Source organism: Podarcis cretensis, assembly GCF_951804945.1.
Source record: "Podarcis cretensis genome assembly, chromosome: 4".
In the NCBI taxonomy this organism is placed as follows: domain Eukaryota; kingdom Metazoa; phylum Chordata; class Lepidosauria; order Squamata; family Lacertidae; genus Podarcis; species Podarcis cretensis.
The window spans coordinates 29,853,089-29,918,284 of record NC_137173.1 but is presented as its reverse complement, the minus strand read 5'-3'; the positions used below and the strand labels follow the sequence as shown (position 1 = coordinate 29,918,284).

Here is a 65,196-nt window from a genome sequence, read left to right as displayed (position 1 = left end):
GGTAAATTACAGCTCCCGGGCATCTTTGTCGGTTCCTTAAATGTGGCAAGTTCCCTAAGTAGGAGCATTTCTCTTAGGGAGCAAGAATCTCTTGCAACAGTTTTCCCCCAATTCCCACTTGTATAGTGCTGATTTAATTTATAAGTTGCAAGATTACATGTAACTGTATATAAATATCCAGTATGTGGTAGAGAAATGCTAGGTATTCTTTTTCCTTGAATAATACTAGGCTTCCTCCTCATTTTCATTCCAGTTGTGTTTTGTTGGGGACCCTTCATCACTGATGCATGACGAACTCCTAACTTTGCCAGTTCATTTCACATGCACTAAGAAAGGAAATAATAGATTTCAAGCGGGCGAGGAACTTGCACCCAAATTCAGTAAAACTTAAATTACTCGATCTGTTTCTTAGTATCCACGGTGACAATGTGACTGGAATGCTGGAATTAGATTCATGCCAAAGAAACTGGTGAATAATTATGTGAGACTCCATTGTGCAGCGGGCGTGTGTGTCTCAAGGAAAGTCTTATCGGCAGTTTCTTTATTAAGAAAACGGAAATGTTCAGTCTTTGGGATCATTCTAATTTGCCACCGCTGCTCTTAAAGGAGCAAAGTTTTATAGCAAGAACTCGCTACCCTGTCCAGGACAAAAACATGGCTTCTTTCCTCCTGGACAGCAATGTAAAAATAAAAAAGGCAAAGGACCCATGGATGGTTAAGTGCAGTCAAAGGCGACTATGGGGTGTGACGCTCATCTCGCTTTCAGGCCCAGGGAGCCAGCGTTTATCCACAGACAGTTTTCCGGGTCATGTGGCCAGCATGACTAAACCGCTTCTGGTGCAACAGAACACTGTGATGGAAACCAGAGTACAAGGAAATGCCGTTTACCTTCCCGCCACAGTGGTACCTATTTATCTACTTGCACTGGTGTGCTTTTGAACTGCTAGGTTGGCAGGAGCTGGAACAGAGTAACAGGAACTCAACCCATCGCAGGGATTCAAACCGCCAACCTTCTGATCGGCAAGCCCAAGAGGCTCAGTGGTTTAAATTTATATACCACCCTTCATCCGAAGATCTCAGAACAGTTCACAAGATAATATATACGGTATATATAATATAAATGCAATGTAATGAGATGAGATGATGCATTTGTCTGCATAACTAAGGAAATGGCCAACGATTCCTTCTGAGAAGCTGCTTTCCACAGCTTCTCCCTCCCTGAAGGGAGATGATGTCATCAAGCTGCTTGCATCACTGGCTTTGCTGCCTGAGACAAAAGATAGCAAGATAGCAATTTCCCCATTTCAGGTACAGGAGCCACTAAGACCAGCAGTTGACAGTTATCTCAACAGCATCCTCTATCTTACCTGAGTGCAGCAGGCTCACATAGAAAGCATGAGGCAACGGCCTCACCCTGGCTCTGAGAAAGAGGTCTGTATTGCAGTTGAAGAGCAGAGTGGCTTTTTTTAGGCAGGAGGAAAACCCCGTTTTTTAGGGGTTCAGTTATTGAGCTTGTTTTAGGGAGGAGAAAAAGAAGAAGCTTTTTTGGGGGGGAACTTCCACAAAAAGATCGCTGTGGATGAAAGCTCCATCTTCCCTTCTAGAGATCAAACAACATTGGAGGGGGGCAGGGCAGGAGTCAGTTTTAGCGACGCTAAGGAAAGGGAGCCTGAGATCGACCGTGATCTACCAAAACCTTGTGGGGATCTACCAGTAGATCGTGATCGATCTGTTGGACATCCTGTCCTAGAAATCCACTGGGAGAAATAACTTTGGGACAGCTCTGGAAGTCAAGCTGTCTCTTCCTCCCTCTTCTGTACAAAGCTCACCGAGCAAATAGCACAGCTGGGGCCCTAACTGGCAGCAGCTCTCCAGGATTAAAGTCAGAGTTCTTTCCTAGCCCATCTGGGAGATGTCAGGAATTGAATCGAGGCCCTTCTGTGTTCAAAGCAAATGAACTCAGTCACTGAGTTGAGCTCCTTCCTATTTCATTGCCCACCCCTTACCCCAGTGTTTTCTGAAATGCCTGCATATTGCTCCTCTTTATCCCAGGCTTCCTTCCCAGTCCCTTGCACTGTTGTCTTGTCTGTTCTGATTTCTAGATTCAACGCCCCTCAGGGCAGGCTAATCTGCTTTATTATTTAAAAAAAAGTTACACGCTTGGGTGGTACCGTAAAAATAACCCGCTATTGGCAACAGTTCAGAACACATTGCTTCTACTTGAGTCGCTTGTAGTGTGATACAAGGAAGCAGGATTGAAACTTCAGACGGAACCTACAGGGACATATATTTCCCTGAGTTCCTTGAGAAGGGAAGGGTATGGTATAAATTCAAGTGTTACACACCACCCGTCTCCAAGTGGTGCCAGATTCCAGGCACTTACCCAGGGTTCGTGTTTCCTTTGGAAATGAGGCAAAGTGGAGACTATGGTGTCTTTATGAGTTTATTACTCACATATACAACCTGAGTCCACAGTGGAGGGGTTCGCAGCATCAACATCCCAAGAGGGTCTTGTTTCTCTCATAGTCACAGCCTTGGATTTAAACAGAAATCAAACATTGCTCTCAGACATTGCTCTGATTCTCTCTCCAACTTGCTACCTTTTCCTGTTGTTGTTGTTGTTTAGTCGTTTAGTCGTGTCCGACTCTTCGTGACCCCATGGACCAGAGAACGCCAGGCACTCCTGTCTTCCACTGCACCCCGCAGCTTGGTCAGACTCATGCTGGTAACCTCGAAAACACTATCCAACCATCTCATCCTCTGTCGCCCCCTTCTCCTTGTGCCCTCCATCTTTCCCAACATCAGGGTCTTCTCCAGGGAGTCTTCTCTTCTCATGAGGTGGCCAAAGTACTGGAGCCTCAGCTTCACAATCTGTCCTTCCAGTGAGCACTCAGGGCTGATTTCCTTCAGAATGGAAAGGTTTGATCTTCTTGCAGTCCATGGGACTCTCAAGAGTCTCCTCCAGCACCATAATTCAAAAGCATCAATTCTTCGGCGATCAGCCTTCTTTATGGTCCAGCTCTCACTTCCATACATCACTACTGGGAAAACCATAGCTTTAACTATACGGACCTTTGTTGGCAAGGTGATGTCTCTACTTCTCAAGATGCTGTCTAGGCCTGTCATTGCCCTTCTCCCAAGAAGCAGGCGTCTTTTAATTTCGTGGCTGCTGTCACCATCTGCAGTGATCATGGAGCCCAAGAAAGTAAAATCTCTCACTGCCTCCATTTCTTCCCCTTCTATTTGCCAGGAGGTGATGGGACCAGTAGCCATGATCTTCGTTTTTTTGATGTTGAGTTTCAGACCATATTTTGCACTCTCCTCTTTCACCCTCAATAAAAGGTTCTTTAATTCCTCCTCACTTTCTGCCATCAAGGTTGTGTCATCTGCATATCTGAGGTTGTTGATATTTCTTCCGGCAATCTTAACTCCGGCTAGGGACCTTTTCCTAGGTCACATCAATGCCCCAAAAAACTCTCAACCCTGGCTTTTGTCCTTTTTTACCATCTATGAGTTTAGGGAGTGGGGGAGGGGGAGGGGTTCCACCCATTTGCAATCTTCCACAGAGCCCCTTCCTTTGTTCTCCTTAATGGCTCATCACTCAGGCTATCAGATCGCCAGGAGACTAGCTTAGCTACTCCAGGAACTAAAAGCCTTGACTGAATTCTGACACTTGCTAAATCCAGGGATTAGAAGGGTCTTGGCATACAGGCTACTTCCCCCTGCCCAAACATTAAGATAAGCATTTATGTTATACTTTCCTATGTGCTTTACAAACACCATTTTGGCTGCATTTGGGCTTGTCCTAATTTTACCACAGCAGCACTCCCATCTCATTTACAGGCTTTCATTATTATAATTCTAAAGGCCTGGTTTTCTTTTCTTTTTTACATTTTCTGCACCCTTTACACTGGTGTTAATTACACGGCAGATTGCTTTGTGGAACTATTTTTCTCCAAGGGACAAACATTCAGCATTTGTTCTCTTGCCACATAAGATAATAACCCAATGTATCACAATTAAATCAAACCAATGTACTTTAATTCCTATTAAGATTCTGCAGTGTATTTTCCCGTGTCATATTTGTAGTACTGTACTTGGCTTATTAAAAATGAGAGAGAGAGAGAGAGAGAAGGAAAGAAAGGAAGGAAGGGTTGTGTTGTTCTGGACCTCAAATGTTCCTCAATCCTAGATCAAGAACAAGATTGTGTCTTAAGTAGGAAGACATCCCAACTCACTTACCACAACACATCATGCAGGCAGCCTCTGACAACTAATCTGAAGCAGAATGCAATGGACATTGCTCACTCCGAACACATCTCACCAGTCGCCACAGCTTCACTGGCTGCCTATCTGATTCTGGGCCCAGTTCAAAGTTCTGGTGTGTACCCCCAAAACAGCCTGTGCCAACCTGGTGCCCTCCAGATGTTTCGAACTACAACTGCCATCAGTCCCAGCGCTGGCCTACCATTCAAGTACTTTTTAGTCTAGTTCTACAATGCTATATTGGAATTAACAGCACTGTTCTATAATGGCAAAGAGACAGCCTCATATTTAGCATTCTCGTCTGTTCTAGTTATAGCCACGCTCCTGGCTTTCTGAGGGTATATTTAAAATGTACACCATCATCAGTTTTCCCAGTGAAATGTTGAAATTGTGAGTTGGTAAAGGTAGAATAGGGACACAGGTGGCGCTGTGGTCTAAACCACTGAGCCTCTTGGGCTTGCCAATCAGAAAGGCTTGTCCAACAGTCTGTCTCTGTATATGGCAGCTTCTTCAATTCCTATTCCTGCTTTTCATTTTGTTGGGAAGTTTAGTGTTCATTTTCCAGGCTGCTGTCATGCAGACATGGCAATTCAGAACAATTCACACATGCAGAGACATCAAGAGTTCTTTTAAATGAAAAGATGTTTATTAAAAGTGCTTTTAGTTTGTGGTAAAACTACAGTCCCGAGTCCTTGTAATACAGTACAGCTATATACTAAAGGTCCTCTAAAAATAGTTCAAGCAACAAGATTAGACACATGACCTGCAGTGCCCTATTAAAAACATAATAATTTGGCCAGATCAACTCTATTGATCAGGAGGCAAGTGCTTCAGTTTCTGTGCATTTACTGGCGTCTGTTGCAGTTCATAGCAGAGGTAGAATGGCTGGGGGCTCCAGGAGGGATACTTGCATGTACCTGCAAAGGAAGAAACCACTCAGTACAAAGAGTTAGCAAACTCCCCATTGATAATTCTGCAGCACTTCAAGAACTCGAGATTAGCAGATTGTGTAATCTTGATTGGGAAATCTGCACTGGATTTAAGTTAAAAAAAGAGAAAAGATTCACATCCATGACTGTGGGGGTTATTTTGCTATTTGCAAGTGCCTAGGAATCTCTACTTCTATAAAAGAAAACACGCTTGTGTCTCTGGCCCAGCTGTGTTCTTATTGGTTATCGCTTGGAGCATCCTCAGGGGAGAAGCAATTTCCAATTTTAAAAAAAAAAAAATCCTTGGAGAAAATATAGGCAACACCAAGTGAGATATCAGAGAGGAATTCTTAACAGATTTCCTGTGGTCATAGGGGAAGCTACCATTTAACAGTTTCGAAAGCTTCATGCGTCTGACAAAAATCAATTGCATATCATGTTAAAACAGAATGTTATGAGGATGAGATGCAGCAAGCATTAGGCTCACCCATTGCCTAATCTTCCCTCCGGCGGCTGCTTCAGAGTTTGGAAGCTCCCCCTCCTGTTTTTGGATTAACTTTGAACTTCATGGATTGTTCGGACCCAAACAAACTGTTGTCTTGTTTCAACAAGCCATTTCAAGCCACAGGTTAAGCAGCTGGTTTCTCCGAACGAGCCATTGTTCACGTTTAACCACGGTTTAGGGGTTTCAGAGGCAGGCAGTGCTGGAGTCAATATAAAATGGAAACGGAAGTGTCCAAATTCCTCCTCTGCAAGTGGCAGAGAGGGGAGCCCATGAGCCCAAAGCTATCAGTGGCTCATCCTCCTCAGTGAGTCATGGGCAACCTCTTTCTCATTGAAGGGATGCACTCCTTTCGGGCCAAATCTGCCAGGGGCTGCATACGGCCAAAGTCAGTGGCAGGCAGGCCAACCTCTTTTATCTCATTAAAGGTAAAGGGAGCCCTGACCATTAGGTCCAGTCGTGACCGACTCTGGGGTTGCGGCGCTCATCTCGCTTCATTGGCCGAGGGAGCCAGCGTACAGCTTCCGGGTCATGTGGCCAGCATGACTAAGCTGCTTCTGGCGAACCAGAGCAGTGCACGGAAACGCCGTTTACCTTCCTGCCAGAGTGGTACCTATTTATCTACTTGCACTTTGACATGCTTTCGAACTGCTAGGTTGGCAGGAGCAGGGACCGAGCAATGGGAGCTCGCCCCGTCACAGGGATTCAAACTGCCGACCTTCTGATTGGCAAGCCCTAGGCTCTGTGGTTTAACCCACAGCGCCACCCGCGTCTGATTTTATCTCATTATATGACCCCTATTCTCTCCCTCCTGCCCTTCCTCTTCCCCACTAACCAGTAGGCTACTGGGCAAGAGGCAGATGATTCAACCACCTGGAAAAAGCAGAGGGCTAACAGAGGACTTTTGAAATTAAGCCAGGGGCCAGATGCAATCCTAGTCTCCCACCCTTGCAATACTGCTAAACTATGGTTTGGCATTATTTGCAACCTCTCTATTATATTCCCACATGCTGTCTAGCTTTCGTCCTCCTCTAACAGCCATTATTTCCACTGGTCACAATTTTACAGAGCTGCTGAGGTGTTCAGAAAGCAGTTGTTGGCCCAAGAACTTACTTAGCCAGCTTGTATTTCTCCCTTATCGCTTGCTGTGGTCGGTGTGGAGCATCAAGGCAGGCTTTGTGCAGGTCGCTTAGGCAAGGCACTATCTCACCTAGTGAGTAGCCAGTGAAGGCCGCAAGGGTTTCTGGCTGATCAGAAGAAGAGAGATGAGAGTTTTATTATTCCATTCAGGTAAGAACGCGTCACAATCACATACGCTTGGAGAGAGACTCTCCTGCCTTGAGCCAGCATCAAGTTTAGGAGAGACCTCACTCAGTAGCTTTGTTTCAACTTTTCACCAATTGCTGCTGGTTACAAGGGAAAAAGGCTGCTTGAATAGGCAAGCACAGAGCAAAATCCAGCAGAGAAGCTCCACTCACATCCGGTAGACCCCCTACCCCAATTATTCCAGGGCAGTGTTTCCCAAACTTGGGTCTCCGGCTGTCTTCTCTGACCACTGGTCCTGCTAGCTAAGGGTGATGGGAGTTGTAGTCCAAAAACAGCTGGAGACCTAAGTTTGGGGAACACTTTTTTAGGGGAAAGGGCCATGGCAAAACACATGCTTTGGGTGCAGAAGGTGCCAAGCAGGGCAGGAAAAGAGACTCTGGTATGAAATTCTGGAGAGCCATCAGCAGCCATTGTTGGCAATATTGTGCTATTTAGATCAATTTTCTGACTCTGTATAAGGCAGCCTCCTTATGCTCCACTTGTATGAAATGCAACCTTGGTTTTCCACTGCCCTTCACAGGAGGTGGTGGCTCTTTTCATGAGAAGCAGCCCATACTAAAGTACACCACCCAGGAAGGGACACTGCAGAGTTGTGCTTTCATGAGCGCTTGCGAAATGTTTTTTTTTTTTTTATACCAGCCATATCCTTTACCTTGCAACATTCCCAAAGCAGATGTTGGGATAATGACCAGAAAAGGTGCCAGTGAAAAATCTCATTTATGCCCATAAAGTTAATAAGATAGCAGGTGTAGAACAGCGGCAGCAACTAAGACGCATTAAAGTAAACTAAACCCAGAGTTGTTTTTAACCCAGAAAGCTCCAGAGTTCATCTCTCTGCAGAGTTAATAGCCTCCCGAGTGGCAAAAACGTAGTTGTGTCGGACTGAAGGATTTCTACTGCATCAGCCAGTTTTAAAGTTTGTTGCTTAAAAAAAAAAAAAGGGAAAGCCAGCTAAACCTGGGGTCAAGGCACCTCCTGGTTTTGTATCCAGTTTCATTCTTTGAAGGGTTTGCACACACCGGGAGCTGGCAAGCTGTAAGGAGTTGGTTAATATTCAAAAGTCAGGCTTACCCAAAAATGCCTGTTCACGGTGTAGTTTGCAAGACAGTAAGCAGCTGCTGCCGTTTGTGAGGGAAGGTACTTCAAGAATGGATCAGCTTCAAGGAGACTCAGCTCTGCTACATACTAAAGAGAATTGGACACCATTTTAATCACAGGGAAATCAAGAGAGATTCAAGTCTATCCCATAGTATCTCTACCAGCCTTCCAGATGTTGGACTGCAACTCCCATTATCGCTAACCATTCGCCATGGTGATTTTATAGCTGGTGTTTTTATATTTTGGGGTTTTTAGTTCGATGGGAAGAAGAAGAAGAAGAAGAAGAAGAAGAAGAAGAAGAAGAAGAAGAAGAAGAAGAAGAAGAAGAAGACCAATAATAATGTCACCACTGACAGGCCACAGTAACAGCAGGCATTTAAAGTGCTCTTATAAAGTGCTCTTTAAGAGCATGACTTCCCCCAAAGAACACTGGGAACTGTAGTTTGCAAAGGGTGCTGAGAAGTACAGCTCTGTGAGGGGTCTAACAACTCTCAGCACCTTTAACCAGCTATAGTTCCCATGACCTTTTTTGGTGGGGAGGGGGAGCCATGACTATTTGAAGTGGCATGGTAGGGTTTTAAATTATAGTGTAGTTGTGAGCATGGGTCAACACTGTAAAACATGTCATCCTTAGTCCAATATGGACTAATAAGTGTGCCCAGACCCAATATTTAGTTCAGCAGATTTAGATCATTTTTATAAATCTAAACTAGTGCTGCAAATTGCTTGTGAGTTTTAGCAAATAACTTTGTTTTGCCCCTGAAGCACAGGAAGGGGAGATGTTTCCTCTTAACTTACCCTCCTCCCCCCCCCCCCCCAATTTGTGTGAGAGAGCTCTCTCATAGATTTCTACTGCCCATGGCTACGTCAGTCTCAGTTTTGGTCAAGACTGCTGGTCACCACTGAAATGCAGACAGACAGACAGACAGACGCAGGACTGGACAGGGGCACAACTGAGGCAGCAGGCGAAGACTGAAACTGAATCAGCTCAGTCGGTAGAGCATGAGACTCAAATCTCAGGGTTGTAGGTTTGAGTCGCACATTTGGCAAAAGATTCCTGCATTGCGGGGGGTTGGACTAGATGACCCTCATGGTCCCTTCCTACTCTACAATTCTATTATACTACGACAAATATCCTTCTCTAGAGAAGATGTAGCTGGAGGGGCACTGGCATCAGGGAAGTTAGGCTAATGATTTTTTTAAATTATTTTTTATTTGAAGTATTTGCCGTACAGGTCATATCCTTACCCTTGCAAAGTTCTCTGTCTTGACGCTGACACCATGAAGTTGCAAATACTGGAAGAGAAACTGGTTGATGGTTGGAACAGTCAAGTCAAAAGCAAGGACTTTGAGGAGCAGGTGTTCCATTTTGAGCAGCTGTTTTTTAGTATAGGTATCATCGGTTATATACACAAATTCTTTGACTTCTGGTGGATAGATTTCTTCATATTTCCTGGGGAATCAGGAGAAATAGCAACCTACAAAGCCTTACTGCATATTTTAAATTCTGCTTCATTAAGATAATCCCTTGGCATCACCATCTTGAGACTGCCAGGCACAAGAGAAACAGGGCCTTCTCAGTGGTGGCCCCACACTTTCAGAACCACTCCAAGTGATTTGTATACTGCACCACCAGCACATGCATTATGTTATCATTAGGGCCTAGACAAAAGAATTTGTTTTCACCTTTCAGAATATACTTCATTCAGACCATGATAACATTATGCCAGGCTCCTGGAATATGTCTTGGTCCCTATACAAACCTGTTACTGAACCATTTGGATGCTAACCATAAAATGGTCCCAATCTTAAAGTATGTGAACACTCTTGAGAATTTGAACAAAGTTTTCATTCACCAGCTGGAAGAGACGACCCACTGAATGTTAGAACAATGGACCGATAGTACAGTGGTACCTCGGGTTACATACACTTCAGGTAACATATGCTTCAGGTTACAGACTCTGCTAACCCAGAAATAGTGCTTCAGGTTAAGAACTTTGCTTCAGGATGAGAGCAGAAATCGTGCTCCGGCGGCGCGGCAGCAGCAGGAGGCCCCATTAGCTAAAGTGGTGCTTCAGGTTAAGAACAGTTTCAGGTTAAGTACGGACCTCCGGAACGAATTAAGTACTTAACCCGAGGTACTACTGTACAGATGTGAGTTACCTGTAGTCACAAAACCGATAATAAAATTTGATTACGTAAGATAAATGCACCCTTAGTAAGTTATATTATATTTATTCTGCACTTCCTTCAAGCAACTCATGTTGACATATATGATCATCTCTCCTTCTCCTTATTCCAATAACCACCCTGTGTGATAGGTTAGACCAAGAGGTAAGCAATTTGATACAAGGTCATCCAGTAAGTTTTGTGGCTGAGCAGGGATATGATTCTGAGTCTCCCAGGCTAATCCCCACACAAATAACTAAAGCATACCAACTCATTTGATTTCCTCACTCTCTGAACTTCGGATCCACAAACTATTCAGGTGGATTAAGGTTGTAGGTGCAAGTGAAACATTTGCTTGCAAAAAAAATGTACCTATAGTGATTTCAGCAGCAGCGGAACGTCATTGGGACCTGCTCACAGGAGCCACCGCCAGTGAAAAAGCAAGCGAAAACCCACTTTGTCCTGCAAACCAGTGATGGGTCCAAACTCAACATTTGAAGACTGTTAGCCCACTCTCCAAGTATCTTTATGGGGAAACAGGGTTGTAGTCCATTGACAATGGAGAATGTGCCAGGCTTCAATTCTTGGCATCTCCCAATTTGGCCTGGACAATAGCCCTGTTTGTAACACAGGAGTGTAGCCAGTAATGACCTAGAATGGTGGGGGGAACCTGCAGCCATCTAGACGGATTCCAGCTCTCATCAGCCTCAGCCGGTATTGCCAGTGGCAAGGAATGATGGGAGGTGGAGTCTAGCTGGAGAGCTGCAGGTGCCCCACCTATGAGCTAGATAGACTAACTTGGAATAAAGTGGCTTCCTGCCTTTGCTAGGACACGTGAGCACTCGCCAGACAGATCCGGACAAGTCTCACCAGGTAGCCCTAAACAGTTGTCATCTGCCAAAGGTTTGCTCGCTCACGCAAGCCTACTTACGCAGCTAGGAGAACTGCCGCTGTTCCCACAAGCTGAAGCTTTCCTCTGAGGACAGACATGCAAGAGAGAAACCGGTCCAAGTAGTTCACAGCAAGGTACACCGTTTCAGTACGAAGCTTATATTCTTCGCCGACTTCGACCAGCCAGTCCACCAAGATTGCACGCATACTCGAGGTGATATCAGGCTGCTTCCTCAAGTAGCATGCTCTGGGCCTGTATTTCACCTGCATGGAAAGAGTTCGGCCTCAGAATAAGGAGGTGTAAGTGTGTGTGTGTGTGTGTGTGTGTGTGTGTGTGTGTGTGAAGCCCCTCTGTGAGTTAATTTACAGGAAGTTTGAATTCAAGGTGCCCATGATACTAAACTGAGATTGTTCCTCCAGAGGACAGGACTAAACTTGCATTTGAGAGCAATTTAGGCTCCATCAGCTAAAGTACATACTCACGGCGTGAATATCAGAAAGAAGGGAGGATGCAGAGTGCATGTTACACTGGTGCTATCTCTGAGCCAAGGCTACAGTGAGCTCCTTAAAAGCGCCACTCACTTCAGCTTCTCTCAAGTAGCGATGAATATCTTCTGCATATTCCGCAGCACACATGACATCCTCTTTATAACACTGAAGATCCACATCTTGGGACTGCAATGACTTATCCACCAGCATCGGAGAGCCTGGATTCACCAACATATTACAGGGAAGAATGATTTTTTAAAAAATATTAAAAAATGTTAAGTTAGCCATTAGTTTCAGTGTGTGCTTCCATCAGCATACCCTTAAATTTTTTGGATGTTATAGGCAACATACACTGTAATTTAAAAAGAAGGCTTAGTAGGCTATGGTTCTCCAGATATTGTTGGAGCCCAGCTCACATCAGCCCCAGCCAGAATGGCTACTGGCCAAGGGCCAACAACCTCTGGAGGGTCACAGGTTTCTACCATCACCAACACTGCCCCTGCTAGGCCATTGGACGTACCTGTACTCAAACTCAGCAGCAGGTGAATGTTGGGCCTTCGGGTGCAGGTATCAACTTCACACATGCTGGATTCTTCCACAGCCATACAGCTGTACCTGTTTTTCCCTTCCACTTCATCTCTGTAAACAGCAAAACTTTGCTTGGACGCCACACAGACTGGCATCATAGTCTTGCCAGTAGTTAAAGCAGGACATACATTTTCGGATCCAGAGAAGCCTCTCAGCCTGTTTGCTCCCTGAAAAGAAGAATGAGAATCTTCTTGGTAGGGACAGCCTATATTTTCCTGCTTCATTGAGTGCAGGAAAAGACGCATTTCAGTTCAGTTCACTTACAATATTTCTATGCCGCTTTTTGCTCACACGAATCACAAAGCAGCTCGCAAATAATAAATAGCAACAACGTAATAGTACAGTGGTACCTCGGGTTAAGTACTTAATTCGTTCCGGAGGTCTGTTCTGAACCTGAAACTGTTCTTAACCTGAAGCACCACTTTAGCTAATGGGCTTCCTGCTGCTGCTGCACTGCCGGGGCACGAGTTCTGTTCTCATCTTGAAGCAAAGTTCTTAACCTGAAGCATTATTTCTGGGTTAGCGGAGTCTGTAACCTGAAGCGTATGGAACCTGAAGTGTATGTAACCTGAGGTACCACTGTACATCACAAATACAACACGAATTGTATAGAGCAATTAACAGATCGTCAGCAAAACAACGGCAAATAATCAGTAAAACAGACACATTCTATAAAGCCCTATTAACTAAAAATAAATAAATAAGTGAAGCAGCACAAACCCAACAATAGTCATCTTATAAGATTCACAAAGCACTCCAGCACTCATAATTCACAAAGCAATATTAACCAAAGGAAAGCTCTCTTGCACATGTGGAAGTCCTTGCACAGGATTTCTGTTGGTCAGGCTCCCTTGATGTTTTACTGGCCAATTAAAACAGATGGGCAATATATCCTGGCTTTCCGATATCAGCTCAGTAGGTAGAGCATAAGCCTCTTAATCTTAGGGTTGTGGGTTCAAGCCCCACATTGGGTGAAAGATTTCTGCATTGCATTGTAGGGGGTTGCATGAGATGACCACCATGGTCTCTTCCAACTCTACAATTCTATGATTAACAACCTAGCAACCAAAAACAAACTAAGCACTGTTTAACTCTCTCTCTCTCTCTCCACCACCACCACCACCACCACCACCACGATTCATAATCTTCTACTCAGTTCATCAAAAGACACATGCACATAATGCCCCTGGCAGCAACTCCCTTCGTAAGGCAGGTAGAAAAAGCCCTTGCCTGATGGCCAGCACAAAGTTTCATTCCTCTCACAGTGCTTCTGGAAACAGCTCCCTTATGAAGGCTGGAGGGTAGGGCAAGGCATATGGATTGTGGCCTCTGAAAGCCTTCAGTTCTCCAAAACTGTAGTTTGGGAGCCCATGGCGCTCTTTCTTGTTGAGGGCCAGCAGGACAAGGGAAATGCCAGAGGTATTTCCCAGATCAAGCCAAAAAATATTCCTGCATTCCTGCATTCCAATGTAGCTGCACAGAACTGTGACACTGATCTCTCAGTGAATACGCCACTGACAATAGTGCAGGAGTTTTCATCTTATGTTGCTTCCTACTTGGTAAGAAAACATAGCTGTTTGCAAAAAGCTATGGAAGAAGTCTTGCCTTGTTCACACTGAAGGGTTTGCAACTTGTTTAAAGCGCATCCTAGTACACCGAAACACAAGTGAAATACACTTGGAGTTCTGCAGTGATTTCATGCTCTTTATTGCAGCTTGTAAAACAGTGCTTCAATTTCCCCCCAAACCTCAGACCTTTATATACATTATTTACACAATGAGTCCTGTCTGATTGGCTGATTCTGCTTCCCTCCTGGAGCCTGATTGGTCTTCTCCTGCAAGCCAATCAGTTGTTGCATTCTAGGATCCCACCTGCCTATTGTTCTAGGATCCAAGCTTAGTACATAACAACAAGTTAATGCATTGTGAAAGAAGGTGGGCAGGGAAGAGTCTGAAGCAGAAGGCAGACTGCAGATGAGCTGGAAAACTCCAACAAGAAACAGAGACTAAAGTTAACGGCAAATCAGTATTCCAAGGGAGCCCTGGCAATCCAGCACCAGAAGACATTTTGGTTTTGAAGCAACCATCATTAGTACTCCATATCAGTACAGAACACTGCATGGTGTGGCTATTTACCATTCAGCACGTAGAGACACTGTGTCCGTAATTTCCATGACTGAATACCAGGCGTTTCAAGCTACACAGAGATGGGTTGGGAGGGTGGGGAGCTCAGCCAAAGTGATTCAGCCAGGCTAATCTTGTAGCATCTTAAAAAGATGTGGATTTAATTGCAGCACAAACCTTTGGAAACGTAAGTCCATGATTCGGATGCAGAAGCATTGCCCTCAGTTGGTAAAGGTAAAGGGACCCCTGACCATTAGATCCAGTCGTGTGCGACTCTGGGGTTGCAGCGCTCATCTCGCTTTACTGGCTGAGGGAGCCGGCGTACAGCTTCCAGGTCATATGGCAGCATGACTAAGCCGCTTCTGGCGAACCAGAGCATCACACGGAAACACCGTTTACTTTCCCGCCGGAGCGGTACCTATTTATCTACTTGCACTTTGATGTGCTTTTGAACTGCTTTTTGAACAAACCTTTGGAAACGGAAGTCCATGATTCGGATGCAGAAGCATTGCCCTCAGTTGGCACATATAGGTAAAAGGTAAAGGACCCCTGGATGGCTAAGTCCAGTCAAAGGAGACTATGGGGTCTTGCTTTCAGGCCAAGGGAGTCGGCATTTGTCCACAGACAGCTTTCCGGGTCATGTGGCCAGCATGACTAAACCACTTCTGGCACAACAGAACACCTTATCTTTTACACATAGTTATAACACACACAGGGAGAAAAAAAAAATAAGGCCAGAAGGCCACACAAGGCCAAGGGGGGCAGTGGCATTTCTACACAAACCTCACATGGCTGTGGATGGCAGAACTGCTTCCTTTTTTTATATAAAAATTTTTTTTATTATTTTTTAAAAGTATAAACATACAACAAAAACCAATTCAGAATCCAAATATTGAGATTACTTTGAATCTCCTGACTTCCTCCCCATCCCTTCCATGTGTCCTATTCATAATATTTTCAACTGCATATCAGTACTTCTCCAATTTTTTGTCTTTCTAAATTGTCCATATGTTCCGTTACATTACAAGTGCGGTAAAAATCCTGCCAATGTTTTAACCTGTTTACAATAATCTCATATATAAATTGTAAACTTTTCCCATTCTTTTTTAAAGTTTTTGTCTTCTCGATTTCTGAGCTTCCCAGTTAATTTTTGCCATTTTGACATAGTCCATCACGCTCTGCTTACTTTGCACTGTATAAACCTTTCACAGTCTCTTATACCTCTGTATAAACCTTTCACAGTCTCTTGCATTTCATGGTCTTTTGACCCCCTACAGTTTACAATTCTCTCCACCCATGTGTGCATAATATATATTATCTCTTACACTTAAAATGTCTCTGAAGACAACGGCTCTATGCGTCTGACAAAGTCCTCTGAAAGTCATGGTTATGATCAATTTCCAAACTTTTGAAAGGCAGGATAACAGCCTAGACTGAGCAGTGTTTCCCAAACTTGGGTCTCCAGCTGTTTTTGGACTACACTTCCCATCATCCCTGGCCACTGGTCCTGCTAGCTAGGGATGATGGGAGTTGTAGTCCAAAAGCAGATGGAGACCCGAGTCTGGGAAACACTGGCCTAGAGCATGGACAGAGAGGTAATGCCCAGGGGCCAAATGCAGCCCCTCCAAGTCTCTCTACCTAGCCCTCAGTACTCTCTCTCTCCAGGCAACACCACCCATCCAGCCACACTCCCTACCAGCCCTGCTTTGCACTCTCATTGAGTGTTTTTGATTGGCAGGGATATATCCTTGAGCTCTGAGATTGCCTCTTGCTTGCCTGGGTGAAAAGACAGAGAGGTGTATGGTTGATAGCATGATACATAACATGCTAAAGCAGCCTCGGCCCTCCAGATGTTTTGAGACTACAATTCCCATCATCCCTGACCATTGGTCCTGCTAGCTAGGGATCATGGGAGTTGTAGGCCAAAAACATCTGGAGGGCCGAGGTTCAGGAAGCCTAGCCCATAAAGAACTGTTTGGTGGCTCAACACTCCTCCTTGGCACAACAGCAAAAACCTATCTCTCTAAAACAGGGCAGATGCTGAAGTCTTAAGTACCACTGAAAACCACAGAGAGACTTCTAGTCCCTCTCAATCCCTGGCTTCAAGTTTCCAAGAAACTGAAGATGGAACCTTTCAGTAGTACTTGATCCACTGGCAGTTAAAAAGAGTGCATGCATTTTCCAGTGGTCCTACATTCCACAGCTCATGGCATGGGCAAACCTCTTTAACAGTCGCCCAGTTCGTTGAGTGCTGTTGAGCCCAAGGAACATACGTCGGTAGTACTGGAGCAAAAGGAGAGTCAACATCTCACAGTGCTGCTCTGTACCTCCTACAGAGGATGCCATTTGCCAGCAAATATAGCATCCCCCAAAGGGAAGGGCAATCTTTTTGAAACTGCTTTAAATGTACACTGCAGCTGGGACCTCAAGTCACACTATTCTCTGACCTGCCATTCCTACAGCATTTTAACATACAAAGCCCAAAGGAGTTGCTGCGCTAGCAATGACACCACCACAACCCTAGCCACGTCTACTCATGAGTAAGGCCTAATAAACTTAAGTGGGCTTACTCTCAAGTAAACGGGATTAGAATTGTAGCTTAAGGGTTGGGTGCTCAAAGCAGACCCAATAGAATGACCAACTTAAGTTTGGTTATGTCCCTTGATTACAATACTCCAGGGTGTGACTTGGCTAGATTTAACCCCAATAAACTGTCCATGAACGCTCACGCCCTTAGAAAATCTGTTTAGTATTTAAAGTGCCATAACACTTTTTTTAAACACAGAAATTGTGTTACAGTTCTCATTTACAGTTGGGGAAAAAAGCTAACCTTTTAAAGGTGGAGTTGTAAGCAGAAGAGGTGCTTCAGAGATGCACAGGTGCAGATAAACATGAAACTGCAGGGTTGTTGTCCCTTCCTAGTTGGTTAAAGGTAAAGGGACCCCTGACCATTAGGTCCAGTCGTGGCCAACTCTGGGGTTGAGGCGCTCATCTTGCTTTATTGGCCAAGGGAGCCGGCATACAGCTTCCGGGTCATGTGGCCAGCATGACTAAGCCGCTTCTGGCGAACCAGAGCAGCACACGGAAATGCCGTTTACCTTCCCGCTGGAGTGGTACCTATTTATCTACTTGCACTTTGACGTGCTTTCGAACTGCTAGGTTGGTTAGTGAGCCTCAAAACAAGTTGCAAACAGCTACTGAACCTAGGAAGCTGCCTTACATAGAGACAGACCATTGGTCCATTTATTCCCACCTTTACCACTCTAAAAAAATAATAATTTCCGATTTCCTAAGCCCAGGTGCTAAAAGAACCTTCTGTATGAGTTATCCAGGAATCCCAGTCTTCCATGATTTACCTGGACAGAGGGTCTCAAACACTGCCCATTTTCCGTCAGCTCCCCCAGAATAGCTCTTTGGTGGAGATTTTGATTGGTTCGAGGCTGTGCAACAGCCGGCAGGGCACCCCAAAGCTCATCTTGTGCCTTCTCATCACCATTGTTGCTGCAATGCATTTCCTCAGGGTCAGCAGCTGATGCTGGAAAGACAAAGAAACACACATTGAGGCTGCACCCACACGGCAGTCCTTTCCGTTTCCCTAACTATTAACTCCTGCATTATATTTGAGCTTCTACCCAATATGACAGCCATTTCCAGAAACCTGGCAGAATGCAGTGGAAGTTTAGTGCTCCCTTTCTGTATTAATTGCTTCCAGGGGAAAAAAAATACATTTGCAGCCTAATTAACCTAGAAAATCACGAGAGCAGTGACAAGATTTGGGGCGGCGTACAGTTGTTCCTTCCTGCCGTTTTCATAGGAGAATCATGAGGAAACTGAAGCATGCATGTGCAGGAAGTGTGAGGAGTAGCAAGGTTGTCTAATGACATTTGTTGTTGTGCCACACCACCCCCACTGGTGTGAATGAAGTTTACTGAGACATGCCCATATCTCAGTCAAAAAGCCACAGTTACAGCATTGTGAAAGGTATGTTAGGAAACGGCACAGAGGCGGTAGCACTAAAATCAGAAAAACTAATGCAATACCTGAATGCACCCAATTTCTGACAATATCCTCAGATGGACTCCCTTCAAGAGCAACCCAACCCTGAAGTTGATTCTGACTTGACTCTTAGAAAACGGAAATCTTCCCGTAGCTTTGTTTGTACAAGCCTGCCTCTTCTTATCTTTGCTCTCTCACTAGTGTTTCGGTGACCCTCCATAAAACCAACTGAGGTACACAGAGAAATGTGTGAGAGACGCAAGACTCAGAGCAGTCAGCCCAAAGCACAAGGGGAGCAGCTTGTGTAAAAATAACAAAACCCTGGCAATATTAGAGATGGGTTGGAACCATCATGCAAGGTTCAAATGCTCACTCGGCCATGGTGGTCACTGGGTGACCTTGAACCAGTCGCAGTCTCACCTACCCCACAGAGTGGTTGTGAGGATAAACTGGGGAGCAGGAAAACCACATATGCCACTTTGAGCTCATCAGAGGAAAAGGTGGGATATAAATGTAACAAACGAAATACTGCAGTATCCTTAGCCCCCAGAAAGTCAATCACATTAAAGAGTTTATGAGAAGAAAGCAGCCTTGCCATTACATGTTTCTTTAAAACTGGCATCCTTCCACCAAATAGCTTCACCTTGCTGAAACCAATGGGATTAAATCAGCAAAAGTGGCTCACTGTTGAAGGTCCCCCAAACTCTAAGGTTTAGAACCAAGCCACTGGATTTACCTCCAAGTAAACATGTTGAGGAATAAGGGATGCATCACTTTTGCCAGAAGCATGCATTGCTAAACTCGGTGAAACTTACTGCCAAATAAAACATAGGACTGTGGTACTGGAATTAACCATCCAGGGATCCTTTACCCTTTTTTACCTTTATTTAGTTTACACAAGCCTGTTCTGGGATTTGATAACTATTAAGAGATATTACAGAGCAAGTTTGTTTTTATTATTCAAAACACAGACAGCCTTCTACTCTGCAGCATCATTTTCTAAAAAAACAGAGCTCCTTTTCTGCTGGTCCTGTGGCAGCTGAAAGATGACCAGGTGCTCCCATAGAGAGCTATAATAGCATTGTGGTCACACAACCATGGAGTAAGTGACCTGGGTCCATCTCAGCCAGCCTGCAGGCAGCGCCAATTACAAATTACAGAGGCTGCTGGAGGCAATAATTGCAGAGGGGTCTACTTGGGAATCACTAAGTGAGGCAAGAGCTGTGGCTCAGGAGTAGAGCATCTGTTTTGAGACCGCTGGTTCCATCCCCAGCCCCTCCAGGTAGGACTGGGAAGGAACACTCCCTTATCTGAAATGCTGGAAATATGGGCTATATTCAGCTACATGGACCAAGGGCAATGTCCCAAGTTTCTAGTCCACTGTTTCCAGCGATTGCCCCAAGGCACCTGTGCAGTGAGCGCTCGGACCCTCCCCGGAACGAAGCCCGGTCTTCAAAGACACCCTTAGGAAAGCTACCAACCCACCCAGCCACCCTGGCAGCGCCTCCCTAAACTCTGCCCGGGGACCCCCGCGGACCCTCGCCGCGCCTTTGCCCACCTGCCTTTCCCCACCCGCAGCGGAGGCTGACGCGGGCGGTTCTTCCTTGGTGCCTGAAGGGGGCGCCCTGCTCCTTCCCGGCGCAGCGCAGGTGGGGACTGGTGGGCAAGGACTCGAAGTGGCTCCGGGCGCCGCTTGCCGAGCCTATATAGGCGGCGGCCAATCAGTGGAGACAGCCGTCGCACCGCCCCTCCGGGTGCGCCTCGGCGTGCGCGCTGCTTACTTTCAAGCCGCCCGCGACTGTTGGGAGCAGCGGCCAGTTGGCGCTGGCACCGCGCTCGCCCGCAGGCGGCAGGCTGCTCCCGTGGCAACCGGAGATCTTGCGGGCGAGAGGAGGAAGCCGGATCTCTCTCTCGCCGTCCGTTTTCCTGCCTTTGCCTTGGTGCGCTGCGGAGGTCAATGCCGGATTTACGTAGAAGCTTAACAAGCTATGGCTTAGGGCCCCATTCTCTTGAGCCCCCTTTAAAGGAAAAAAAACCTGGATGTACATTTCCAAAAAATGCATATTTTGTTATGTGCAAATGGCTTCAGATACCTGTTAGGTCCATAGATTAGCATATATTCAACACACACAAAAACAGCAACAATTTGTTGTTGACAAAAGACAGCTGGACATACAAAGGGCCCCATTACTTTCAGTAGCTTAGGGCCTCATCAAACCTAAATGGCCCTGGGCAGGCCAGTTACACAGTCTTGCGCTTTAAAACGAAAAGCGCCTCTCATTTATCCTTGTAAGCACTCTTCTGTTGCATTGATAGAAGGCACCTTTTTGAAAGAAGATCCCAACAATGTGAGAATTTTGACTCCTTGTAATTCTGAGGTCAGGTATTGAGTGCCAACAGAAACGGGAAGCAGCCCAACTGGAAAGCTTGGGTAACCCTGGGGGTTTGCAAAACCACCAAAAAATAAATAAAAATGCACACACAGACTGCGAAACAACAGAATGTTTGTAAATATTAACTTGCTCATTCCTCTCTTTATTCCTATCACTCATAAGAAAATTGCTAAAGATCCTCAAGAGGCTTTGTAGCAAATATTTCAAACTGACTTGATGCCAGATGTAAATCTTAGAGCAGTACTGCTTTGCCATTTATCTGTTAGTTAAAGGAAAAAAGGAATAAAGCCAAGTCTTGAGGATCTAATTATTCTCCTTCCTTGGTTTCCCTCTGTGTGTTTGAGAGGCTGTTCAAGACTCCCTGCTTGAGATCATCAGGGCTGCTCTTCGTAATTAATGTTTTGTGCCAGTCTTTTGTGGTTTGAAGGATGGAGAGCTGCAATAACAGCAGATGTGTAGTGCCAAACTCAGTCTATGAGATTCCTTCGGAAAACGGGGGGAGGGAGGGATACTTTTTAGAGTAAAAAAAATCCAGGTATCTCATCTGAGCTACAGATACTTATGTTTCTCTTCCTGCTCAGGATTTTTCTGAGTTGTTTCCATTTTAGGGAGGCACATAATGCAACCTCAGGAGTGTTGGAAGAAGGGTGCTTTGTACCATTGACACTCCTATCTCCAGAGACCTTGGTATAGGCACCTGTGTTTATTTGCTTCTGCAGTAATAATACTGCTAAGCTTTCATTTGATTCTATGTTTAAAATGATTTCTATTTTGCCTTTTGGCTGCCAAGGAGGACTTGCAAGTGCTTTATGTGTTCAAAACACTTTGCAGTCATTATCTCAGAAATTGCTACAACAAGCCTGAAAGGTTGTTGTTGTTTAGTCGTTTAGTTGTGTCTGACTTTTTGTGACCTCATGGACCAGAGCACGCCAGGCACTCCTGTCTTCCACTGCCTCCCGCAGTTTGGTCAGGCTCATGTCTGTAGCTTCGAGAACACTGTCCAACCATGTCGTCCCCTTCTCCTTGAGCCCTCCATCTTTCCCAACATCAGGGTCTTTTCCAGGGAGTCTTCTCTTCTCATGAGGTGGCCAAAGTATTGGGGCCTCAGCTTCAGGATCTGTCCTTCTAGTCCTACCTGTATTATCCCTATGCTATTTGTATCACTTTCATATTTCACTCTCTCCGACGAGCTGGGGGTGGGGGGAGGGATGATAACACACTGACTTACAGCACAACCTTGTGCATGCCTACTCAGAAGTAAGCCCCATTGAATTCAATGTAACTTGCTCCCAAGTACGGTAAGTGTGTAGTGGAAATGCAACCCCAGAGAGGGGAGTTTCTGAGGGAGGCAGGATTTTAGCTGGGATTTCTTCACCCATCTGCTAAATAGATTTCACACAAGCTTCAGCAAGATTGTTATTTGTATCATACAGAATTCTACTGTCCTTAATGAGGCTTACTCCCATGTAAGTATGCATAAGATTGCAGCCATACTGCCCAATTCTGTAGGTTTACTCAGGTGTCAGTCTTATTTTTATTCAGTGGGATGTGTTCTCAGGCAGGTTCAGTCGTGCTTGTGCTTCTTCACGTAGGATTTTGGCTTTGGTGTGATCCTGGCTTTCTGCTATTTTTCATTGCTGGTGGCTGTTGGGAGTACAGTACATGTGGATGTGGAAGCAGAATAGAGAGAGAAACAGCGACCACATCTCAGTAGATGTAAACAGAGTGAAAGTGCTCCTTCAGACACAACTTGGCCCAAGAGCCATTTCTCCAAAGACCCACTTGGGTGGAATCTACACACATTTTGAAAAAAAAAGTTCTGAAAATGCTTTTTTTTTAAAAAAAAGTGTTTTAAAAAATACATTGAATTTTCCATAAGGCTCACCATCGCCATCCACATTGCACATTGCACTTAAAACGTTTTATTTGCAGCTGTACAGCTGAGTCCTTGGTGCTCTTTGCAAAGAACTGAACAGTGCAGCACAGGACAGTTCATCCTGTTTTTAATGCATTTCCTGTGGAAGCAAGGCCTTGGAAATGCTGAGAAATTGCTAGCAAGAGGCAGCACTTAAATCGAACAGGGGTGAAGATTTTTAAAAATTCTCTGTTTATCCCGTACTTCCTCCAAGGAATTCAGAAAGGACTTGGCTTTCACCCATCCCCAATTTATCCTTGCAACTACCCCATGGACATGGGCGTATCCAATATTTTTGTGGGGGGGGGGACTTGGTTGGGGGGCAGAACCAATGTGATTGGCCATTTAAGTATTTCTATTGTTTTACTTGATGGGAGGGGGGACAAGGCAGCTGCCACTTCTTGGCTATGCCCATGCCTGTGGAGTCGATTGGGTTAGGAGAAAGTGACCAGCCTAGATTCACCTACAGTGATTTGAAATTCACATCCACACCATACATTTAAAGCATATGCTTCCCCCAAAGCATCCTGGGAACTGTAGTTTGCTACAGGTTCTGGAAACTGAAGTCCTCTGACAGGTAACCTACCCTTCAGCTATGGTCCAACATACCGGCCACTATTCCACACTGACCTTCCTCTGAGGAAGGGGCATAGAACAGCCATAGAAGACCTGCATTGCATTCAGAAGGTCCTTGGCTCAGTCTCCAACATCTTCAGCTGGGCTGGGAAAGGCTTTCCTGAAATCCTGGAATCAGGGCAGACAATACCTGTGATCTGGTTCCGTATAAGAGAGTTTCCTATGACACTCGCAAGAGGGTATTATCACTGAACTTCTAGGGCTTGCTGATTGGAAGGTTGGCGGTTCAAATCCATTACTCTGTCCCAGCTCCTGGCAACCTAGCATTTCAAAAGCATGCCAGTGCAAGTAGATAAATTGGTACCACTGTGGTGGGGAGGTAAACGGTGTTTCTGTTCTCTCTGGCTTCCATCACAGTGTTGTGTTGCACCAGAAGTGGTTTAGTCATGCTGGCCACATGACCCGGAAAGCTGTCTGTGGACAAACACCAGCTCCCTCGGCCTGAAGTGAGATGAGTGCCGCAACCCCAGAGTCTCCTTTGACTGGACTTAACCATCCAGGGGTCCTTTGCCTTTATTTTATTATCCTATATTTATGTAATATTAGCATTCTTGGTTCTAGCACACCCCTTAATCCATAACTTGTTTGTTAGCCTTCAAGCATAGAATGAGTCATGGCTATTAAGGAAACTGGAGTTTGGGTTTCTTTCTTTACTTAAGAGTCCCATGGATTGCAAGACCATGGATTGCAAGACCAAACCAATCCATTCTTAAGGAAATCAGCTCTGAGTGCTCACTGGAAGGACAGATCCTGAAGCTGAGGCTCCAATACTTTGGCCACCTCATGAGAAGAGAAGACTCCCTGATGTTGGGAAAGATTGAGGGCACAAGGAGAAGGGGACAACAGAGGACGAGATAGTTGGACAGTGTTCTTGAAGCTACTAAAATGAGTCTGACCAAACTGCGGGAGGCAGTGGAAGACAGGAGTGCCTGCTGTGCTCTGGTCCATGGGGTCATGAAGAGGCGGACACAACTAAACGACTTAACAACAACAAAATAAACATCAGAGAATCAACTCTGAGAGTGTAAAAATCCGTTTACTTGATGCCACCTCTAGGTTTCTGCCAGGGTGATAGCTTCAGATTTGCACTCTTCCCAACCCCAGCAAAAATAATGATGTTTTATTTCTAAGGAATTTTTTGATAGTCTGTTTCAGCCGTAGACTTTCACAATCAACAGAAAACACACAGGGGACAGGGCATCATCTATCCAAAGTTAAGCACTTCTGCAACTCATTAATTTCAGTAGAATTTGTTGTTGTTGTTTAGTCATGTCCGACTCTTCGTGACCCCATGGAATCTCTTCCATTACTCTCTCAATGAGACGGAAGTGCTTTGGTGGGGCTGGATCATTCCTCGCAGTATATTAATAAAAAATACAGGCTTATCTGAAACTTTGTAATTCTTCAGGTCACACACCGTATCTCCACTGCCACCTACCATATGCTCCTAAATAAAATTATGTCTTATTTTAGATGAAGCCACACTGTACCTTTCATATATGGTCAGACTCCTTAAATAGAACTTCAGGGCATTACATCCAACTCTGGGCAAACGTTTTACAGCCACATGCACACAGGTTTATAGTTCTGGCAGCAAATTACCTTCATCTAAGCCTTAGGGGGAACATTACCTCAAAGGGAAATTCATCTTTGTGATCATTTTATGTCCAGCTGTGTTACACAGAACAGACACCATAGTTTCCTTTAACTACAAGAGTACTAAGAAAGCATTTTGTATCTTCCGTTGGAAGTTAATTATTAGGCATGATGGACAATGTTGAGCTTCTAGCCCCAAGGTCAACTGTAGCTTGGTATCATGCCTTTCATGAGTCAGGCTGTATTAGCTGAACACTGTTCAAAGCAGGGAAGAATAAGTTCAGTACCAGTTCAGTTCTGGCACAACAAATTTCTGGGCTCAAAATCCTGTATTCTAACAGTGCAATCCTACTGCTATCTCCTCAGAAGCAAGACCTGTTTACTTACTTAATTTAAGTTTTTTTTTTTAATTGCGAAGCGTGTAAAGCTGAATGTGTGCAAGTTAAATGTGCATAAATTGTGGGCTTACTGTATATCCATACTAGAAGATGCTCAACCTGTTGTATTTCTGCCTGCCACACTACTGTTAAATGCGCAGGAACTATGCTTTGCCCCAATGCCAGACCTAAACGAAAGCCTAGGCTGTAATCCTGCACTCACTTACCTGGGAGTTAGCAAGCCATGCTAAACACAAAATAACTCCTAGGGAATCCCTTATCTCAGACAAATCCGCCACAGAAAAGATACATCTTGGTTGTTAGAGGGGGAGGGGAAAAGAAGGGCAAAATACAGAAATCCACAGACTGCAAAATAAGCCAGAAAGGGGGGGGGGGGGTGTTGCACTAAAGGGCATGGCAAAACAGCAGCTCTTTAGGAACACACAGAATTCATCTGTCAATTACAGCTCTACCTTCACTCATTGGCTAGATGGGAGCAGCCAGGCTGACTAACTGACACAATTTGTTTAGAAGAGTACCTAAACATTTAGCTTCATAACTTTTTTTTTGGGGGGGGGTAGAGACTTACATATTTTATTTTAAAAAAAAAGAAAGCTGAAAGTCTAAGGGTCCCAGTTGGCACATCCGTTGGTGGTCTTGTACTTCTAGGTAAGCATGTACAGTGGTACTGTAGCACCCTGCTTGTGGTTAACGCTTAGCTGGAATGAAATATTCAACGCAGCAATAGAGAAATTAAAATAATAATTTATTTGTCAGACAAATAAATGAGAGGCACAGTGGTATATGGTTACCAAGCTCTGGCCTGGCCTCCTGCCGTTATGGCCAGCACTTATATTTCCTTAACCCAGCCCCCTTGCTCCTCCTGTGGCTGCCTCTGTCCAATCAGCCTGGTTGAAATTCCTATTGGCTGTTTGCTAGAACCAATCACAAAAGATACACCCATTTCCTTTTGCCCTTTTATGGGAAACAAAAAGCTATATATTCTTCTATCTATAAATGACAAATAAGTAGTAATATATCTTACATGTGTCTCAATAAGGAACCTTAATTACCAGCTCACCTCTTGCCCTCCTTGCCCTATTGCCCTCCAAAACAAATGGTTAATCTTAAATTTTTATCTTAAACAGATGTCAAGGATCTTGAGTTCACATCATCATTGAAAGATCTCCTTCTTTTGGAGGTCTTTAAACAAAGGCCTGACAACCATATGTGTGCTCTAATGATGTTTCCTGCTTGGCAGGGGGGCTGGGCTGATGGCCCCTGTGATCTCTTTCAACTATATGAAATAAGAATCTAGCATAAGGATTTAACATTTCTTAGTTTCTAAATCCTTTGCATAATTACATTTAAGCCAATATATTTAATACATAACATAAATAACCTTTTAAAAGGAAAAGAAATCTTAAAAGGATCTCAGTTTAAGAAAGAAACAACTTTAGAAAAAGACTTCCCAAAATACTCTCTTCCTTTCTGCCAGCTAGATGCTCTTGGCCTTTTAACCTTAGGAAAATATGGCTCAAGTTTAATGGGAGGCACATGGTTTTATTTTACTATTTACCAACTCTTAATTTAACCACTCTTACAGCTTAATTGTACTTTGCAACATGCAAGGTCAGTGTCCTCGCTCTCAGCCTGTAATTCCCTTTTTACGACTTTGAGAATTGTTTTCTGCTATAAATCAGGGGGCCCCCTTGTCCAGGAGAATAAACATTGCCAAGGTTCTTAGGCAGCTGGTCTTCTGCCTGGCATGAAACATTTGAAAATCTTTAAGCTCATCTTAATATACAGGCCTTAATCAAAAATATAAGCTTTGATAAAAATGCAGGCTTATGATTAGATGCCTCAGTACCTCGGGTTACATACGCTTCAGGTTACAGACGCTTCAGGTTACAGACTCCGCTAACCCAGAAATAGTGCTTCAGGTTAAGAACTTTGCTTCAGGATGAGAACAGAAATCGTGCTCCGTCGGTGCAGCGGCAGCAGCGGGAGGCCCCATTAGCTAAAGTGGTGCTTCAGGCTAAGAACAGTTTCAGGTTAAGAACGGACCTCCAGAATGAATTAAGTATTTAACCCGAGGTACCACTGTATAGATTGCGGCTTTAGGGTATTTTTTTTACACTGGTTCTGGTTGGTGGATCTCAGAGATCTAGTAAAAATCAAAGTAGACCCTAAAAGCTTAAGGTATGGGCACTCCTGGTATAAAGCTTAACTTAGCTTTTTTAGATGTGAGAATGCACATTTAGTTCTGTAAATTACTTTTTGGAGAGGACTCTTTTAACTGCAGCTGTAATTTTTTATTTTTAAATACCTGATGTTATTTGATGCTGGCTTTAATATCACTGTTTTTAAAACCATGTTTTGTGGCATTTTGTTAATTGTTGTTGGTTAGCCATTTGGAGAAATTGGGGGGCGGGGTTTGAACTAAAAGATACAAATGAACTGAACAAAAAAATCTTTAAATGACAATAGCCCAATTATTGGATGCTTTCTATTGTCCTTTCAACGTATTCCTTTTTCAGCAATCCTAAGCGGAGACTTTTATCTGTATCTGTGCTGGATGTGAATTGATTCTATATGCATTGTTGTTTTACAATTGTTTTACATATATAATTGTTTTATATATGAAAATGCTTCACTTTTTAATTTTATATGCAGTTGTTCTGTGTATGCTTTCTATTGTATCGTAAATCTCGTATTTTCACTATGGGAAGAAAATCACTTGGATTTTTTCTTGCACAGTGCTGTTTGGTGAAACCAAAGCACATTTGCAGGGATTGGGGCCCTCATTTATGGCATATTTTTGACAGCTGGTATTAATCTCCGTTCAATGGAATTCATGTCCCAACTTGAGAGCCTTGTGATTGGAAAGTGACACTCTGGCTTCAGGTTACAAGTCACTATCAAGCACTTCTCTCTTTGCTAGCTGCATCTCAGATCTTGAAAGCAGGAAGAAGTGTGAAATAAAATAACTAAAAAAGAAAGGGGGGAACCCCTGCAGGGTTCACAGCCACTACCTCATAAAATAAAGAACATTCTCAGGAGACCACAGAGCGAATTAGATGTTGCAACAAAAACCGACCTGATACAGAAAGAAAGTCCATATTCGACTCAACAAAAAATAATAAGAGACATGACTTGGAGTTACTTTCCTTACTGGGTTGTTATTAATTTAACTGCATAATAAAGTTTTGAAAATTAAAAGCATTTTTAAAGCAGTGTGTGTGTGTACACTGACATATGCAGTGTACATACACACACACACATATAGGTATACCTAAGCTTAGAAAGGGAATTTTGACAGGAGACCTGAGCATTTTAAAGAAACCAAAGTTATGTTGACCTGAAAGTAATGGCAAAGGATCAAAAACAACAACAATAACTTTACAATAACTGCTAATGAAGATCCCGATCCAAATTTGCACTTATATGTATATGTAATTATAAGCATGTAATGAGTCCTATTAAGCTTCCTGAGAAAAATCAAATCCTAATAATATTCCCAAGATTGTCTGGATAAGTGCAAAGCACATTAAACTTTGAGCATCAGTGCTTTCTCCATAAAATGTAACACTTTGGATTCATTTATTTATTTGACACAGTGACAAACACCTTAGTTACATCCTATTTGGATTCCTGTGATATGCTCTCTGTGGGGCTGCCTTTGAAAAGTGCTCAGAAACTTCAACTGGCTCAAAGAAGCCAGACTGCTGACTGGGGATGGTTATAGAGAGCATACAACTCTCTTGTTACAACAGTTCCACTGGCTATTGGTCTGTTTCTTGGCACAATTCAAAGTACCGGTTATGACCTTTAAAGCCCTATACGGCTTAGGTCCAAGCTTTCGGAAAGACGGTACTCCCTCATACAAACCTGTCTGGGTTTTGAGATCTACAGGGGAGGCCCTTCTCTCAGTCCAAATACCCTCATAGGCACGCTTGGTAGCTGCTTCCAGACCCTGGAACTTCCTTGCTGGAGAAGCTAGACTGGCTCGCTCCTTGTTGTCCTTCTGTTGGCAGGTGAAATAAATTCCACCAGTTTTGCTTTATAGTAGTAAATCCTTTGATCTGCCTTAAATGCAAAGTAGAAGTTTGTGGTTTTGTGGGGAGTGGGGGAGGCGGCCAGGTGGTGAAACCCAGATATATCCAAGTCACTGGTAAAAATTGTGAGAAATTGTAGTCAATATAACAAAAACAAAATAAAAAAATTCCTTCCAGTAGCACCTTAAAGACCAACTAAGTTAGTTCTTGGTATGAGCTTTCGTGTGCATGCACACTTCTTCAGATACACTGAAACAGAAGTCACCAGACCCTTCTATATAGTGAGAAGGTGGGGAGGGGTATTACTCAGAAGGGTGGTGGGATTGGGTGATTGGCAGATAGCTGTGATGAGCCTGTTGACGACTCTTAACGACTGCAATAGGTCTTACAGGAAAAAGCAAGGGGTGAGAAGGTGAAAAATGGCTTTGTCATGTATAATGAGATAAGAATCCAATGTCTTTGTTCAGACCAGGTCTCTCCATGGTTTTAAGTTTGGTGATAAGTTGCAATTCAGCAGCTTCTCTTTCCAGTCTATTTCTGAAATTCCTTTGTAATAGAACAGCTACTTTGAGATCTTGTATAGAATGTCCTGGGAGATTGAAGTGTTCTCCTATTGGTTTCTCTGTCTTGTGGTTCCTGATGTCAGATTTATGTCCGTTTATTCTTTGGCGTAAGGTTTGGTCTGTTTGTCCAATATAGAGAGCTGAAGGACACTGTTGGCATTTGATGGCATACACAATGTTAGACGATGAGCAATTAAATAGTCCCGAGATGGTATGTGTGATGTTGTTGGGGCCAGTAATGGTGTTGTCCGGGTGTATGTGGCAGCAAAGTTGGCATCTGGGTTTATTGCAGGCTCTGATTGATTGACCCATCAACAATATAACAAGCAAGCTTAGGGCTATTTAATGCATGAAGGGGTTAAGACCACAGAATTGTATTCCTAGACTCAGCTACATTAGGCCCCTCATCTCTTGTTTCCTCTTTTGTTCGCCCTTTTTCCTCACCATGTGAACTCACTGAGATAGGACATATCTGAGCTTGCTCGCTATAAGCTCAGGACATATGCTTAGAGCTATTTCACTATATTTCGTATCCCAAGATTTCAAACTGTGTTTACTTGCTGCTGCATAGATAAATGCATGAATCTGACATTTTTGTAAGTTTTGTAAGTGTTTGAATTGACTAGCGTTGTGATCTGTTCATTGCAAGAGGGTTAAAAACAGGGAAGCGCCGGTAGAGACTCAGGATGGGATGTTTAAAAGGTTTAACAGCTTATATTCCCATGCTTCTTGCTTTTGTGACTTTAAAACTCTGCTGTTGGGGCTTTTTCTTACTGGAGTTTGCTTGCCCTGCATTTCTGGATGGTAGGCATCCAGCACACTCTTTTATTAATTACCCCCACATGGGTGATCTGTATCTATTTTTCTCCCCACAAAAATAAACACCAGAGTTGCCAGTCAGTCTAGCCAGAGGGAAAAAATTCTTCCCTACTATAAATTTAAGTGATGGTTGGGCATGAATGCAACCATTCATCAAGTCTCTGAAAGAGAAGTAGCTGTTGTGGTCCTTTAGCATCCATCCACCTGATTGATTGACCCATCATTACTTACTTGGGACCATCTCTGATGTCGCAGAGGAAGACAGTCGCTTATCAGAGCTCAGAATGAATGGGATCTAATATCTGAAAGAGCTCGTCATTTATTGGTCTTTATATAATCTTTTTTAAATAAAAAAAAATCAAACTTATAACAAGTAATAATTTATCCACTGTGCCTTCCTGATTCATGAAAGCCTGATAATTAGTGTTATTTTTAGAACACTTGCAAGTATGTGCCTTACATACAAATACTCAGCAAGGCAAATAGTGTTGTTCTGAATGGGATAATTGCTTGCAGGGATTTTGGTAAATGATTAGGGTGGGTTAAGACAAAACTATACAGAGTTCCAGATTCGAATACTGCAATGCACTGAAGGTGCATCTGCCTTTGAAGGTTTTCTAGGAACAACAGATAGTGCAGAACTCAACTGCTGGGTTATTAATTTGGACCAGCTCTATGGATCGCATCTCAAGTTCTTACAGCTACACTGGTTGCCTCCTTTCAAAATAATTAGGGCTGTCCTCTGCCCGGAATTTCCTGGACATTACTGGGATTTCAAAGGTGGAATTGATGTCCGGGGGGGGGGGGGGGGTCCAAAAGGCAGCGCTTTATCCTGGATCTTAGGCAAGAAAAGTCACTCTTTTGGGGTGTTTTTGTAAAACCACTTTGTGGTTTGTCCACAACATTCGGTGTGTCCTGGTTTTTACTTTTTGAAATATGGCAACCCTAAAAATAATCCAAGTTCATGCATTCCCCAAATTGATTTTTGTTAGTCTGGGAGGTTTTAGAGGGGGAACACAATATGAAAAATATTAAACATAGCAAGTTGATAACGCCATAAAAGGTACAAAAAAAGACTAAAGATTTTGGAATAATACTGATTGCAAGGACATTCAATCCTTCTTCCGCCTTGTTATAACAGACAATATGTATTGATTGATTAATTTGGTTCTTTCTGCTCTTTTTTATAATCAACTCCAAGTTTGATTTATTTTAAAATTCAAGCCAGATTTCAATATCGAAAATTGAAAACGCTTAGCAACACAATCCCAAATCAACAGTCACCTCTGCCTACCTCTTGCACTTTTGGAGACAGGTAACTTTGGGGTACATCCCTTTGTTGTGCAGCTACCGTTCTTCAGTTCAGCCATCTCCCCTCATTTATATTCAAAAGCAGAAAAGGTTTCCCTCTACACCAGAAACAAACTGTGTTTTGGATACTTAACTCAAGAGACTAAGCCAGGAACCGTCACAGCTTCTGAGGAGTTAAGCAAGCCAAGCCTCGTAGTATCCATGTGAACTAGACAATCGGCACTGTTTGCCCTTGGTATTCTGTGAGGTCTCATGTCATTTATGAGATAATAAAAAACAAATACAAATGCCTTTTCTATGATCAGATTACAATTCACTTATTGTTAGGGGATTTTCTTCTTATTTCCTGAAGGGATGGCATATCACAATTAGGTTAGTGTTAAAACATGGTCTTGGCAAGGTGATTATGGTTCACTGTAGCCAGAAATCTTGTCCTGTAGATAGCAACATAAATAGGTTATGAGATACAAAAATTCCCCAGGATTACATCACTGATTAAAGTGTCTTTTAAAAACTTTAGTAATGTGTTGGGCTATCATGATACTAATATGTCTCTGAATGAGGCAAAGTGAAGGTTGACACCTTATGTTTGTGAGATGAATGGATTTCAAAAATGCCTTCAGTGGATATTATTAAGGTAAAGGTAAAGGTACCCCTGCCCGTACGGGCCAGTCTTGACAGACTCTGGGGTTGTGCGCCCATCTCACTTAAGAGGCCAGGGGCCAGCACTGTCCGGAGACACTTCCGGGTCACGTGGCCAGCGTGACATCGCTGCTCTGGCCAGAGCCAGAGCCAGAGCCGCACACGGAAATGCCGTTTACCTTCCCGCTGGTAAGCGGTCCCTATTTATCTACTTGCACCCGGAGGTGCTTTCGAACTGCTAGGTTGGCAGGCGCTGGGACCGAGCAGCGGGAGCGCACCCCGCCGCAGGGATTCGAACCGCCGACCTTTCGATCGGCAAGTCCTAGGCGCTGAGGCTTTAACCCACAGCGCCACCTGCGTCCACCTCAATCACTGAGGTTCTCCGATGGAGCACTCCTGGTGGTGCCTCAGAATGGCTCCCCAAAGCAGCAACACCAAAGGGAATAAGAAATCCCCTTTCCTGCATTACCTTAGCAAAAGTAACCCAGCCAGTCACTGTTGGCTTTTGTTACACTGATGTCATCTGCTGGCGCATTACAAATGTTGTGTGTGGCTTCTCCATAATTTCTATTTAATTAGGTCAGTATCTTTCAAACTGTATCTGCGGTTTGATTTATTTTGTTTGCCTTTGGTGATCACTAAGAACAAGAAGCAATTCGACAGAAGTCAATTGTTCTCTCCTTTTTCTTTTAAAGTCCCCTTTGGGTTTGAAAGCTCATTAGAAGCTGTTTGGGACCTTTGAAAACCCCTATGAAGATTTGTGGTTATACTTTTCTTCCCCCAATATTTGTCTGTTTGTTTCCGTTGCTGTACTTGAGTTCATCAAACAAACACCAAAGCAAGAGGAATTAATTATTTCTTTCTCTCCCTCTCTCTAGATGCAATTTGTCGAGTAGATGAAAGCAACTCATCAGAAGGTTTCCTAGACAGCTGTGTCCCAGAACACATATGGTGAGTGACAGGCATTTTTGGTCTATAACAAACATTTACCAGAGACATTAAAATGGTACCTTTGCTTAGTATTTTTGTACTAGATCCTGGTAAGCATGATTCTTCTTGTTTATTTCTTTGAAAAAGAATAGCACAAGGGCTTGTGGAATCAGGATGTCCATGCTTCTACTACACGTTTTTCTGAGAGACAGGGAAATCAATTCACAGTTTCCATTATGGGAAAAGAGATAAACCCAGACTGAGTGGGTGCTTGAATCCAGGTTTCCTTTGTCCAACACTTTAATCACTTGGGACTGCAGCATATTTGTGATCCACATTCCTTATATATTTCCTGAAGTTACAGTGACAACATATCCAATCAGGATTCTCCTATGATAGTGGGATGAAGGTTTCCCTAGCCACAAAAATTATTATCAAGGTTTTACTCTGCATTGTGAAAGCCTATAAAACCCTTAACACAAAAGAGGTTACAGCAATGTATTCCACATTATTTTCATACTGTACCTTTAAAAAATATCTGTTTTTCCTCTTTAAGTAGTCGTGCAATTTCTAAAACATTGACCATGAAGTCGGCCCTCTTCACGAAGTTGCCTTATTTGTTACTTAACTTCGCTGGAAATAGAACTAAGCATTTTAGGTGTTGTAGTCAATTTTACAAAGCAAGTATTCCAAAGTGTTTATTAGGCATGCAAATATATGCTTTTGCATATTCTGTAAAGCCCTGACATGTATTACTGTCAGAGAAATATAATTTCTTAACTAAATGCACATCCTTCTAATGAAGTTAAGTCACTTCTGGCATGCAGAATATTGAGTGCATCTCGATATTAATGTGTTTGGCCAACCAGTGACATTGCATAATGACAAAATGTTTGAAGTATGCTGGGAATACAGTTAAGGGCTCTTATTGATATTGCCATTAAAAATGCGTCACACAGTTGTATGTTCATGTTGAGAAATCATTTGCAAATGCAAATTGCAGTGCTGGGGCATCAAAGCAAATGGAGTCTCTGAGGAAGATCATGCTATTGTTTTCCAATTCAGTTTACCTTTCTAATACAGTTCAACGTTGCTTTTTTGCTTCTTGTCAAAAATTAAAATAAGCACTTGTGCAAAGCTTACCGTATTTTAAAGAGAAACTGAACTGGAGGGTCAATAGGGACCTGAGGAACTGGAGTGTATGGTGGGGGGAAGGAATCCGAGAACAGGACAAGTATTTCACAAGCAACGGCCTAGTTTTATAATCCCAGGATCAGAGAGGCCTCTCAAAATATGTCCTCAGTGATTCTAGCAAAGCATAACAACAAAGGCGACAGGTGTCACTCGTATCTTCTAAATTGGAGGCAAGCTACTCCAACAAATAAGGAATTCTGGTGAAAATAGAGCAAAGCAAAATGCATAATTCATCGTTCACAATACAGTGGGACCTCAGGTTAAGTACTTAATTCATTCCAGAGGTCCGTTCCTAACCTGAAACTGTTCTTAACCTGAAGCACCACTTTAGCTAATGGGGCCTCCTGCTGCCGCCACGCCGCCAGAGCACGATTTCGGTTCTCATCCTGAAGCAAAGTTCTTAACCTGAAGCACTATTTCTGGGTTAGCGGAGTCTGTAACCTGAAGCGTATGTAACCTGAAGCGTATGTAACCTGAGGTACCACTGTACAGGACAGTTGAAAGAAAACCACAGGAACATCTATATGAAGTGAGGTGGATTGCTTACCCAGTCACTAAAAAGACAACAGTCTAAGCAACTAAGGACATAAGGAAAGCATAAACTTGATGAGCATGGTCTGAAGGCAGGACTGTGGTCAAGGTCAGCATCATAGGTGTATGTACAGGGTGTGCCGACTGTGTCCAGGCACACCCTAATGTCAAACACACAAAAGTGGCTTTGTGAGTCCCTGAACTTACTCAGCTATAGACCATCAGCCCCACAATGACAACCAGGCTACTTTTCCCTGTCTCCCAAGGACCTGCCCCTCATGTCCGGCCCCAGCAGTGTCACCATAGCTGCTAGTGCGCTGTGAAAATTTTGTCCCAGGCTTTTTAGACTTGTCTCCCCATGTGCTATCTGAAACCATTGGTTTCTGCCAGATGTGAAATATGTTTTCATTATTTCCAGCTCTCCAACCCCAATACTTCACTTTCTTTGAGGCCGCTGATCACATGCTATGTCTGGAAGATACTGAACATACGTGCTCCCCCCTCCCCCAGTGAGTTTAATGAAGTTTCAGTTTCTTTCATAATACCCTTTATGACTGAGTAGGAGTATGTCTTCAATAAAAGTTTGTCTTCAAAAACAACACCTTGGTGCAGACTCTAATGAAACAGTATGTGAAGCCTTGCAATGGACAGATATTCTATACTGCTTGTTGCTGTGTGATCTTGCTCATCCTTCCCCTGACAGAATTGGCACCTTGACTGTTATGACCAGATTGAATTGCACGTGGTGTGTCTTCTTGATGGGCCCCTGAACTTTGATCTCTTTCCTGTGAAATAATAGAAAAGCTCGACACAGACATTTGTTTCCGTGGACTGCGAAGATCAAAAAAAGACCTCACACAGCCCAGAAACTTCACAACTATTGATTTTAATAAACTACAAATGCATTAGATAGACTCTGAAGTGAGCTTCCCTCTTATGAATTTTGTCATCAACTCAAGAATGCCCAGGCCTGGTTTCATATGCATTGAAGGCAGCAGGAGTTGTTGCCACCAGGTTCAGACAACGCTGGATCAGGTCTTGCAGAGTAAATGAGTGAAAAGTTTTCATCTCTAGATTGAAATGAGCTGTCTGTGAATCCATGCCACTAAAAAAGGAGGTTTGGATTTGTATGGTAAGCACACTATCAGAACTACACTACCCACTACGTGCAGCACTTAGGATAAGAGAATCATAGAATTGTAGAGTTGGAAGGGACCCTGAGGGTCATCTAGTCCAACCCCCTGCATAGGTAAAGGTAAAGGTACCCCTGCCCATACGGGCCAGTCTTGACAGATTCTAGGGTTGTGTGCTCATCTCACTCTATAGGCCGGGAGCCAGCACTGTCCGCAGACACTTCCGGGTCACATGGCTAACGTGACAAGCTACATCTGGCGAGCCAGTGCAGCACACGGAATGCCGTTTACCTTCCCGCTGGTAAGCGGTCCCTACTTATCTACTTGCACCTAGGGGTGCTTTCGAACTGCTAGGTTGGCAGGCGCTGGGACCGGCCGACGGGAGCACACCCCGCTGCAGGGATTCGAACCGCCAACCATGCGATCGGCAAGTCCTAGGCGCTGAGGTTTTACCCACAGCGCCACCCGTGTCCCTCAAACCCCCTGCATACCTGCCTATAATAATAATCTATATCTATATGTGCTGCCCATCTGACTGGGTTGCCCCAGCCACTCTGGGCAGCTCCCAACAAAATATTAAAAGCACAATAAAACATCAACCATTAAAAACCTCCCTGAACAGATCTGTCTTCAGATGTCTCCTAAAAGTCAAGTAGTTGTTTGTCTGTCTGACATCTGATGGGAGGGTGTTCCACAGGGCGGGCGCCACTACTGAGAAGGCCCTCTGCAATGTTAGGGCATATTAACAAAACCCATCATCCAAGCTATACCAAGTGCACCCTTCTATACAATCCACTTGAAGGTTTAGATTTCAACACCCTCTAAACATGAGACCAGCTGTTTGTGAACCTCATTTCAATGAGAGCCCTAACACATGCTATTGACAGATTAATTCCAAAGTTAGATGAGCCCCTCTTTCTAAATAATATTAACCATCATAGAATTGTAGAGTTGGAAGGGACCAGGAGGGACCATAGTTCAACCTCCTGCAATGCAGAAATCGTTTGCCCAGTGTGGGGCTCAAACCCACGACCCTGGGATCAAGAATCTCATACTCTACCGATTGAGCTATCACCACCACCACCACCTCATCTTCCCTCCAAGATGCTCACAACCACCCTGTGAAATAGGTTGGGTTGAAAGGGAGCTCACAGGGTGCTCATTGGCTCACAGTAACATTCAACCTTTTCTAAGATCAAACATAATTTTTGAACAGTACAGGCACATTTCTAGCCCCCTCGACCAGGATGCCTTGCTCTGAGGAAGGTTCTTGTGGGTTCTTCCTCAGAGTGAGGAAGGGAGAAAGCACCAGTGCTGCTGCTGCTAATATTGGTGGCAAAACTATGGGGCGGGGAAATAATTTGGGGGAGGGGGATTAGGTCAAATGGGCAGCAGGGGGAAGACAAGAGGAAGGGGTTGTGTTGCAGGGGCTCTCCTGTTAATTAGAGCTTAATTGGACTAAAGTACAGGCATGTGCTAGAATAGATGAGATCGCAAACTGTGGAACAAACCAACTGCAAGGACTTTAAGGTTTGAACTTGAGATAAGACTTCATTCCGTGCAAAAGACGGTGGGCAGGGGAGGGGAGCCTACAGTTTCTTTATTTAAAGTTTTCTCCTCTACATTTATGATTTGGCAACCCTCCTCTGAATATTAGTTCAAATTATATTTGTACAAGCGAGCATGGAAGAAATTGGATTATAAATATGGAATATAACATCAAACGGAACTGTGTGTGTAAAAAAAGGAAAAAGGGAGGGAAGCTCTATTTTGCAAAAGGTTTACGATGGAAACTTTGAGCTGACTCTTCCCCGACTTTTATTATTTATGAAGTGAACTGAACAATGCTAAGAGAACTTGGAATTTAACTTAATTGGAAGTATAATTGCTCATGTAACTTCAGTTGGAAGGAAGGATGAAAGGAGTCTGTGAACTGCCAAGCAACAGATAATGTTCTTTATTGAGTCATCTGCAGTTCAACAGACCGTTCTTCTTCCCAGGCTGAGAGGAAAAATGTTGACAACAGGTTATTTACTAGGACAGAGTGACTTTTGCAGCTGTTGTTAAAGTTGAAAAACAATGAAGCACAGGATGGAGCGATGGAGAAATTTCTGGAACAACAATGGGATATCAGCTCTGCTTAAGGCATGGCTGATAACAGCAACAACCGGGGGGAAAGAAAGACATACTGTAACATCTTACAAGGACAGGAATAAACACCACGGACAGAATAATTGCCCCACACAGGAAGAACAAGCATATAGTTTGAGTTCCTCACTTGTATTTTTATAAATCATTTTATGTGTCAACTTGAATAGAAGTTATTAATATTGCAGTTGTTGTATAAGGGATTATTATTATTATGACAGGAATGTAATTGAAATTTATAAGATTTTGGAATGCAGAAGTAAAGAAAACCATCAAATTAGCATGCAGGGGGCTACTTTATCTAAATTATATAATTTGGTATTTGAACGATTGGCATTAATAATTGTATTATAAATTGGTATGTTATAACAAATTGGTATTGTTATAATGAAGCTATTATCAGACTATAATTGAAAATTAATAAAAAAATATTATTCTTTCAAAAAAGAGGAAGGGGCTGCGCAATCTCTTGCAACAGACCTGAGAAGCATGTTAAATGTAATGGTACAACATGTGTGGATTTCAGATGGAGTAATTACAATTGCTGTCACCTAGAACAAAAGTTTCCATTTCATCAGACTGCAAAAGCAAGGGTATTCCATCAACACCGCTGAGAGACCAGCTCCTTTTGACCTCTTCTTTCATTCTAGTTGATTGTTATAGCAATTCTGTAAATTTAAGAACTAGTGTCTGAATTTGCTTTTTTCCTTTGCCCTCTTCATTCCCCTTTCCCTTTGTGATAGGCCTTTAAGATTGTAAGCCTGAGGGCAGGAACTTGCTTGTTTTGAAAGCCAACGGGAACTTTTTCAGTTGATGAGCAGGGGAAAAAAATAAAGATGAAGATGATTCATAATCTGTATATAATATGTCTGGAGGGTTCCTCTTCTCTCATTTCTTGTGCAGTTTAATAGTGGAAGAGAGGAGTAACAAATGGGAGGGTTGTGTATGATTTGCTTCTAGTCAGGCAATTAAACTCTGCAGCTACTACGACTAACAGCTCCCCACTCGTCTCTACAAATCCTGAAGTAACTTTGGGAATGACAGCTAAGGGGGAGATGATACATCAGTCCTTGATCATTAACTTCCCAAAGGCTTAACATTTCACACATTGCTTGTTCAATACACTGCTTGGTGCTGCGTGGCATTTGAAATCTTACATAAAATGGGTGCCAATTTATTGCAAATCCTGGATTGGCAGCACTCTTTAATTTTGTTTCACTTTGAGACATTGTGTTAGAGAATCTAGTAAATACTTCTTTAAGCCTCTTTATTTCAGCTAAAGGAACATCACGGCATTAGACAATGAAAGCGGTTAAAGTTTAATAATACTGTCAAGCGCAATAAAATGATTTCTTCATAGAATTCTGTGCTTGCCAGGTGCCTGGATTGGAGCAGGCAGAGAATTCTTTCAGCCATTCATTTAAATGCATTATGTTCTGCCTGACTAATCATGCTTTGGTTTTTGCACCATTTTTATTTTATTTTAATGCAGAGGTATTATCAAAAGGAACAGATAAAAGATGCAGGGATTTCATCATAATAAGTGAAGCAGCTTAGAAAAACCATTAGCATCCTTTTTAGTTATTGGCATATTATTCATTTTGTAGTTAAGCAAGATTCTTTTTGGCTTCCGGTTTACGTCATGGACATACAAAGTTGCACCAAGCCGGACCATTTGCCCAACTACCCCAGTATTATTTACTCTGGCTGCCAGTTGCTCTTCAGCATCTGAAGAGGTACATTGCAACCTAATTAGAGAACCAACAAAATACTTTTAGCTATATTATTATTATTATTATTATTATTATTATTATTATTATTATCATCCCATCTGACTGGGTTGCCCCAACTACTCTGGGCGGCTCCCAACAAAATACTAAAAACACAATGAAACATCAACCATTAAAAACTTTACTGAACAGGGTTGCCTTCATGTCTTCTAAAAGTCTCATAGTTGTTTATCTGTTTTTACATCTGATGGGTGGGCATTCCACAGGGTGGGTGCCACTACCAAGAAGGCCCTCTGCCTGGTTCTCTGGGGTGATGTGGAATGCTGCTGCTCCCATGACTTAAAGGAGACATTTGCAAAGCTTGGAATGGATCAAGGATCATTCAGATGAGCTTGCAAGAGTGGCTAATATACATGGGCACTTTTATCTAAAGCAAACAGACTATCGCTGACTTACAATGTTAGCAGTTATAAAGGGCATTCACAAGAAACTGTTTACTCAAAGGATTTTTCTGTGTTCATTTGTTGATCTTTGTCAGCTAGATAAGAATATTTGCACGAGGCTGTCCACGGGAAAAATGTCCCAGTCCAAAGTGGCACACAGATAAATATCCTTATTACTAATCCCTTCAGAGCACAATCTATTGTATTCATCCAAATGCGGCAGTGAAAAGCAGAGATCCTAGAGATTTTCAGAACCAACTTCAAAAGGAAGCAACACAAGGAGCTGTTGGTTTCAGGTGCTCCCTTGCTGCTAAAACAGGATTCTGCTGTGCCAAAGCTAATCTGTGGGGTCGTGCTGAAAGCATTTCTCTTCTCTTCTCTACTCGCCAAAGTAATTCCAATTTAAATTGATTTGTTCCCATTTACTTCAATGAGACCAAATCAGCAGACGAGCCAGGTACCTTGGGCTTAATTGAGATGCCAGTATCTCTTTCCATCAGTTTTCCTCTTGGCACAATGGGAATCGTAATGTTCCCCTAGTTAATTCAGCACGTCCCTGTGAAACACAGGTGCAAAAATGCTACAATAAAGCAACAGAAATGGCAGAGGCTATTATCCACCGAAGGAGAGGAAGACTGCTGCCTGTTGACCTGCATTTTTTGAACAAAACAAAGTGTGGAACTAGTCACAGGATCTCCACACACAATGGAAGTCATGGAAGGTTTAGGGTAACCTCCATAAAGCCCACACGACATTCAACATCCCTCCTGATTTGCTTGTGGGGTGCATACAGTGGTACCTCAGGTTACATACGCTTCAGGTTACATACGCTTCAGGTTACAGACTCCGCTAACCCAGAAATAGTGCTTCAGGTTAAGAACTTTGCTTCAGGATGAGAACAGAAATTGTGCTCTGGTGGTGTGGTGGCAGCAGGAGCCCCATTAGCTAAAGTGGTGCTTCAGGTTAAGAACAGTTTCAGGTTCAGTACGGACCTCCGGAATGAATTAAGTACTTAACCTGAGGTACCACTGTATATGTCTTCCTGTTAACCATTTCCCTGTCCAACTCTTTTTAAGTGCATTTCCCTAGTGTTGGAGTCGGGCCTGGGAAACCACGGTTCAAATCCCTACTTGGCCATGGAGCTCAATGGGTGACCTTAGGCCAGTCCCTGCCTCTCAGCCAGGGCCGGCCCACCCATGAGGCAGGCTGAAGAAGCCACCTTAGGTGGCAGAGGATTCCGTGGGCACCCCACCTGCCCCTCCACCGCCAAGGTTGGGTGGGTGTGGCAGCAGAAACCGGCAAGTTCTCACAAGATCTCACAGAATGCTTGCAAGATCTCACTGGAAGCTGCCACTGGTGCACAACCTCAGTAGGCAAGATTCTGGTGGAGAGGCGGTCGGGAGGACAGCACTTTTCCTGTTTGGCTGCAGGCGGCAAAACAGAATATGCTGCCCCTGCTCTCAGCCTAACCTATCTCAAAGGGTTGTGGGTTTTAAATGAGATGGGGGAGAACCATATACACCTTGAGCTCCTTGGAAAAAATTGTTGTTGTTTAGTCGTTTAGTCGTGTCCGACTCTTCATGACCCCATGGACCAGAGCACGCCAGGCACTCCTGTCTTCCACTGCCTCCCGCAGTTTGGTCAAACTCATGTTCATAGCTTTGAGAACACTGTCCAACCATTTCGTCGTCTGTCATCCGCTTCTCCTTGTGCCCTCCATCTTTCCCAACATCAGGGTCTTTTCCAGGGAGTCTTCTCTTCTCATGCGGTGGCCAAAGTATTGGAGCCTCAGCTTCAGGATCTGTCCTTGGAGAAAACAGTTGTATATAAACTCTGAATTTCATATATTTCATATTACTTATTGGTGTTTTTCTTTTTCTTTTTTTGGTGTCCCCTTATTTTTTTTCATGTGCCCTAAAGCAAAATTTGAAGTGTGACAAGCTGGGGTCCTCTTGACAGCAGCTGGCTAAATCTATCTTGAATTCACAAAAAAGGAGGCTCTTGGAGTCTCCCCCTCTGAATCAGGTTGACAGGTGACAAGAGAGAACCTCAGAGGCAGAGGAAGCTGCCAAACAGTGGACAGGTGGCCTACGCTACAGGAAAAACCTCCGGCAAAGCTAAGCTTGAAAACAAGGCTTCAGCAACAGGAAAGGTTATGCCAGAAGCAAGTCACATGCAAAATGTTTCACAGGGTTATCCTGTGAGCAGAATCCTTCAAATGAAATTTCCAGACTGGCTGTTAATAGGACATTTACACTGAGAAGTTGGCACGAAACCTTACCTCTTTTTTTCCTTTTTTTTTCCAGCGTTGTTCTGATATCTTCACACAGTGGTTACACAGCAGTGATTGATGTCACTGGTGCAATTTTTGTCACTTTTCTTATTCTTTTTGCAGCTAGAAAAATAGATGTTATAATTGCACTAGAAAGCATGAGCTAACCACCAAACCTTATGTGAATAAACAGCCTGTCTGGAACCCCAGATTCCTGCCACATCCCGGTTACAGGAGTAGCTATTAGGACACAACCATTTTCCACCCTGGACTGTCCTAGAATCATTTTGGAGATCAAAATGTGTAGAACTTTCTTCCTCTTCTTCTTCTACTTCTTCTTCTTTGATCACTTGAAGCCAAGTAAGATTTTCTTCCCATGAACAAGGTCTTAACAGTGAGTCTGTAGGTGTCTGTGGAGGCCAGTTCTGGATCCACACCCAACTTAAGAAGGGAAAGCAAAATACCAGTGGACAACAAAAGAGGTTTAAAGATGCTCTCAAGGCAAATCTAAAAAAATGTAGTAGAACTTACTATACCAGAATCAGCCGTGAATGATTTGTGCAAGCTATATAAGAGCTGCCAGTCTACTGAATTAAGTTTCTCCCCTTAATTTCCCCCTTTAGATACAATTCACATGGGCAGGTCTCACCCTTGGCTGGGCAACCCTAATATGTATGGTAGATTGCAGCTAAGGGAAACTACTAGTGTGCAATTGGTCATCTGGTCACTCCATCATGTGGCCAGATTGTTTTTTCAGCTTGCAAGGAAACGTGTAGAAAATGTTACTGTGTGTGACCTGAAAATGACAGGAGTCTCTGACACCATTTAATGCAGCAATAATAATGTTGGGAATTGGGGTGGGGGCGCGTTAGTCTGGATGATGCCCTGAGTCCCTTCCAATTCTTAGGATCCTGTATCTGTTGGGGGTAGAATGTATGTCAGTAAGCTTCCCCAACCAGTCCCTTTGTCTATCAGTGATGGCCAAACTTGGCCCTCCAGCTGTTTTGGGACTACAACTCCCATCATCCCTAGCTAACAGGACCAGTGGTTGGGGATGATGGGAATTGTAGTCCCAAAACAGCTGGAGGGCCAAGTTTAGCCATCACTGGTCAAGATAATGGTTTCGGCTGACTAGTTAAACACCACGATTAGCAGAACCAAAGAAGATGCTCTGTGACATAGAACAAATGGGTGGGCCTTTCCACCCCCGCCCCCCTTATAGGAGAACAACAGCCCGAGATCATGTGTGTGAAATGAGCTGGAAGCAGGAGACACAGACACCTGCTTGCTCTGTGCTGGGTCCAAAGCTGTGCCTAATGGAGAAGCAAGATCTTTTGGGATGTTTGTGCTGTGAGCCCCTCTGTCTTATGCTCAGGTTGTATATAAGTGTAAATAAAACCATATACCCAGAAGATGCCACAGGCCCCTCTGACTTTCCTTCCAAGGACACCAAACCCCAGATAAGTGCTGGAAGCCCTGGAATCTCTTGGCTGCTTGGCGATTGGAGTGATGTGCAACAATAATTATGGCAAAGTACAGTACGTGCAATTACAGAGGACTATTCACAGGCATGGGTATAAATGGGATGTTTTCTTAAAGCTACTTGATGCCAAAACAAATAAATCATATTACAGTTAGGCTGGTGCCAAAACAAACAAGCCATATTACAACATGGGCATAGCCAGGATTTTTGTGGGGGGGGGGCAGGCCTTTTCTGGGGAGGGGGCAGAACCTGAGTTAGCCATGTATTTTTATTGATATTTATTGATTTGGGGGGAGGCAACTGCTCCTCCCTGCCCCCCCTTGGCTACGCCCATGTATTACAGTTAATCTGTAGTATAGGCAAGCTGTCGTTGTTTGCCATGCGAACAATGCTAAATCAAATGCTTTATGAATTCTTGAAAAATGAGTCAAAATGAGAGTTGCTCTCCTCCGCAAATTGCTGCCCTTGATATCTTAACTGCACAAGGAAAGTGATTGGGATTTTAGGTACAATACAAAGTCAATTTCTTGATTCTCTGTTCTGTCCCAGATGCTGCAGGGAATAAGTATTTCATGTTTTATAACCTACACACCTTGACACAAAATCATTTAAGGAACTTGCAATAAACGGCTTTGATGTTCCATGCATTGCTGTTTTGCATGCATAACCATCTGCTAAACGCTGGTGTAATTTATTTCATAAAGGTAGCTATTGATTCCCCACAATAGTTGCATAAATTCTGGGCATTTGAATTCTTCCTTGAGCCCCAACCTAGGGAATCATAAACTATCTCTTAGCTGTCATTTAAGCATCTAGCAAATGCCTCAAGCTGCAGTTTAAATTGGAAGATTAATCTTCTGTCTTTTATGTGCCTCTGTAAAAGAAAAATAGAACCACTTAGGCATTATTTATGCCTGTCATAAAAAAAGGAAAGAATAAATGACCCGAACTATAGGATAAGAAAATTGACTGCAATTTTAAATAATACACAATTGGGGCATGCTAACACCTTCAAGACACCACTGATAAAAGAAAGTCACCAGCTGCGACTTCCAAATTTCAACCCAGACATTTTGTGTATACCTTTGAAAATTATTGAAGCAACAGGAGAGGATGCAAACTCTCAGCGTGATGACCACTTACAAATGCTTATTATTATTATTGAGTTTTCAGTTGCTTTATCTTGCACAGGGCAACCCAAAGCGACTTACAACCAACCAACCAACAACAGACAATGCCCTCCATGTTGATACAATAAAACCAAGGGGTGAAAGAAAACACATTAAAAACACCCCACCCACTTCTAAAAGGCCACAGATAGTTAAAGGCCGAAGGAAAATAGAGGAAAGTTTTTGCCTGGCGCCTAAAGGTATATAATGATGGTGCCAAGCGAGCCTCCCTGCAGAGAGCATTCCACAAATAGGAAGCCAACATAGAAAAGGTCCACTCTCTTGTTGCCACCCTCTAGACCTCTTGTGGAGACAAGGGCTCAGATGATCACAGGGTTGGTACAAATGGGGAGAGACAGACCTTGAGATGCTTTGAACCGGGAGGGCATTGCTTGAATTGGGGGAGCCATTTAGACAGCCCAGTGTTCATAGTAAGCGCTCCATTTCTTAGTTCAGACAAACGTAAGGGATATCATGGGCCAATGGTTAATAACTATAACATCAAATGATTACAACATTAACAGTCACTGGCAACAGTTCAGGACAGATAGGAGCTGAACAAGATGGAAATTAATCCAGATAGCTACCCAGGAATTCTGGCATCTGGGAGAGGTTACTCAGTTCGTTCTAAATGGGGTTGTGCTCCGCTTGAAAGATAAGAGGCATGACACGGAGATTGTCTTTGATATTCAAGTCTTTGATATCAGAAAGGCCATTCTGTCTGATACAGGAATCAGGTCTGTAGTGTTGTGGGAGCTATCCTTTAGAGCTAGTGTGGTGTAGTGGTTAAGAGTGGCAGACTCGTAATCTGGGGAACCGGGTTCGCGTCTCCGCTCCTCCACATGCAGCTGCTGGGTGACCTTGGGCCAATCGCACTTCTTTGAAGTCTCTCAGCCCCACTCACCTCACAGAGTGTTTGTTGTGGGGGAGGAAGGGAAAGGAGAATGTTAGCCGCTTTGAGACTCCTTCGGGTAGTGATAAAGCGGGATATCAAATCCAAACTACTACTACTACTACTACTACTACTCTTCTTCTTCTTCTTCTTCTTCCTCCTCCTCCTCCTCCTCCTCCTCCTCCTCCTCCTTTAGCATTTCTTCCCATTTCTTATTCACCTATTTTTGGCACCTATTGCATGAAGACCTCCCTCTTCCAACACGTGTTCTAAGTGGGGGTTCATTATCCCAATTGGAGCTATTTTAAACTGTTTTTATATATGGAATTGTTTTTAAATGATTGTGTTGTTTTTTATAGATGAAATTGATTTAATTGCTTTATATATTAAACTGTTAATAATTGTTTTCAGACTTTTCTTGGGTGTGACTGTAATGTATCAGTTTAATTATTCAACATCAGAATGTCCTCCTTCAATCCAGGGAGATGATTTTAGCTTCAGCCAAGTCAAAGTGCCTCATGTCAACTCGGGGTTTCATTATTTTTGTCTACATTCTGTTCTTTTGCTTGAGATAACTTGTTCCAGTATACCTGAAAAACAATAAAAAAGAACTTTCACTGGCACATCTGCGTTCAACAGGGACACAGTTTATCCCCCAGGCCAGAAAGTGTGCAGCTGCAGCAAAGCCAACTCCAGATGAATTGAATTATTCTTCTTCGTAGGCAGAACAGTGGCCCAGGCTAACTTTAATTTCAGTTCTCTGATCATTTGTGCCTCTGAGGCTGCTTTCCCCAAGTTTTACAGTGCATAGTGCTCAACCGTGACACAGAAGAAAACAGACTGAAATCCTCACGCTGGCATTTCATTTTCCATGTTTAGCTTCTGGGCTCAAATGAGTGCTGAAACTCTGGGATTGACTGAATACAGTGGTACCTCAGGTTAAGTACTTAATTCGTTCCGGAGGTCCGTTCTTAACCTGAAACTGTTCTTAACCTGAGGTACCACTTTAGCTAATGGGGCCTCCCACTGCTGCCGTGCCACCGGAGCAAGATTTCTGTTCTCATCCTGAAGCAAAGTTCTTAACCCGAGGTACTATTTCTGGGTTAGCAGAGTCTGTAACCTGAAGTGTCTGTAACCTGAAGCGTATGTAACCCGAGGCACCACTGTATGTGAATGATAGACCCTCCTTGGCTCTGATACACTTCACTGATGAACTTGTTATAATAGTATGGCCTCAAAAGAGCAACAAGTAAATTGTAAACTGTTATGGGCACCTCCTTGTGCAACTTGTTTCTTTTAGCCCAATTATATAGTCTGGTGCAGAGTAGACCCACTGAAATATGTGTGTGTGTGTGTGTGTGTGTGTGTGTGTGTGTGTGTATAATTGGGCTCTTAATTTCAACTGGTCTACTCTGGGTAGGACTAGCATTGGCTACAATCTAATTTGTTTAAATAAAATGTGGGAAACTTCATCCATGAATAAGCTGCCTCTTTTGTAATGTGTTCAAGCAGAGAAAGGATGGGTTTATGCTTCTTTTTTCTCTTTAAAAACAAGCTAGGAACAATTTCTCCACTTGTGGAATCACACCACTAAAGATATGTTGCTTTAAAACATGTGTTGATGTTTGTTTTAATTGCTATGTCAGGGTAATTTTCAACTAACGTTTCATTACAAGTTCATTACAAATTCAAGCCACGAAAGTCTGATGTAAGGGGAAAAAACCCCTCTTAATAGACTTTCATAGAGTGCTTTGGTTCCTTTAGGTATAAGGAATGTATCTCCCTCTTTGTTTTCCAGGTCCAAAAACCACATCACCACCTGACATTTAAACAACATTATATTTGTTAGTCTCCTTTAAGGTGCCACTGAACTTTTCATTGTTTTATTAGAGAAATCCTTTAAAAAAATGTTTAAGTACATATTTTAAAAACTGAATTATTTGCACAACAGACCAGATATGTTGTGGATGTTTAAATTTATTTGATAGATATTCATTTGATCCAAACATTTGCACACAAGAGAATACCTAGGAAAGAGCTCAGCTGTGATTCCTAGGAATCCAGCCATTGAACAAAAACTCCCCTCAAATGGTCCTTTGCGAGGATTCATTCTGCTAAGTACATCAAATGAGATCTACCTGACAAGCGTTGAATGATACTGAGCTGCAGTCACCATGAGCCATAGGAGGAACTGAATGCACACCTGATCTTTGCGACCCACAGTAAACTCTTTATTGCTTCAATCCATACACTGACCATCCCTCTCACCTATGAGCCGAGCCTGATTAGGATCAAACCATATGAGACGGCAGGGGATCTGTGATTAGATTCTCCATGGGGCATTTTTAGCAGCTTCAGAAGACTAAGGTTCTATGGGAGAGCGGGGTCTTCCTGCTTTTACACTGATAAAGGTGTGGAATAGGCACTTGTGTATTTCTGCCATAGGCAGATTCTGCAATCAGAAAGGATGGAAATCAGTGAAATGATGTAGGGATGCAGCTAAATCCCCCTCCTTTGTTACCACAGCTGCAACCTGATTCAATCCCCAATCCCTCAGCTACTTTTAAAGGTAAAGGTAGAGGACCCATGACGGTTAAGTCCAGTTGCGAACGACTCTGGGGTTGCGGCGCTCATCTCGCTTTACTGGCTGAGGGAGCTGGCGTTTGTCCGCAGACAGTTTTTCTGGGTCATGTGGCCAGCATGACTAAGCTGCTTCTGGCAAAACCAGAGCAGCACACAGAAACGCCGTTTACCTTCCCGCCGGAGTGGTACTTATTTATCTACTTGCACTTTGACGTGCTTTTGAACTGCTAGGTTGGCAGGAGCTGGGACAGAGCAACGGGAGCTCACCCCGTCGCGGGGATTCAAACCGCCGACCTTCCGATCTGCAAGCCCAAGGATCAGTGGTTTACACCACAGCGCCACCCACATCCCTCAGCTACTTTTAACTTCAAATAAACACGGGATATCTGATCCCAGATCTCGTCCTGTCTACTTGCACCCCCAGCTTCTGCAATAAACATGAAAGCATCGCAGATTTCAGTAAAGCTGTTAGAAAATCTGGAATAACATTTCGGTGGTGACCTAAATTTGGCTATTGTATAAGTTGCATTTGTCTCCAGCCTTTTCCCCAAGGTGCTCCAGGCAGCAAACATGCTAAACCACCCTAACCATATTAGCTTCACAACTTCCCTGTGAGGTAGTTTAGGCTGAGAGAGAGCAACTGACTTAAGGTTGCCTAGTGAGCTTCAAGGCTGAGTGAAGATTTGAACATGCACCCCTCCCTTGACCAAAACCAGACAGAAAACCCAACATTGTGGTTATTCCATTTGCACCTCTGTTCAGCTTCTAAGTTACTTTTAGGGCTGCCATATTTTGAAGAGCAAAAAAGAAGACACATTTGCTAACTTCTACTTTTAACTGATGTTGGGAAAGATGGAGGGCACAAGGAGAAGTGGACGACAGAGGACGAGATGGTTGGACAGTGTTCTCGAAGCTACCAGCATGAGTTTGACCAAACTGCGGGAGGCAGTGGAAGACAGGAGTGCCTGGCGTGCTCTGGTCCATGGGGTCACGAAGAGTCGGACACAACTAAACGACTAAACAACAACAACTTTTAACTATAGATCACTATGACGATTCTCATTTTACATACCCATGAAAAAGATGACGTATCCTGGAAATAGAGGACATATTGCAACCCTACATACTGCAACAAAAGGAGCCTTAAGACCTGCAGATTTTAAGATGTGGAAGGCTGGACCTGGGTGTGCAGCACCTCGGTGTGCAGCTTATGTATTCTTAGCAAACAGCCTGAATGGGCCACAATATAATTTTGCATGTTCCAACACAGGCTATTGCAGGATTTTGATGCTGTTAAATACAGCAAACTGGACAAAGTAAATACAGGTCATCAGTCAAACTCGTATGTAACATTTTCTCAGCTAAATTTGATGACGACCACTTACATTGTCTGAAAATGACAGGTTTTGGAAGGTAAAATGTGACTTCAGATTACATCAGACTACATTTCCTAAACTGGGCTAAGAATCTGACTAGTCATGCTCTTCTTAACTTGGAAGCAATGAGAAGACTGCCATCTAGTGACAAAAGGGTATTGAAATGTTAAAAAAGCATGCTGCTGTATTCTTTAATTGTTGTGGTGTTGTGTTTACTTTATTGTATTTACTACATTTATTATAACTGGAGGCCCAGTTTTGGGAGGAAAAGCAAGATAAAATAAACTCTCAAGACCACTGTCGCCCTGCAGCCAGGTGAGGGCAGTCTGTTTCAGGATGCAGCTTCGAGGTGTAAACAGAACAGGTGTTTCAGAGGAGCAGCTGAATTTAGCTTCGTCAATAATGAAGAACTGCCAGGTCTCTGGCCTTCTAAACCCTGATGCTTATAGGTGTCATGGTACACGATTGGACTGCCAAATCCATGAATGAACAGAACTGCTGTTCCCAGGTGAAAAGAGAAAAGGTTTGTTACAAGATTTCCCCATTCTTGTGTATGAAACCCTTCATCACACAACGCATCACAAATCTGTGGCCTTCTATCCCTAAGGCTCTATCAACCCTCCATTGCCACTATTGTTCTGAAAGGTTTTCCGTCCCTTTAAGAATTGCACAACAGACAGACATTTGAAGGATGGAAATTCAACAGAAACTCATTCAGCATTTCGTCAGGAATTCTAGGATCTGTTCATGCTCAAGCTAAGTTCCGGAGAAAATAGCAGCTAGACTTCAGATCTTGAGAAGATTGTTGTGGCTTTAAGCGTCTTGTGACAGTATAAATGGTGCTGAAATGGTTCCTATAGCCCCTCTTGAAACAGAGTTGCCCATCTTTTGAACCTGACTCCCTACTACAGCTGTGCAGAGGGGTAGTGTGGGGAGACAGGGGGGACATGGCCTCAGGTGCACATTTTTAGGGGGCATAATCAGGTGCCCCCATGAAGACACAGAGCCCTGGCAACTGAGGTGTGGTGGCAGGCAGGTTGGTTTAGTGGGCAGGTGGATGGAAGCAGCGGGCAAGGAGCCTGTTAGAGGAGGGCTCTGTTCACCCTCTGCACTGGCTAAAGGCCACAACACTTGCTTTGCTCCAGGCACCAGCAACCCACACTATGCCACTGCAGCTGGGGAGAGAAGGCTTAGCTCCATGCCATGCTGATTACTTAGCAGGGAAGACCTTTGTTTAAGCAACAGGAGCAAGCCAGGCTGGCTCCTTTCCTTCCCACCATCAGATGCTATCCCTTGCTTGCAAACTACATTTGTGTGAGGGTTTTAAACCACCACTTCCCCCAAAACTACAATTCCCAGAGTTCTGGGGTGTAGCAGCAACCTTTATCCAATTGCAGATGGAATGAGTTCATTTTTGTTTTGCCACATGGATTTTGTTGCTGCGGTTATTATTACTGATCTTCTCAAGCTCCCATCAGGGTCAGTGTTTCCCATAGTGAGCGATATTTCCACCTGGGGGTGGCGCTGGAACAATCCAGGAGGCCTGTAGCAGCCTTGGGTGCAATTGGGGGCCACTGAATAAAAATAAGAGGGCAGTGGAAGCGTAAAGAAGAAAATGTTGAAAAACTGTTCATACACGTTTCATCTGTTGTGTAATAACGTTTACTGCCAAGTTGGGTGCTGTTGAGGGACTGTGACAATGCCCTCCCTTCAATGTGTCCTATTCAGGGCTGGGTTTAGGTTTGATGAGGCCCTAAGCTACTGAAGGTAATGGGGCCCTTTATATGTCCAGCTGTCCTTTGTCAACAACAAATTGTCACTGTTTTTCGTGTTGAATATAGTAATTTATGGACCTAATAGGTATCTAAAGCCATTTGCATATGCAGAATGTAGGCACCCTATATATAGAAATGAGCAAACCAGTGATATTTTAGGGAGCAGGCTGGCAGGCGGGGCCCATTACTTACATACAAAACACTGTTGCTGTATGTAGGTTTTATTTTATTTTTTAATCTTATATTTTGGAAATGTACATCCAGTTTTTTTCCCTTTAAATTTTTTGGGGAATCCCAAGAGAGGGGGGTCCTAAGCTGTAGCTTAATTAGCTTATACGTAAATCGGGCACAGGACATCTTTCTTTATTATGTTGTAGGACTTAGGTAGAAATATAGATACAGTACATAAAAGAACGCAAATTTGTCACTGCATCTTTCTGTTTGTTCGGTTAAAGAAGGTAGATTTATAGCGGGGCGCTGAGTAATCCCTCCGCCCTGAAAAGTGGGCGGTAGTAAGCCAAATAAGTTTGGGAACCTCAGAATAATCTATAATTGCGTAAAAAACGAAACGAAACAAAAGCCAGGCGTCGCTATCGCTGTTACATCAAACACAATTGCATATACAATACTGTAAAGCAAACAGCGAACTCAGCAGAACTTTTTGTGTGCGAGCGCGCGCACCGCAGAGCGCCCCCTGCCGGCCGAAACGTCTGCAACGGAGCCCAGAAGCTTCTCAGTGGGCGGGAAGGCGGCAAAGGACAACAAGCCGCTGACGGCAGCGGGTCACGTGACGCTGCGTGGGCCGAAGTTGCAACAGCTGGAGCGGAGCAGATATAGGCAAGAGGGGTCGTTTGCGGCGCGTGGCCGGGTGGGCGTCTCGCTGGAGCCTGGGAGGTCGCTGCTGCTCGCTTCCCGTGAGTGAAAGGGAAAGCCAGAACGAGAAAGGGGGGGGGGAGTTCCTTGTAATTAGGGAGATCAATTCCTTAACAGATAACATTTCCTTGCCTCCTGTTTCCAACCGCCCTCCGTCTCCCCCTCCTTGATTCCCTGCGCTCGTGGAGCAGATCATTGCCGCTCTGCCGCTGAAAATGCACTCTGCGTATGCTCAGAGGCCTTGTTTTTTTGTGGCGGCGGGGAAGGATCTGGGCACTGAGCGTTAGTAAAACCAGGCAGTCGGTCCGTCTAGGTCAGTTTTGCTTACACTAACTGGCAACGGCTGGAGGAGGCTCTCCCCATCGCACCTGGAGGCGCCGGGGATGGAACCGGGGACCTTCCACTTGCAAAGTAGAGGCTCCGCCAGAGAGCCGTGGCCCTGTCTCAGGAGGTTGTTGCCAGGTGTGCGAGTAAGAGAGAGGAGAGATCTTTGGAAGTAGCAGCCGGTTCCTTGGCTGGTAGTAACTTCCTAGTGGACTTTCTTCCTATCAGTCATACCGTCTTAACTCTGGGAGGAGGTTTCTGCTGGCCTCATTGGTGCCTGTATTCGCGTTGCAGCCTGGTGCCGCGGCTGTTTCCCAGAATTAAGGCCACTTGGTTCAATGAGGTTTAATTCCCAGTTAAGTCTGTCGGGCTGTAAGGAGGGCTGCCCTTGTTCTGCTTGTTTACTCTGAAGCAAGTTCAGCAGGACTTTCTTCCCCCACAGAAAGGCACACAGGGCTTCAGACACATTTGTTTGGGGTTTGTGTGTATGTTTGCTTTAGAAAAAGCTTCCTTGCACCTTCTAGCTTTTGTCTTCTAAATAGTGAGATATTTGGCTACCTTTGTCACTGCTCATTTCATCTATAAATAGTATATTTTGAAGGGGGCATTTGTTATTTAGCACATTATTATCATTATTATCAAACAGTCTTGCCCCGGTGAGCAACCTGGCTGCTCAGTTCTGCACCAGCTGAAATTTCCAAACCACCCCCATGTACAGCTCATTGTAGTAATATAACCTAGATGCTAACAGAATGTAGACAACAGAAGTTAGTGTATCCTGGTCCAAATAGGGGTGCAGCTGAGTCACCAGCCAAAGCTGATGTAAGGCACTCTGCACCACCAACGCCACCTGAGCCTCAAGCGACAGCAATGGATCCAGAAGTTCTCACAAACTGTGCACTTGTTCATTCCACATGTGCATCCCATGAAACTCGAGGTGTTGTACAGTAGATGGGATTATAGATTAGTGGTTCCCAAAATGGGCAGTACCCCCTAAAGAGGTTGGCACTGGCTCAAGTTAATCAATATTATGTTTTAATAGTTTTAATTAGATTTTGAATAAATGTGCACTTAATTGTTACTGTTTTGAATTTTATTGTGTTACCAACTTCCTTAGTGGTTTATGCAAACAGCTATTATGAATATTGTTTTTAAGGGGTAGGGGGCACTGGGTATGAGTTCACGGAACCAAGGGGTCGGAGGCCTGAAAATGTTTGGCAACAGACACTTACTGACCAGATCCAGACCACTTAGTATTAGCAAGCTAACTGTATCATGCTCTCTCGGACTATGCAGTTTGATCAGTTTATGGGGCAGCTTATTAACTGCCTGTTGTCTATACAAGTGAAGTTGAGGCCAAACTTTGAAGCTCCGAAGGCTAAAGCTGGCCACAATCCACCATAAGCCTATGACCATGTTCCTTCCTCTTTCATGTGCCTTGCTGATGGTTGCTGTTTAGCAGCTAGCTCTGTTGCATGCTTATTGCTAATTGGAGCAAATCAAAAGAGCACTGTTCCCGAAACATCACGAGTTCACAATTGTATTTGTGGTGGATGTTTCATACTTCCAAACCATCCTACCCCTGAACAATTCTGAATGACAATTTTTTAAAAAAGTTTGTCGCTTCCCATGTTTTTAGTGAAACAGTTTTTTAATAACTAGCAGAGCAGTCCCAAAGGAGCGGGGGGGGGGGGTGTATGGGGGGCAGAGGGAGAGAGACGGAAATGCTTTTTCTAACTTACACCACCCTGGAGCTGTTACAGCTCAGGATCTGATGCATCTCAGGCTGGCTCAGCCCCTCCATCTCCCCATGACCCCATTTCTTAAACTTACTGTGGGCAGAATGATGGTGGCGGCAGCACTCTGTGGGTGGTGGCTAACATAGACATGGAGATGTTAGCTGTACAGTGGTACCTCGGGTTATAAACACTTCAGGTTACAGACTCTGCTAACCCAGAAATAGTACCTCGGGTTAAGAACTTTACCTCAGGATGAGAACAGAAATCGTGGTGCGGCTGCGGGAGGCCCCATTAGCTAAAGTGGTACTTCAGGTTAAGAATGGACCTCCAGAACGAATTAAGTTCGTAACCAGAGGTACCACTGTATTCAGCTTTTATCCCTTGATCTCACTGGTTATATAAACTTGTCGTAAGTTTGCAGATGGTGGGAAACTTGAGCTTTACAGCAGCATATCAGCCTGTCAAAACAAATGCTGAAATACCATGCAATATAAATAGCTTTCAAGAGCTTTTCAGTCATTGAAAGGCTACTCTTAACACTAGTGTGCTAAGTGACTCGGGGGGGGGGATTGTTAGAACCCCATATAAAATGACCAGGACTCTGTGACCGTAACCAGAGGCCCTTCATTGTGTGCTTCCTCCACGAGAGGTGCAGAGGGTGGCAGCATGAGAACCGGCCTTTTCTGCAGTGGCTCCCTGTTTGTGGAATGCTCTCCCCAGGGGGGTACAGCTGATGCCTTCATTATACTCCTTTAGGCGACAGGCAAAAATGTTCCTCTTCAACCAGGCCTTTGGCTGATTAATATTCTATGGCCTTTTAAGTGTGTGTGTGTGGGGGGGTGTTTTTAATTATTTATTTTGTGCTTTTATCCTGTATCTTTATCTTGTGAACCGCCCTGAGATCTTTGGAAGAAGGGAGCTGTATAAAGTTAATAAATAATAGTACTAATTATAATAATTCAATTGTTTGTGTAAATTAAAGGTTAACTATAGAAGCACAGCAGCTATATAATGCTGTAAAAGTGCTTTGCAGATCAAGATTATGTATCCATAGTCTTGTTCAAAGTAGACCTGCTGAAATTAATGACCGTGGCTAAGTTAGGTAAAACTTAGTTGAATACCACCCTAACCCTTTTTTAAGGCAAAGCAGCCTGTTTTACGGGAAGTTAGGATCACTATATATATCCCTTAATTCAAGCTGTTACTGGTTTTCTTTAACGGAAGTGTTCTCTTCTGCTTTGTCTCCAGTTACTCTTGCTGTGATCCAGTTTTCCGTAATGTATCAAGAAAGGGATTCAGCTGCGCAAGAGGGTGCAAATTTGAAGACGATTGAAGAAGAGTACAAGGAAGCATTTGTGTTTGTTAATAAAGCCCTGAATGCAGATGAGCTTGCACAGAAGGAAGAAGCAAGGAATTATTACAGGCAGGGTATTGACCACTTGCTCAGGGGAACTAGCGTCCCGTCCCAAGGTCATGAATGCACTGGGGACCGATGGGAGTCTGCCAGGCAAATGCAGCAAAAAATGAGAGAGACGCTACAAAACGTTACTGCACGCTTAAGCATTCTAGATGAAAATGTACAGCCTAAACCCATTGCCACGTGTCCCCCTATGGAAGCGCCCAGGATATACCCAACAATTCCAGCCAAAGAAAAGCCAGAGAGGCCTCCTGTACCAAATTCACTGATGACTCCATCACACCTGGCTGCAGCAGGTGGAAATGCTGGATGTACAAGCCAAGGGCAAGCTGCTGTGATGAGTCCTTCGTCTGCAATGCCCAGTGAGGAACCCCCAGCTTATACACCTGAGGCCACAGGTGGGCACTACACTGTGTCGTACGGAACAGACTCTGGGGAGTTCTCCTCGGTCGGAGATGATTTCTACACGAAATGCACACAGCCTCCTCCTGTTCAGACATTAGGGGTAGATGCTGATGAACTGATCCTCATTCCCCACGGGGTGCAGATATTCTTTGTGAGTCCTGATGGACAAGTGAGTGCTCCCTCGTATCCCGGATACCTTCGCATTGTGAAGCTCTTGGACACTGATGCTGCAGCGGCCCAGAATCGCCCCCCTGCTTTCCTTCAGGTAACTTTCACATTTTGTTTGTGTTGCTGGCCACAGCTGTTCACAAGCTGTGAAATGAGTGCTAACGGTTCTATGACATGAGTGCTAATGTATCGTTCATTTGAATCCACGGTATTCTGTGCAAAATGTTATTTTGGTCTTCTCTTTTCCAGGTTTGTGACTGGCTGTATCCTCTTATGTGCAACCAGTCTCCTGTCCTCTCCTGTAGCACAGGAGTCTACATGTTCCCTGACTTGATGTCACAGGTGCCAGGATCCTATGTGGGAGTAGTGTTATCTTCAGAACTTCCAGCTGCTGACAGAGAACTGTTTGAAGATCTGCTGAAACAGATGTCTGACCTCAGAGTGCAGGTAAACAGTGTTATGCCACCATCCAGAATAATTTCAATGCACAAGTATCACCGGGTGACACTGATGAGCTGTTAAACTGTCCGCTTCATAGAGCACTATAAATGAATTTCAGCATAGCCTCTGCAAGGATTTACCTTTGGCAATGTAGAGCATGTTTTATGGTGAGGCTGGGCAACGTCTGAAAATAAATTTACCGTGTGGTGCTGTGAAGGGCAGGGCAAGTAGGCTGATAATGATTTTCCTGCAGGATCAATTGAGCAGACGTAGAGAGGCATTACTGCAGCTTGCAGTGTGTCAGAAGTATCACATCCAGTTCACTTGCTCAGAGTGCAACAATGACTAAGCAAAATCTTAAAATGCTACATATATAGGAAGTCCCTCTAAGATAATTAAGAATCTGGTAGATCACAGTTCATTCGTGAAGTGCAGGGAAAGGTTATCCGAGAGATTATCACTCTAGTAAACAAGGTCAGTATTAAGAGCCAGTGTGGTGTAGTGGTTAAGAGCGGTAGTCTCATAATCTGGGGAACCGGGTTCGCGTCTCCGCTCCTCCATATGCAGCTGCTGGGTGACCTTGGGCCAGTCACACTTCTCTGAAGTCTTTCAGCCTCACTCACCTCACAGAGTGTTTGTTTTGGGGGAGGCAGGGAAAGGAGAATGTTAGCCGCTTTTAGACTCCTGAAGGGGAGTGAAAGGCGGGATATCAAATCCAAACTCTTTTTTAAGAAGGTGGGAAATCTAAACAGCAGGTGTTAGAGGGAGGCATACCTGTAATTATAACGGCACATTTTTAGCAATAATAATAATAATAATAATAATAATAATAATAATAATAATTTATTATTTATACCCCACCCATCTGGCTGGACTTTCCCATCCACTCTGGGCGGCTTCCAAAAAATATTAAAACACAGTAACCCATCAAACATTAAAAGCTTCCCTAAACAGGGCTGCCTTCAGATGTCTTCTAAAAGTCTGGTAGTTGTTGTTCTCTTTGACATCTGGTGGGAGGGCGTTCCACAGGGCGGGTGCCACCGCTGAGAAGGCCCTCTGCTTGGTTCCCTGTAACTTGGCTTCTCGCACTGAGGGAACCGCCAGAAGGCCCTCGGTGCTGGACCTCAGTTTATGGGTAGAATGATGGGGGTTAAAACTAATTACCAGAAGAAGTGAGAACATTTGCCATTTGTCTTGACATGTTAAAATACTTCCTAATCTCTTGGAGAACTGGCCATATGGTGACGAACAACCTGATCTTGCAATTACTTATTCACCTGTGGGGATGTTTACTAATGCATGAATTCACCTGCATGTGGTTCATGAGAAGGATAATTCTTTCCACTGTGTGATATTATTGTCTGATGGTGTACAACAGTACCTGACAGATTCCTTGTTGAGCCTTTGAACTTGTGAATCTATTAATGTCCTTGATATGGTATCACAGGTTCCAGGATCCCATGAGGGACTAGGGTTACCGTCCCAACGCTCAAGATCTTACAAAGAGCTTTTTGAGGATCTGTTTAAACAAAGATCTGATCTCAGAGCCAAGGTAAACTTCAGAGGTGGTGGCAAACTTTTTACTAAGCCAACACATTTTAAACTTTAAGAAATGGAAATTACTTTGTTTTGTGGTATTTATTGAAAAATGTATCTGCCGCCAACAGTGGCTCTTGGAGAGAGAACAAATAATGAAAATGTTGAAGATATTAATCATGTATACTAGAAGCAATCTTGGTTCTTCAAGTGCCAGTCCTTATGCAGCTGGAACAAGGCCCACCCCCCCACACATGAGAGTATCTGCAGGGTGGAGGGTCCCTGAGGTTTACAGAAGCACAAAATTCTTTAGTGGAGAACCCCTCCACCCGCAAGGCCCAATGGGTACTGTTGTAGTTCTCAAGTAATAGAATACGGTTGAGGTATCAGAAGCTACCAGGGATGAACCAGAATAGATGAAGGACACAGGCTATGAGAAATGGACCCAAGGCTGGAGAAAACTTCCATTATTTCAGGGAGAGCAGGTGTGAACTGAAGGCTAATTAATTCTTTTGCCGATTTCTGGAATAAGTGTGTGACAGAAGTTGGGCTTAACTGGCTCTGGCCTTTGTGCTGTGGTGGGACACAACCTCTTCTCCACTTCCCCATCTCCAAAGGATACCCCATATTTTACAGAGGCTGACAAAAGGCTACCTATCTCTGTTGATCTCTGTGCTCCCTCCTCATGCTAATAGCTTCAAAGAAAATACAGTCATTTGTTAAATCTCGTTTCCCACAGTGGCCAAAGCAGTAAACTGCTTTTAAGTGCTTATAAACCTGGACATGACATTTTTACGAGTTTTTAATTGTTGAGGAATTAATATCTGCAAGAACCATGAGGGAGTTCTAGAACAGCTATGGTTATTTAACTTATTTATTCCCTTTTTTAAAAAATAAAAGATATCATAACCCACAATGTCACAATCTTTAACACTGTCAAGAATGTTCGAATGGCTCAAATTTTAAAGTACAGTACCACCCAGTTCAACATAATGTAATGTAATGTTTAGGAATAGATGGGAAAATGGGAACAATATTACGGCTGGCTTTGTGAACTCTAGCTAACCTAATGCAGAACTTCTTAAGAACTCGGAGTATATTCATAGCAACTGTACATAATGGCATGACTTAACAAAACGGATTGAGCTTTGGCCTGTGACTCACTTTAGTAGCTTAGAGGGGATCAATCAGAAATACACACCAGTCGCTTATATTTGGTTCCTGCTGTTAACATGAGTGTAGGCTATTTTAACTCTCAAGAGTGTATGTTAGGCTATGCAGACGAAATAGGATGTTAAGCTAGAACCTGGAGCGGATGTCTCAGGATTGCCTTGGTTCACTCTAATGCAGTAGTAGCCATCCTGCTTATACTTGGGGACTGATTTTACAATGTCATATTGTTTCATAAATGCATAAAAGATGCTACACAGAAAATGCAAAATCCATGTCAGTTTTGCATTCTAATGCAAGATCCTTGTGTTACTTGCTTCTGTGAAATTTCTGTGCGGATAATTGAACCTTACTAATTCCAAAGTGATATAGAAAGTCTGGAGCTATGACGGTAACATGCCTGTGATAATACCTTCATTTGATCACACAGAATAATCCTTCATAATAATCTAATGTGAAAACAAGTTACGTTTAATGTAGTTGTTTCCATCTTTGTTGTTGCAATCTTTTAATTCATGGGGTGGTATTTGGTTCCGAATCCCAGATATTTTGCCGTTTAGCTTGGCGTCTTCTCTAAGAAAGGACCCATCACATGCTCAACTTTGTCTTGTTTTGGCAGTAACAATGTGTAAAACCAAGAAAAAACGGAATGAATGCACTTTCGTTGTTTGTAAATCTGTATGGGGAGGAGGAGGAGTAAATCCAGCCCAGCTCCCAAAAAGCTTCATTCTTTCAGTCTTGCCGTCCTGAACAAAGAGAAGCAATGTAAAGACACATAACAATACAGAATAAGGAGAACTGTGTTTCCCCTTAAAATGAAAGGGAGTGGTAGACTTGGGCAACTTTCCTTCCTGATCAAATAAATATGAACATATGCATACCCTGCCTGTCTGTTGTGCAAAATGTTCTCAAAGGCGAATAGAGCATTAACTAAAATACAAAACCATGCTAATTATATTAACTGAAGTGAAAAGAATCAGGGGTGAAGAAACCCTAATTATCTCTCCAAAGAGGTACATGTTGGTCTGATCTCCAAATGCCAATAAGGCAGGAGCAACAGTAATGTTCCTGTGCATGTAAAATAGGCGGGAATTATGTGACCAGAAATGCCATTTTCTTGCCGATGAATAAAGAAACTGATGCATTTTGGTTGTTGTTGTAAAACCTATAATTATCTGCGAGAAGATGGAAGCTTTAGGGTCACAGTGTGCATTTCTTTGTTGAATATCACGGTGGCCAGTATTACATTTAATTGCTTTATCTTAGCTTTTGATCTTGCTGTGTATATATATATGTGCTTCGATCTTGCAGCCTGCAGAAGCTTCTAGTGATGCGATTAACCTGGCCGAGACTGTACGTATTGAGCCAGCGTCTGAAGAGAGGGAAAGAGAGTTACCTGACTGGAGTGAGAAAATGGCCCATGGAATCTTAACAGGTACCCTTAGGATTGATTCTCTAGATTGATCCTTGGTATAAACCCTGTTCTGGTGTTTGGGCTTAAAGCTGTACTAACCAACAGTGTGCCATTAAATGTTGTTGGACTCCCACAAGCTGGTCAGCATGTTCAAGGGTAGGTGTTGCAGCCCAACAACATCTGAAAGACAGTGTTGGCTCCAACCCCAGTGTCCCCATGCAAATCTGCTCTGTTTTCCACACTCAGCATGCAGAGGTTGGAAGTGGAGCTGGTGCGTGCAAGGATTGTAGGGGCAGGCGCTGTGTGGGTGCAACTGTCACAGCTTCCAACCCACCTGTCTCACCTGAATTGGGCTAAGGTTTCTCTTCATTCTGGCAGTATAGTGAAATTGTCTTCCAGTCTGAAATCATAAGATAAACTATTAATTTCAGCCACTTCCATATTATAACTTTGCATGAGAATATATTCTATAAGAAATAGTTTTGTTGTCTGTGTTTCCTGATATATTAGTTTTATTCAGCACTCAGGTAGCAGAAAACTAAATGGTTCTACCACACATTATATCAATTACATGGATTGACCTGCGGTCAAGTTCTGCAGTCCAAAAGCTCCATCTTGTTGATAGAAATATTTTACTACTTGAAAGGGTACAGTCCTTTAATTACATCCTGTTACTATGTCTGTGTTACTTTCAAGTTTTCATTAGCTGCAGGTATACATGGCTCAGAAGTAGAGAGTAAAAGAATGTATTATTATTATTTTATTATTATTAATGTGACTTTTTCAGCATATTAATTACATGCAATTGTTTAAACTTTGCCTCTTGATAAAAATACTAAATTCTCTTAAAGATAAATAGTAAGTTAATTCCCTGCCAGGTAGATTCCCAAAAACCAAATGGCAACTCAAAATAAAGCTCTTGAGACAAGCTCTAGAAGATGTTATAGTTTGTCCAATCTCCAGGAGCTAGAGTTATTCAGTAATTATGTAGCGGTTGCTAAAAGCAACAACTTGTTCTTTGTTTTGCCAGTTTAGTGCATGTTTGGGGATTTTCATCTGAATTATGCTGGTGGATGAATAAACTGGGGGCTGACTCGAAATCTAACTTAAATCCTGTTTACATCTGATGCAGCTCAAAGTGGTAGAATTCTAGACTGCACGACGTTAGACTACTGGTTGGGAGGGGGAATATTTTATTTAATTCTCTGCCATGTTGACCTGCTTGGCGTAAACCCACCCCTCTTTTTCGCCACATGCATGAAGCTTCTTATGGAGAGAAAGAAAGAGCACACATTCAAAAATATGAGGCACCCAGCGCAATTGGTCTGATATGGTAAAGGTAAAAAGGTAAAGGGACCCCTGACCGTTAGGTCCAGTCGCGGACGACTCTGGGGTTGCGGCGCTCATCTTGCTTTACTGGCCGTGGGAGCCGGCGTACAGCTTCTGGGTCATGTGGCCAGCTTTCCTATTTTCACCATTGCTGAAGATGGAATTGTAGCTAATTAAGAGGATATGGGAGACTCAGCAGTGTGTGAGCTCAGGCTATATTCTTTCAGCTTACTAGCCTGAACTTAAGTGGGTAGGAAATGCTGTCCTATAACATGATAATGTTGCTGCATCCGTCAATCTGTTCTTGTTTCCTTAAAGGAGCATCCTGGGTCAGCTGGGGCCTGGTCAAAGGAGCAGAATATACCGGGAAAGCAATCCACAAGGGAGCTTCCAAACTAAGAGAGCACATTCAGCCAGAGGAAAAGCCAATGGAAGTCAACCCAACCGTAGCTAAAGGGCTGCATGTAGCCAAGCAGGCTACAGGAGGAGCTGTGAAAGTCAGCCAGTTCTTAGGTGAGATGTGAGCAACCAGTTTCCTTGAAAAAGTAGTGACAGGAATTGATAATGCTTTGTTTCTTCAGTCTTTTTTTTAAAAAAATGGACAGGGAATAATGTTTATTTCCTTTTTTATTACGTTCTCTTTGGGAGAGAAACGGACTTCATCAGGTTTAGGCTCTTTTTTAAAAAAAAAAATTGCCTTAGCTCGGTGTATGTTTTTAGTTATTAACTCATGTTGTTGATATGGGGTTTTTTTACATTTTGGAATGGTTCATTATTTATATCAACATATTTATATGTTCACGGTCTTGGAATCGTATTGGATGAAGGGTGGTATACAAATTCTTTAAATTAATCACCCTTCAGAAGTCTTCATTGCCCCAGCTTCATTAAGAGTCAATATAGACAGTAGTAGAAATAATAATAATAATAATAATAATAATAATAATAATAATAATAAATAATTTATTTATACCCTGCCCATCTGTCTGGATCTCCCCAGCCACCCTGGGTGGCTTCCAACAAAGTATTAAAATACAGTGGTCTGTTAAACATTAAAAGCTTCCCTAAACAGGGCTGCCTTCATATGTCTTCTGGTAGTTGTTCTTCTCTTCGACATCTGGTGGGAGGGCGTTCCACAGGGCGGGTGCCACTACCAGCAGATGCACTATTTGCATCTGCAGTTTCCTCCAAATATAATTGTTGTGGGAAAAGGAGCCACTAACATAAAATTGGCTTCATGATCCTCAATAATTCATTGAATTCAGTGGCTTAATCTATCTGACCAGAACATTCTGTAACCTATAAATTATCTTAATGCTTTCTGTTTTAGTGGAAGGTGTGTGCTCTATAGCAAGTTCTGTGGGAAGAGAGTTAGCCCCCCATGTCAAGAAGCATGGAAGCAAACTGGTTCCAGAATCCCTTAAGAAAGACAAAGATGGAAAATCTACTTTCGATGGTGCTCTGGTTGTTGCAGCAAGTGGTGTTCAAGGTAGCATGAAAATAACGCTTCCACAATGTGTGGTGCAAGTTTTTACTGAACGTCGTTTGTTTGCTACCTTCCAGTTCCAATACGCTAACTCTCCTTGCAGGGTTTTCAACAATATGGCACGGTTTGGAAAGCGCTGCAAAGTGTATTGCTAAAAATGTGTCTAAAGAGACGGTTCAGACTGTCAAGTACAAGTAAGTTAATGTTTACTCTGCAATAAATTTTGGTGGTGCATGAATACAAGGCAGCCTACACTACATGCGTCAAACAAAACTTGCTAAAAAAGTAAAAATGCTTTGCTATTGTTGGAACCAAACTAGGCACAATGATCACAGTTGCATGTATCTAAAAGTGAAACTTTACCAGTTACATAGGCAGGGAGGAGCAAACAAGGAGGAGTGCACAGTATAAGTGAAGGAGCCACCTTCACTTTCTTTCCCTGCAGATCCCATCCTCAACACATACTTGCTGCTGCTGTGTAAAGGTCAAGCAAGTGCAGGTCACTTCTAGTTAAGGGGCAGCTGCACCCCTAAATTGGATTTTCAGTT

General features: G+C 43.4%; 2 protein-coding genes across 7 annotated transcripts in view; one reads left to right on the top strand and one right to left on the bottom strand.

The window, feature by feature from the left end:
- Window positions 1-4,890: 4,890 nt before the first annotated feature.
- On the bottom strand, window positions 4,891-32,170 carry CCNA1 (cyclin A1). 4 transcript variants are annotated; one of them, XM_079973930.1, is made up of 10 exons: window positions 19,936-20,129; window positions 18,802-18,861; window positions 17,738-17,916; window positions 12,191-12,425; window positions 11,764-11,888; window positions 11,222-11,445; window positions 9,370-9,574; window positions 8,095-8,208; window positions 6,811-6,944; window positions 4,891-5,183 (listed from the first exon to the last, which is right to left on the bottom strand). In XM_079973930.1, exons 3-10 carry the CDS (start codon window positions 17,891-17,893, stop codon window positions 5,132-5,134), a joined length of 1,245 nt encoding a protein of 414 aa, XP_079830056.1. In that variant the 5' UTR covers window positions 17,894-17,916; window positions 18,802-18,861; window positions 19,936-20,129; the 3' UTR covers window positions 4,891-5,131. The 4 variants fall into 4 exon arrangements, with proteins under 4 accessions (XP_079830056.1, XP_079830054.1, XP_079830057.1 ...); XM_079973928.1 differs by lacking the exons at window positions 18,802-18,861; window positions 19,936-20,129 and adding an exon at window positions 32,029-32,170; XM_079973931.1 differs by lacking the exons at window positions 18,802-18,861; window positions 19,936-20,129 and adding an exon at window positions 20,159-20,308.
- Window positions 32,171-53,105: 20,935 nt separating this feature from the next.
- The window catches only part of SPART (spartin), a 15,944-nt gene continuing 3,853 nt past the window's right edge, over window positions 53,106-65,196 (top strand). The window contains exons 1-8 of one of the 3 annotated variants that reach the window (XM_079973791.1): window positions 53,106-53,260; window positions 56,531-57,369; window positions 57,522-57,719; window positions 59,161-59,265; window positions 61,731-61,854; window positions 63,481-63,675; window positions 64,493-64,651; window positions 64,752-64,842. In XM_079973791.1, coding sequence (XP_079829917.1) covers window positions 56,560-57,369; window positions 57,522-57,719; window positions 59,161-59,265; window positions 61,731-61,854; window positions 63,481-63,675; window positions 64,493-64,651; window positions 64,752-64,842 — 1,682 coding nt within the window. In that variant the 5' untranslated portion in view covers window positions 53,106-53,260; window positions 56,531-56,559. The remainder of the gene's footprint in view (window positions 53,261-56,530; window positions 57,370-57,521; window positions 57,720-59,160; window positions 59,266-61,730; window positions 61,855-63,480; window positions 63,676-64,492; window positions 64,652-64,751; window positions 64,843-65,196) is intronic. The other 2 variants (XM_079973789.1, XM_079973790.1) reach the window with 2 other exon arrangements.

What these genes read in the sequence shown, in the direction of transcription:
- CCNA1 (XM_079973928.1), bottom strand. Translation starts at nt 32,104, where the DNA reads ATGGCTGAACTGAAGAACGGTAGCTGCACAACAAAGGGATGTACCCCA. An exon ending in GCTGCTGAGTTTGAGTACAG is followed by an intron (nt 11,889 to 12,190) that starts GTACGTCCAATG and finishes TGGTGAATCCAG; the next exon opens with GCTCTCCGATGCTGGTGGAT. An exon ending in AGACAGAGAACTTTGCAAGG is followed by an intron (nt 8,209 to 9,369) that starts GTAAGGATATGA and finishes AATTCTCTTTAG; the next exon opens with TATGTAGCAGAGCTGAGTCT.